The 72,089-nt window shown below is 38.8% G+C and overlaps 1 protein-coding gene across 1 annotated transcript; it reads right to left on the minus strand.

Moving 5' to 3' along the window:
- Window positions 1-22,910: 22,910 nt before the first annotated feature.
- DIO2 (iodothyronine deiodinase 2) lies at window positions 22,911-35,352 on the minus strand. The gene is made up of 2 exons (XM_009566794.2): window positions 34,604-35,352; window positions 22,911-23,477 (listed from the first exon to the last, which is right to left on the minus strand). The coding sequence occupies exons 1-2, from the start codon at window positions 34,823-34,825 to the stop codon at window positions 22,911-22,913; spliced, it is 789 nt and encodes a 262-aa protein (XP_009565089.2). The 5' UTR covers window positions 34,826-35,352.
- Window positions 35,353-72,089: the final 36,737 nt, after the last annotated feature.

Genomic DNA, 72,089 nt, shown 5'->3' on the forward strand with positions numbered 1-72,089 from the left:
AAATAATTGAAAACTATGAACACTCTGGTGTTTCAAGGTGCAATCACTGTACTATTCAATTGTACTGTACTCCTGCTTGCTTTGTAGTGAATCTGCACATTGACCCAGCACCGAAAAACACTGACATTTTTCCTATATGAGACTTTATTTAGGGCATTATTGCAGGCAGAATGTCTATACTCATCTTTAACACTTCCTGAATGAGTCACCTAGCCATGAAACAAAGGTGGTTGCTCCTCCTTCAAACAAACTTTATGAGAAAATAGCAATGTTTGCCCAAAAAAACCACAGCCCAGGCACTTCTGTGCCAGAAGCAGTTTCAGAAGTTGAATCTCCATTTCAGAAACACCACCTCTGAGATCACTCTCTAAATCTAGGCAATAGAGAGAGTGTAAGATTCCCCAGTTTCATCAGCATTGCCAGTTGGCTGGATTAGACTTTCTGTCATCCGCTCCATTCGGTGTGACTGCTATTCTTAGACACCTAAATTCATTACGTAATTATCAGAAGTGAGCCCTGTACATTCCTGTGCTGTAACCAAGCTTTTGAACTGAGGTCGGGGAAGGAATTGCTATACTGAATGTCATGATGTGTAAATCCTGGTCTGGACACGGTCCTGAGAAAGTAAGGCCTCAGATTCCCTTTTCAAAGAGGAGTTTGTCATACTTGATCAGTCTGTTGAACTTGGTATTTTCTGAAATCTGGCTGGTCATTTCCACGCAGACTTTATGACAAACATTTATTCTTTATTTTCCTCAAGTCCAACTGCCCAGTTACACCTCAAGTTTCCCTTTGCTCATTCCCTCTGCTTATTCCACACAGTGGGTTTCCAGGGTAGGAGCCCAGGAGTAAGCAGCCAGTTCTGCTGCTGTCTGTTACACAAACACCAGAGAGTATGGGAAGAGGAATCACAAAATCTAAGCAAAGAGGAATGTCTTATTAACCTTGCAGAGACCATGTCACCAGCTTCTCTTTTTCTTAAAAAAGAAAAAAATAAGCTCTTCAATAATCAACTGCCTCAGTAGAGACTGAAAGCATTTTGTCTGCCAGAAGATGGGTGGTCAAAGGCTGCATGCAGGGCTAGGTTTAAGCTTCTTCTATCACTTCAGCTTGTGGCTGTCACAAGTCAAATTAATTTGTGGTGGGAGTTTCTCTGAGAGAGCAGAGTCAATGCTGTATTTACATATTTACAAACTTCATCTTCTTAGAAAAATGCCCTGTAGTGCATCTTCACCAAAGGCAGTTTTGATTCTAGTCTTGAAAGGATGCTCAGCCACCTGAAGGACCTAATGCATTCAGGCTTTTGACTACACATCGTGCCAGCAACTCATGTAATTGAAACTCCCTGTAATCAAATGCTCCTTCTTGCTCTGAGCTGTGTCAGTGACAGAAGCATCACTGAGATTCAGATCCTTCATTATCTGCTACCTTCTGTACAGGTTCTCTGAGATCAACCCATACCCATCCTCCCATCAACAGTTCTATGACAATCTTTCTCTGCAGGTAAGAGGAGAACTGTTTCAAGGTTTAAAGCTGCCTTTTCGTCCCACTGCATGCTTCAGCCTCCATTTCTAATTTGAAATTGCCAACAAGATCCTCTCTAAAAAGGCTGAAGAGAAAGAGCAGGCTCAAGGATGAGACTGGAAAACCTGGTTATTCAATATCTGCCCCCATCTTTGTTACTGCCTTCCTCTTTACCTCCACCTCTTTCTGCCTTACTTCTCTCCTTTTGTCACACATGATTTGCCCAGCAAGGAAAGAGGGCATTTGACAGATGGAGGCCTAGCTTGTATTCTCATCTTCTATTCTAGGTGCTACCATACAATGACTATTAATATGTAACAGTCAAACAACTCTACAGTTTCACAAGCTCGTTTCATCGACTGAAGAAGTAAGTTAGTTAGTAGCTAAGTTAATAACTCCCTTTCTCTGCTACTAAGCTTTTCCTGGCATCAATGAGAAAGAGTCAAGAAATGTTTGGTCATAAATACAATGCAGGTGCCTAATCTGTCACATGAGAATACGATTCAAAGTCTTTGAACTCACCCCTGGAAAACTGAGACCCAAGCTTGCAAATTAACTACAAAATCTCAGCTACAAAATTAAGTACAGAATCAGTGGGCCATGATAAGAAATAGCAGCTGAAGAATAAATTCAAAGAAAACTCAGTCCCCTTTGAGTTGCTTTTCCTTTTGCTTTAGAGCTTCTACGAGTGAACTGTCTGCCTTGATCAGTTAATGGCCATTCTACAGCTTATCCCTCCAACTGCCAAGATCTGTCAAACCCAGAATCACTTTTTGCCTACAAGCTCACCAGCTGACCCCCAGAAGGGTGGAAATCATTACAGACTTCAGTCATGTGGAATTTTAAACTGCCTGAGCAGGAGACCGGCGGTTGCTCTTTAAGCTGACAGTATTTTCATCCTCTATACGGAATGCTAGGAACTGGAGATGGGCAAGCGACCACAATGCTGTGAAGTGCACAGGCAACATTGAAAAAGATTGCTGCCTTCCATCCAGAAAGCAGACATAGGTCATTGATGGATCTAGCGACACTTACATGCATAAGAACAAATCTTCTCTGCTATGGAAGCAAACGTAAGTAACTGCACTTCCAAAGAAGGCTTTTGTAAAGGTAAAAGTTGTGAAGGAAAGTCCTTCCACGTAAGGTTGTTGTGCACTATTTCTAGTGGCAAAAATGCATAGCAAATGCTAAATTCACAAAGGGTCTGATGCACCAGCCACATCTGCAGGCTGATCCTGGCCCAGTGCCCAGCTTCTGCAGCACGTGGGTGCCAACACTGCACACAGACTGCTCACTCTCCATAACCTCATCACTACAATCTCTAGCAGGAGAGTTCCTCGGAGTTTAGATTACAGGTGTGTTAATGTCCTTCTTATATAAAGAAAGCCACAGGGCTTTGGGGCTAGATGTTTGTATATTTACACTCTGGTTCATCAATCTCAATACTTAATTGCTTTTCATAAATTTAAGCAGAGAAGAGAGACAAGTTCGGTTAATGAATAAACTGTTCCCATTGTTAATTAATCAGCAGCAGAATAATTATCCAGGATCAGAGCTGCTCTGTTCTAGCCCTGTTCAAAAGGAGATCAGCTCACCTCTGCCCAAACACTTGAGAAAGCCTGCATTCAGAGGTTGCCTAGCAAGTTAGCCAACACAGGCTGTGATTACAGAGTGTGCTGCCACAAACATCATCCTGACGCATTCCCACTCCAGTTCCCTCGTCACCAGCTCTGGGTATGTGACACTGCAAACAAGGGGCATCTCCCAGGTAATCAGAGCCTTAAACAGTTAGGGCTAAGTTTTGGCCCTGCGTGCTGGCACACCACTCAGACTGCAGAACACTGGTGTGCAGTGCTCCTGGTGTGACATGCTTAATAAGCAAGTTGCTACCACCACCATCTACGCTTGTGCCACTTTTCAAGTGATCTCAAGGTTCAGCTTCATTTGTTAAAGCCATTGATTTAGCCCTAGTAGTTAATGCTGGGCACATTCAGGCTTTGAAGCTGTTGCACTGTGATTATTTTCTAGCAAAAAATAGCTTAAAGCTTTTTCCAAACAAAATTATCAGACCTGAAACTATCAGGATAATAATAAGTAGCACAGAGCAGCCAGTGAAATTGCCAGGCAGGAGCGGAAAGCACGTCACCAGTGAGAAGGAAGTGCTCACCTTCACCACAAACCAATTAAAAAGGCATCTGCTGTAGGTCTGCCAACTACTCACATTCCCCTCCAGTCAGTTCACCTGGTGCAGAGGCAGGAGGGATAGCTTTGCATGTCGTCAGAACATTCTGCTTTGTTTGAGTACTCGGCAGTCCATTGACCTGGGATTTTATAATGAACTCCAAGCACATTTATCTGGAATACTAGGAGACTAGGGGTTGGAGGGCTATTCCAGGAGCTGAACTGACTGAAGTGGATGTCCTTATTGTTTATGGCTTAATCAGTTTAATCATTGTGTCAACTAGGACATTACAAAAATATCACCAGGCTCCAGACAGATCAATACTTTTATAAGGTTTTTGTACATTGACCTTTTAATAGACAGCTGACTGTGTCATCTGCCCCCTGACTGAAGTCAATTTATCACATTAAAAAAAAAAAAAAAAAAGCTTTTTGGCATGGAATTACCACACTCCAGTTAAACTAAAGAAAGGAAGGTCATAACAAGTGTGCTAATATGAGGATTAACATGAGGATGAAAGGACTGAATATGATGTCAAAGAAAAGCAGGAAATCGAATTTCCAGGGGGATTTTCAAGACTGTGGGTGTTTTCTCTGCACAGTGAGACAGTGCTAAAACATCTGCAGAAGGAAGGAGCTCCTTCCCATAAGGCTGCATTATCAGATGCTGATGGTTCAGGTTTAGGTACTATGAATAAATAATGGCATGGCAGGAAACAGGGAAATTTGAGGGACAGAGGGTTATTAAAGTGAAAGATGGTTATTAACCTGAAATGGTTAAAGTAAAAAGTTATTGAAGTGAGGGCAAAGTTGACAGGTGCTGCAGGCAGTGGATGCTAAAGAAATTAGGGGCAGTGATGGTAAGAGAGGGCAAACTTATTTGAAAGCCCATGTTTTAGGGGCCAGGTGCACTGTGATAGAGTTAAAGGCCTGGGACACTGGTGGATTAGACAGTAGTTTCTTAAGTAGCAACAGCAGGAAATTTATGTGGGAAATAAGTAGCAGACAACCTCTTCGGAGACAAATATCCCGCTTTCCTACAAAATTTCCTAGTTAAGAAAGAACCCAAATAAATCCCATATAACAAAGATTTTTTTAATTTTTTTTTTAAGTAAACAAAATATTCTTTCAAGTTCTGTGAGAGGCATTAGTGGATTTTAAAATAAGAAAAATTAACACCACATTTCCCACAACTGAGCCTGCAAACCACAAGGGTTTTACTGTCCGTTCTGGTTTCCTTTGTTTTTTCAGTTGTTCTCCACATCAGAAACAATGAAATATTTTTTTTTTTTGTTAAGAAACTACTTTCAAATTGAGCTAAAACTACTCCTTATGTATATGAGTGTGGATGTGTGGGCGTGTGCGAGCAAGCTTGTTTGTGAGAGAGAAGAAGAGTGCATACATGTGTGGTAGGGGAAGAATGAGAACTAGGAAGAAAGAAAATCCAGTCTAGGGTGGAATCAAGCAGTGAAAAATGAGTTGTGAAATAGGATTATAACAAGATGAGGTTATTTCTGTGAGTTTAGGCATGTTGGGGAAGTGGGAAACCTAGAAATTTTCTCAGTTAATAGCAAGGCAATTCAGAGTTCATTAAATACTCTTGGTTGTTTGGCTGTTTGTTTTAAACCTCCCAGCAACAAGGGAAAGATTTACAAAAGCTATAGGAGGGAAAAGTTCCATGGGAAAAGAAAGAGAGAAAGAGAGAGAGAGAGAGAAAGAGAGAGAGAGAAAGGAAGAGAGAGGAAGAGAGAGAGAGAGAGAGGAAGAGAGAGAGAGAGAGGAAGAGAGAGAGAGAGAAAGAGAGAGAGAGATAGTGAGAGAGAAAGAGAGAGATAGGGAGAGAGAGAAAGGGAGAGAGACAGAGAGAGAGAAAGAGAGAGAGAGAAAGAGAGAGAGAGAAAGAGAGAGAGAAAGAGAGAGAAAGAGAGAGAGAAAGAGAGAGAGAAAGAGAGAGAGAAAGAGAGAGAGAAAGAGAGAAAGTCTGTCTTTATCCATATGAAGAAAAGATCTCAGTGCTGGGCTTTTTTCACAAGCTTTGCTCATGTTGTAGGTTTCCATATTGTAACAGCTGGGCTGCATTTTTTCACCATTCCTTCTTAAGAAAAAAAACAGGCATATTCATGGGACCTGGTGCAGATTACAACAGCTCAGAGCAAGTAATCAGCAGCTACAGGGTCAGAAAGAAAAAATCTACTGCTTTGAAATGGCAGAAATTGTCCCCTTCTTTCAGCTAAAGTAGTGCTGTGTACTGATTCCTTTTGGCAGTTTCTGTACTACAAGGTTTTCTTTTAAAATCATATTTATTTTTCCAGCAGCGATTCAGGCAGTTACTTAAAATCCTGCAGCTAAATCAAATATTTAATTTTCATCTAGTGTCAGTGAAAGATAACAGAGCTCGGCAGGTACTCTACATGAACAAATTGAGTTTTGGATTACAGCAAGTACTTCTATATTGTCCTGATAGCAATAAATACAGTGCATCCAGACAATGATAAAAGTTAAAGGGACAATCTTCCTAAGACTGATTTTGTCCTTGCTACTTTACCATGGCATCCAATAGAGCTAGTGGTTATTTGCAATGCACATACTCACTCCACTGGGCTGAATCCCACAGCATGGCATGCAGCAGACATTTGAGAGCGATCTACCCTCACTGCTGGGGTAGTATAGAGCTGAAATGCACACCTACAGGCTAAGCAGTCAGTATTCCATTTCTAGTCTTGTGAAGCCATCCAATTACTCACCATGTAATTACTTAGAAGTCAGTAAATAAAACTCACATGATCAGAAAAATACTGCTTTGTTAGAGAAAGGAGGAATGGGATAAATAGAAAATTAGGGGGTTCCTTTCCAATAGAGAAAAATATTATTTTCAAAGCTTGTATCCATATTTCCTCTCAAGTTCAGGGATGTTTGTCTGGATTAATTTCTAGTTTTAAGCTCCAGGATTACTTACCATCTAAAAAAAGCCTCACATTTGGGCAATGCATCTCAAGTCCTTTTCAACTAATTCAGCTTGCAGCTTCCAGGAGTTGGGCCACCTAGGATTTGCTCTATGTGCTGTTAGCAGCTGGCAGTGTGTAGGGGAATAGAAGCATTATACGAAATCCTGGTAATGGCTGAATCCTGCCTGCCAGCATTAGTAACTTACAAAAAACCAAACTCAAAAGTCAAGCCTAGTCTAGCAAATCTGCTGGCAGTCCAAAGCTGGAATGAACCCAAATTTACCTTCTGCCCTGTGTTTAAAATGACTATTTGAAGACAACTGAAATAATAATTAAAAAAAAAAAAAAATTAGGCAGCACACTGGTGTTGGTGAGAACTTTAGTTCTGTTACCCCCACTACATACAATGCAGAAAAGCCAAACCCCACCACTATAAAAGATATATCTGGCTTAGTACATACATATGAAAACCTTGTGGGTTGTTTTGCTTTGTAATATAACTGCCTAGGAGGCAGAGGGAGAAGATGTGATGCCAGTTTCATTCAAGTTCAGCTAGGTTTTAGGATCTGAAAATCTACTTTAGGTCCAGATAGCTGTAAGGTTACAAAGAAAGGTTTTATAAGGATTTGTTCCCAGCAAACCCTACCTATTTACAAGGGAATGTGCTCACAGTGATCTGTTAAAGGAAGACGACTGGCCTTCTGAAGTTGTGCACATAGGCCATGCAGACCAGTTCCCCACTTCAATGAGTTTCCTCCCAACCCACTTTCTGCTATTGCAGTGGGAAGTGCTTTAGAAGGCAACTTAGCAAGAGAGGACAAACAGAGAAAGTGTAGGCAAACTCTTCAGATTCAGGTTCTAAAGGGAGAACCTATAGATATATAATTCTATCCCTGCCATATTTCTGATCTAAGGTTGAGTGTCCTAAAAAGCTAGGATTATCCAACTACACTTGCAACTCAGCTGAACACGTTTTAGTTCCAGGATTTTTCTTACAATGTTCCATTTCAAATTTCCTTTGCTTTTATTTATCTCTCCCTTGCCTCTCTCTCCTTGGTATTTTTATCAAAGTTTTTCAGGCTGCTATAGCTCCCTATTTTAGGACCCTTTAAATAACCCAGATTTAGAATCTTCTCTCATAAATCAAATACAATATGACAAACCAACACTTTTCTTACGAGGTGAGTCCTCTCCTAGAGCCTGACTTGAGGAGCTGTATAACCCACAGACCAGGTCCTCTGAAATTGGAGTGAATAACTCTAACGAACAATCTCAGCTTTGCATTTCCTGCCTTTTTCCTCATGAAAACATGTATTAATAAACAGATGCTGAGAATCTCCAAAAAGCAGATCACTGTATTTAGCCGGCTGAAGAAAAGGCAGAAGCCTCAGTTTGAACACATGAATCTGAAAACATTTTTAACCTCTGATTTCTCCCGGAGAGCAAAGAAAAAATTCCTTTCTCATATGTGATACTATAAAAATTTTCTCCTCTGCAAGTGTGAAAACACTATGTCATAAGGGAAAGGTGGGAAATTTCTTTGTATGTTCTAATCTACTATGGCATATTTACAGTGTAGATTCTTGGGGTTAAGAGACATCCAGTGCTGCAGGCTTCTTTTGTACTACAAATAGTTGCAAATTATGCAGGGAGACCGATTACCTTGCCTTGGAGCTATTCGGCTCTCCAGGCTAAACAACCACTAACAGAGAGCTACTACAGAAATCAAATACATAGCTGGCTCTTTGCTGGTCTTGACTCCAGGTGGGAAAACCTGTATTCATGTCCACCCATGAGTTTTCAAGGAGGCCTATGGGAAAATAGAGTGGCAGTATAAAGAGAAGGCATGGGAATTATTTTGCAGTGCAGTACGATTCTCTATTTGCTCAGGAATTAAGAGGTAAGATGTAATTAATCACAACTCATTTACTGCTTAACCTTGACAAAGTCCCCAGTAATTGATTCTGTGCTCAAGTTTTCCTGTGCATATATTGGGAATATTAGCTAATGCAAACTTAGGAGTCACCAGATATTTGAAGACCTTTCAGGAACTTTCTGAAGTCAACAACTGGATTGCCTCTCAGAGTTCCCCACTTGCAGCTTATTATCTAAGAGGTAAATCAGTCATTTTACTGTAGCCACATTACTGGGCCTTAAGTAAGAGTTGCAAGGAAGTTATACCCCAGAATTGAGAGCCCTTTCCAATGATCTAATTGTCCCTTCACGGCACAAATGTTGGAACAACCCCCAGGACAAAACCAAAAAGCCTGTGATACATCCCAGTCACTGACCATCACAGCTTTAAGCTGAAGAATTTTGAGGGCAGTTAGCCTGGAGAGTAGCGATGATGAGCAGCTATCATTTTTGTTGAGCAGTATTTGAATCTCTTTATGCGTGAATGCCAAACGTTCTTTTGAAGAGAGGTATTTTAGCTCCCTTTACACTGCATCAATAGCATCAACACCAAAGGTACCAACATATTTGAGCGAGAAGCTAAGGAAATGCTTCTACTACAGAACGCAGCAAAAATATGCATGGGCACATGAATATGGAAAAAGATAAAAGCTCCCACCTTCTTTAAATTTCTTAGTCCCAGCCAGCATGCTGACATGTCTGAAATTGATTTGGTATAAGCAATGTGTTCTTTCAAATTTTGGAAGAAACTATAAGCCTAAAAGATATTCACTACTGCCTTCTTTCCCCTAAATGATATATCAAGCCTTCGCTAAGAACACACGCCTTGAACTGCACCCAGAACTTTTATGTACAAAGATATTAAGAAAAAATAAAACCTCTTCTTGCGTACCTGCGTAGAGATATTTCCACAGCCAAACTCTCAGCTACGTTATGCTGGGAGCACTAGCACAGGAATCAATAATTTGTGCCTGCTGTGTCAGGGGCAGTGTAAATTTACACCCGTGTCAGGTTTGAACTAACAATCAACAATTACTTGGTAAATTAAGGACAGCAGAAGAGTTTACTCTCAAATAAGACTGTTATTAAACAAAAGAAAAACTCAGCTCTGGATGAACTGAACCTATTATTTCTATTTGCACACAGTGCCAAACTAAGGCAGTTTTGTAGAGTTTTAGGGCTTTGATTTAAAAAGACATTCTAGTGACTTCTATTTTCAATTTTGCTAGTGCTGTTTTTGATATTTTGAATGTACAAATCCACACCCTTTCAAAACTTTTCTTCTGTCTTGACAATTCATAATTTGCCCAGCCACCAGTAATAATCAATGACCAAGTCTTTTCCTTGCTTGGATACAAAACCGGATAGCAAGAAGAAGCACGTGTCCCACCACAGTGAACGGCATAGCTCTGCCCAGTCTAACAAAAATAACACTATAGCACTCATACCTGGGAATGTCTCATCTGCTCGAAGTAATGCATACACGTATCTCTTTACTTACCAAAACCAGAAGACAATCCGATCAGGACCTGCTTAATACAAGCAAGTATTTTTTGCTAGCTACATATAAGCTTCACCTTATATCTTCATTTAAAAAACAAAAAAAAAAAACCAAACTATTCTGCCCTGAACCAGGTATTCAGTTGACATTGCGAGAGCTCAAAGGGAGGAGCATTGACTAAATTAAAACTCCACAGAGGGCAGGGATTTAACATATCTGATGAGATTGTCACATGTTCTGGGCTATAGATAAGAGAAACTCAAGATACACCTGTCAGTGCATAAACCAGAAAAGGCACAGATCCAGAGCCTGCTGCCATTCAAAGACAAGTTCCATATTAAGGAAGACAAAAATGAGTGCAAGGAGTTTCCTGTAATGCCTGCCACCTGAAACCCAGGTTCTTATATGATTTCCAAATACTTTTGGTTGCGGCTTAGTGTCTGTTTTACAGACCAATAAGAAAAGCTCTGATATTTTCCATACTCAGAAAGACCCCAAAACTCTAATGGCAGAATCTCACTCCTATTTGCTTCCACTTGACACAAGTGTTGGGTCAGGCTTTTCTGGGAATCTGATCATTTATGAGGTTACCTGTATGGGAGCAGAACTCTTCAGAAAATCAACCCTTTAATGTATGAAGGGCATGAGACATCTTATGATGTATGGGTGTGCACATGTGTTTGGTGATAAGGAGTAAAGGAATACAATGTTTCAATATGTTGTGCCCAAAAAAATTTTAAAAAAGCATTGTCATACAGTTTCACAATCGTCAGTTAAAAATAACAAAATCTGTTGTTCTTATAAATAGAGGGCCCACAAGACAAACAGCAGTACTTCAGTCAGTATATGTGATCAAAGGTCCTGGTAATACTGTCTGGTTTTGTGCCATGGACTACATACTTGGTGGGTCTTCTCTAGGTTGGCAACACATTTTGATGCACTATTTACCCAGGTTTGGGTCAAGGTTATGCCAATTCCACTTAATCTGACCTTTCCTCCACATGCAGCTCAGCAGTGATCAGGACACCCAGACAGCACTCAACAAGGCATTATCAAACTGGCACTGAGAACCAGCGTATAAGACATTGTCCTCTAACCACCTGCTACAAAAATGCAGCAAGAGCTGGCCCGTGCCTGAAGTTCACATGAAGGCCCAGAGTGCCAAGATTGAATTTGTAACAAGCAGGACAAAATTCCCTGCCTGGCAAGAGCTAGTCAAATGCAAGAAAGGAAAAGGGTCTTGTGCAAACTAATATTTTGAAAGAGAGAGGGGAGATACCACCACTCTTGTGCAAGCTTAACAGAAATTCAGTAGTGCCCAGGGTCATCAAGGCTTGCTTGGCAGCAGCCTCCAGGCTTACGTTAAAGGATCTCTAGTGCAATACCAACTCCGACAGCCCTGTTCTGATCGTTGGACCACTGATCATATGAGTTCCTGCAGCTGCCCAGTTTTTCAGAAAAAAAAAATCCCTCCTAGAAAAAGGTCCACAGACCTGAATGCTGCTTAAACAACAAGGGCTACGCGTGCTTGTTGCATGAAAGGCAGAGATCCCTTTTGACATAAATGCATACTGAATTGTCTGGGAATAATGGCAGAACTGGAAGAATTAGTACTGAAACAGAAAGTATCTAGTGTTGCAAGAAATAAAGAATTCTTTTTAAATTACAAAGTCATCCAAAGGGGCAAATATATTTTTCTTGCTTTCTTGAGTTATATTAAAGTGATGGTGGAAAGGAAAGATTCTGGGCTTTTATGGAAATCAGGCAGAAAAGCTGAATAGTTATTGTAAATGTTACAAATATCACCTGCTTTGGCAACTTTAGCACACATTGTTTTTTCTTACTTTAAACAGAGGATAGGCTGACACAAAGCACCATCATGTATGTATCTGAAGCAAAATTTAAGTGAGCAAAGCCTGGGTTATATTTGCAAAATGCTTCCTAGACTATTGAGTCTCATACCTGGCATTTTCAAAATCCTACAACTATCCTAAACCTTATTTATACATCAATGATTTTTAAAATAGATTTGGGGTTAGGGAGTGTGGTCTAAGGTTTAAAGCAAAGGGCTGAGAAACAGGAAATTTGGGAGAATTGGGTTGGATGACAGCCTGGATAAATGCACGTGGTTTGTTTGCATGATTTTCAGTTAATAACAAGGGAGTTCGAGTGTCTCAAAAAACTCAGGAAAGGGAAATAAAGCTTTATCCTACCAGTTATAAAAAAATCAAAAACCTTCATAGGAAGGTAGCTCAGCTTCTAAATAGCAATGGAAAGTAGTTAAGTGCCTTATCACTTAAAATGGGAATGGAGAAAGCCCTAGATAATGTAGAGCAAGAGACAAAGCTGTGCCAGTTTGCAGCAGGACATCTAAAAGAGTTGGGATTTTTTTCCCCTGTGACTGCAGAAGTGCTGTGACATGACAGACAAGAACCAACAAGTGATCAGCTGAGTGTTCCTGTCCTCTCGCTGATACCAACTAATGATTCAGAAAAAGGTGAACAAGATCCCTTGAATGTATTACGGAAACAGTCTAAAACATTCTTTAGCTGTTTTTCCCAAACCTGGTCTTCCATGAGAGAGGGCCTAGAGGCAGACAAGATAACAATATGTCTTGTAATTGTTATCCTACCTAGGGCAAGCTCAGATATTGGTTTTTGCGTTTGTGCACGTGGGCAAATGTCTGATTTCTTAAAGAAAGCTTGGCGAGCTCATAAATAAGTCTTCAGGAATAAGACATCCAATTATTTGAGGTGAAGGGAGGGCTAATTTCATAGCTATTAAACTGTTTCACCGCTGATTCCAAGGCTGTGTCTTTTCTTTGATCTTCTTTGATGATCACCCCCATCCTAAACTGCAGATCAACACAAGCTCCAAGGAGCTGTAAGCAAGAACAATGCTGAGTCTCTCGTGGTTCAGACTATACAGGCAGGGCTTGATCTTAAAGGTGAAAGTGCTAACTCTGGAGTCGAACTGATAGCAGGAGTTTGATTTAAATCTGGTTCTCCTAGTGCCTAACTTTCAGGTATTTTCACATGGTGAATTCAAGCCCTTAAATTAAATGTAAAAGTTGTTTAACGGTTCAGCCAAGCTTTTTTGTTGCAAACCTTAACAATAAAAACAAGCAAGTTATTTACATCACACCAAAATCCTACTGTTTAAGGTCAGCTTACTAATCAGACTTGTGAGCATTGTTGATTAATCACTAAAATATTGTTGCTTAAGTATTATTGCTTAAACTTAAGACTTTCTTTTCAGATATCATTATCCTTATGAGATGGGAACATCAGATTAGTTTCTTCTAAAAATTTTATCTTTTACAGCTTACTTATCTTCACTTTCTGGCATAATTACCTGTATTTTTAATTTCTTTAAATGTCACATTCTAATGTCCTTCGTAAATAGTATACTGAGTGTGTAGAATATAAAAAAACACCTCTCAAAGTATGTCCACTTTATTCACATATTTCTGCAAGAAAATACCATATCCATACTGCAACCCAGATCTGTCTGCTTTCTGTATGTACCCCAACAAACACAACTGCAGGCACACTCAGAGCATGTAGATGCTGTGTACACTGTTAGCATGTCCCTAGAAACACATGCACAGGCTTTTGCACTAAAAACAGATTCCTTGTAAGGCAGTCGTGCAGAACAAGGTGGCTGGGAAAGCAAGAACACATATCTCCAAAGGCTCAAGAAAGAAGATGCTTTTTCAGAGCAATGCAATTACATTTGCCTGTTTAGAGATTCAGGCAGACCACAGAATAAAGGCGGAGGGGGGAAGGTTGGCTTAAAATTAGCAAAGCTCTACAGAAACAGCTAGATAGTCATAACGAATTCAGCTGGCCAAGTGATTGATTTTACCCATAGAAAGAAAAATCTTAAAATAGAGACATGCTGGATGGCACATATTTTCCAGTAGTATTCCTTTAACATTCCCTCGCTTCTTTTGGAAAACTTGCTTTAAAGAAGTCATCCTCCAAGTTCATCCAAGCCCTCATCTTTATGATTAGATAAAGTCCTACCCTGTGGCAAGTACTATCACTGTTCATGTTATGTGGTTGTCTTCCTCAGAAAAATGCTCATCTTCAAGTTTTCAACAGCTTACATGAGTACTATTTTTCCTGAAGTTTCCTTCTTAAGAGATTTTATGTTACAAGTATCAGATGAAATGCTTGGCATGGCCATTCCCTTTATTTAAGACTGATTTTGTCTTTTTGGAGGGAAGGCGGTGTCTCTCTATGCATCTGTGTAGATGTAACTCTATTTTTTACCACACAATGAAACAGTAAAATGTCTTGATATTTTCCACCAAAAAGAAGTAATAACAAAAATCCCAATAACTTTGGGATGAGTTCACTCCAGGAATGTTTCTGAAAAAAAAATCACAGATTATATTTCAAAAGAGAGTAATGAATAATGGAAAGTATGAACTGTGAAGTTGTATTATATCAGTTGTTTTTAGGTTAGCCACATTTAATTTTTAAGCTCATAATTCTTAAGAAATGCTAATCACATGTTAGACTTATTTGTAAATTTACATAATGCCCTGAAGGAGACACTGATTGTTGCATTGTGTGGTGACTCATGAGCATCTCTATTTCAGGCTGCCAGGACTGAGAAAGCAAACTAAGTTGTATGATCTTGTATGAACTGTGATTACATTTCCAGTAGAGTTATCTTCAGGACACTCCACAGCACTTTTTAACAATCTAAGATATGAACAGCAAAAAAAGGGTGATATATATGAGTTTTTAAGCATGAGACTTAACATCCTTTCCTTTCATTCTGTTAAAACTGAAAATTATGCACTCTAAGCGTACATATACACTTAAGCAGGACTATCCTATATTTTGGTTGTCCACTCCATTCAAGATAGATAGTTATTCCAAAAAATGCACACAAAAACCTTTCAAACACTATGTGAAAGTCCTTTTCATTAATAAAGATACTACTACTTCCTAATTTCACTTCCAAATTCAAGTATCACTCACTTTACAGAATAGTTCTTGTTCTCTAAATATAAGTAAACCTGCATGCATACCACATTTAGTAACGTCTGTTTCAAAATTGAATTCTTTATTGCATGTCAATGAAAAAATAAGCCTATAGTAAACTCAAAACTCTATCAAGTGATGCTATCTGTTTTTTTCTTCTACTAACAAGAAAAATACATTTAAAATATATTTAATTAAAGTATTATAAATGAATAAATATATCATGAATGACAAGGTATAGCAATGGACACAATTAAAAATAGTTACTTGGGTTCCTATTTATCTGTCAAGTTTACTGATTTATCTGTTGTCCATAAAAGAACATCGGATGTAATCTAATGAATTTTTAATGGAAGAAAGCTTGACAAAATACTGGCAGATGGTATTTTTGGTAATGATCCAGACTGCAATGATCTCAGTAATTACTTACAGTATCTATTTACCTGGTCTCAAACAAAGGGGAGGAAAAACCTAAAATAATTCAAGTAGCTTAGGCTTCTCTGGCACTGCAAATGTTTCAGTCATGGAGGCAGTTCATTAGCTTCTGTAGCAGGAGAAAACATGAAATTAATTAAAACAGCATAAATGCAGCAGGAAAATCTTCCTCCTCTGCAGTCAGTTTGGGAATGGAAACTTACCTAGTTCTCATGGTCCGCTTTTTTTTTTTTGTTTTCCTGTTGTTGCTCTGAAGTGGTCAGTTCAGTGGAAATTTTGTCCTTTAAAGGAAAAAGTTCTCATAGCACCACTGGACTGCTCCAGCTTGCCTCTTCTCAGGGAGTGGTGATCTGTTTCCAGAACAGGATCAATGAGAATAAGGAAGGCTTTAGGAGTCATGAAGGATTGTTGCATGCCCTGAAAATCTTCTTTTTACCTCACAATGACATGGAATGTGATATAGGGCAACTGTTTTTCTGCTTCCCTCTACAACTCACAGAAACAACTCCAAACAGCTACTGAAAACCACAAGGAGTATCTCCTGACTTTTTCACAGTTGCACAGTTTCTGAAACCTGAAAGAAATACTTCCATTCAGATACTGAATGTCCCATTGAAGGCACAGTTCGATGATCTAAGTAAATACAAATGGAAGCCTCGTGGAGATTTTCATATATACCGAAACATATAATGAGGAAACTCTTGCAATTAACATTATATAGGAAGCCCCATTGGAATAAAAAAAGCCTGTTGAACTTTCTCTCCCAGACTCACCTAATGAGATACTTCCAGTGCTGGGAAAACTTATTTATCTATTGTCTCCAAACTATCCATCCCAATATAAACAGGATACTCCAAACTTCAAATCGGATCAGCACCAGTGTCATACAGTATAAATTAAGAGGTCATTGCAATCTGATCAAGAGGAACTAAGTGTGATGCTGAACGGTTTTGAACGACAAAGAAACAACATTATACTGAGGTACACAGATGTTGGTGACAGGCACGGGAAATATCATGAAAGAATAGCTATGATGTTTACATGTACTTTCAGTCAAGGTACCCAGACTCACTATTGTCAAATTAGTCTGTACTAGTGATGTACTTCTGGTTTAAGCACTTTGAGATGCCCTGGGAGCACAAGTTGCAAAGTTGAGCTATTTTCTATCAAGTATGAACTGCTGTGGACAGTTTTAGCACTGTGAAATCCTGAGCCCCTCACAGTGCCATTCAAGTCCTTCCATAAAGACCTACAAAGATCACTTAGAGAGAACTTCTGCAGCTAGTAAAAATCTGCTGCTCCTTCCGTGGTAATATCAGCTACAAGACTTCATTTTCTAATGAAGCAAGTGCTTTTCATTTACAAGTACAGTCTAATAAGTTCTGGTTTGGTCTAACTTGGAAGGTTTTGTCTAACTTCCTGTGAGACTCCGAGCAAACCTCAGAAGGATTTGTCTTATAAGACATCTGGCCAGATCTAGTGTACAGCACTTTCTGTGCTCAGACCTTCACCATGTGTGAGGCTGGGACGTTGGCTTCATTAGAAGCACATAGGTATTTACAGTGAGTAAAGTGATGCATCAACCCATGGAAATGATACTCACTTCAGCTGAAGTTGATTTGTCTATGATTGAAGTCCTTAACCAACTTTTAGGTCCTTTGTTCAAAGTTTATATTTGGGAAAGGTTTATTATGCCTCAAGAATTCTTTTCTTCATCAGAAAGCAAGATCTTAAGCAGAAGTCATCCTCTTCAGATACTACTATATGAATAATCTATTTCCAAATTATTTTTTTCCCTCTACTATGGACATCATCCTTTCCAGAAAAAAACACTCTTACAAATAAATATCTGGGAGTAGTCAGAGTCTGATTTCTGATAACAAGTTACTTATTAATGATCCTATTTTTTCATTAAATTGTTATTTCATTACATCTGCCTTCACTTGACTTACACAGCTGTCAAATAAGAAGCAAGTCCTGAAAGGTGTTATTTGTTTCTTCCAGATTACCAAGTAGCCCCTTATAGCAACAATGGATATAAAGGTCAAAATCACTAATGGGCAGGTTACAGCAATATTCACAGAACTCAGCAGTCTCCTTTCACGGCTTTTGGGGGTTATTTTTTAACAGGAATTGGATAATTTAGAAATAGTTATTTGTTTGGTAGTTCCAACAGCCTGTCCAGCATACTGTAATGAGTAGTATTTCTCTTAGTACACTTAGATGTAACCTTTTCCCTGGCTTTCCTTTTGGTGTTTTGTTTTGTTCTTTCTTATTTATATTCAAAAGCAGTTTTCAGATATAGGATCCTACAAAACTTACTGTAATAAAAGAAGACAAAGAGGAAGAAAACTGTTAAATACAACTAAATCACAAGGTGAGTTTATTTAGGAAGTTGCTAGATGTTCTTCCATTTGAATTTTCTTTTCCTGTAACAGGTCTTCAGTTGTACCTTTGTTTTTCACCTTTTGTCTTTTGCATGCTCATTGAAATCGGAGCTGTGTGTGTAACTGATGCATTCACAACCATTTATCCAAGTTTCATGTGCCACGTACAGCTCAGCATGCTTTATTCAAGCACACACGTTTTTTAACAGTGCAATTCTGTGCAGACTCAACTGCTGTCCTTGTACTTCTCAAGTTTCTCTCCCCGTTATCATTCTTAAAAGTTGAGTAGGTCATATTGTTTAAGATCTAGTCAGGGTGGCATTGGCTATTATATTAACTACAGTTTTAAGTTTACTTTGTCGAATGTCAAGATTCCACTGTGTATTAATAACCAATATTAAAATAAGAAGACACAGAAGAGGTATATTTTCCCTTATTGTTTATTATAATAGAAGAAAAACAAATCTAGAAAGCACATTTCATGGAGCACCATATGGTAACAAAATTTTGCTGGCTCTCCTACAAAGTGTATTTTTGACATTTAAACAATGACACACACATAGTCAGTACACAAAGGCATCTACACCCTGGTGATCTTATTAACATCCCCAAAGAGACCCCTCTTTCAAATACAGAAACATTAAGGTGCACAGAGGAATGCTAATGTGAGAACATCTGAACGCCAACTGAGTTAATTACTCTTTTGTTAGCGATCTTCATAAGCACACAAGCTTTCATTGTCTCACCCTAATCTTTCTTCTCTGAAGCCTCCAAATTGGGCTCAAAGGGCACTGAATACGGATACAGTGCAGGCACGGTGTAGAGTTGAACAAAACTGGCCAATATTCCCTACCTGATACCTCTTATTGCTTTGGTTATAGTACTGAATGAAAGTCTAAACTCTTATACCTACATTCCACATCACAGAAAAGCCACTTTCACACATACAGGAACATAACCTCCCTCATCATACATGCCTGAACACACAGCACGGATACCTTTTGAGAAGCTTTGTAGGTTTCCCCACCAACATAACCTTCATAAAAATGACTACATTTTGTTTTTCGAAGTGTTCAGACAGTTATACAACAACGTATTTCATAACATATTTCTTTCTTTTTAATAGGGCATGTTTTCCCATTCCCTTAAATTCATGTCATTGTCTACAAAAGCACGAGCAAAATGCTATCATTTTCATCTGTACAAAATGTTTTACATTCATTTTATACAGCGCTAAATTATGACACTAAGCATAGAACGATGTAGAATGATAGCCCAGAATAGCTTTTTACCTTGCTCAAAAAAAAAAAAAAAGTACTGGAAGTTTCCCATACTAATGTTGAGACATAGCATTGGGGTGTCTATTATATACAGTAGCCTTCCAGGATACTTTCAGGCACCTATTTTGTGAGCTATTGCTCAATATGTATGTCACGCTGAAGCACCTCAAGTAATACAGTTTAGTGTCCTCAAACAGTGACAGTAAGAGACAAAAGCAAATACAGCATCACAGCAGACTAGACCAATTCTGAAGTACAATGCTAGCAAGGTAGCAAAATTCCTGCCTGGACCAAAAAACCCTACTGTTTCAATAATGTTGGCTATCTAGCATTTGTCCGCTTCTATCATTAACAGAGGACAAAGCATGAAGTTTAAATTAAAAACACTTCTATAAAATGTTTTAGTTTTGTCAACAAAGAAAAAGGAGAGCTTATATTTCTATCAGTCACTTACAAAAGACTTTTTTTGCCCCTAAGCCCCTTTCTCTTTGAAAAACTTCCCCTGCTTTCTGGCCACAAATTTTCTGGGGAAATCTAAGGATTTGCAAAATGTATTTCTGCCTTGATAATCAGTGAGACGGAACTTTTTTTACATTTTGGGCAGGGTAATGCATTCATATTGCCAAGAAATAAATGAAGTTATTGTATATTTTTTCTTGTGGAAAATCCTTGTGGATTTCCCATTTACAGGAGCCAATTTTATAATTTCTTTATACTGTGGAATGCACAGGCATCCATGAATAACAAGAAAAAAACAATGGAAATTCAAAAGGAAGGGGAAAATGGCCCTGAAAAATAACTGTAATTTAGATATGCAAAACAATATTAACTGACTGAATGACTAATTCAGACTGTCTCCTCCGAGCTAAAGATACGTTTCAACAGCTGTGCTAAACATTTAGCTACCATTTCCCAGATAAACAGTTCAGACTTCAACTGTGTGATGGGGAAAAAGAGAAAGAAAAGACTTATTAGTTTAAGTTTTACAAAGCCTATGGAGCTGCTGTGGATTAATAGTTTCACATGACTGAAGAATAGGATATAATAAGGAAAAGAAGTTGTGCTGGGTATACTAATACATATTTTCACGTGGAGTAACATCTACGCTTCTTTACTGTAACATCACTGTCCGATTCTCACCTGAGTAATAGGACAGTGTAGCAAAACCAGAAGAGATTCAGAGACAGGCAAAGAATATGGACCTGTATAACAATGTGAATTATTGTTTGGCTTATGAAACAAAAAGAAAAAAATTTATGTAAATTTCTAGATAGAGTATATAATAGCTGTCATACAGGAAAAAAATGGGATCAGTGATGTTTATATTGTTTTAGCATACAAGAGCAATAGATGAAAATGACGTTGAAAAGCAGCTAATTTAAATCTGGAAAAAAAAATGGTTTTATTTATTTTTATTTGTTCTGAAACATAATGGGGTTTGATTTTAGTATTCCCTATCTCAAGAAATATTTAGATCTCAAAAATCTCAGTATCTTACAGGGGTGATGAGACATCAACAGTCACATTAGACAAGATAAAAATAATACGGGCTGAAGGTAATGAAAGTTCTAGAAAAAAATATTGCACCTTCCCCTGAAGCATCTGATACAGTCAGAGGTAGGACATTGGATTAAATAAAACATATAGTTTGGCTATGTTACTGTTTCTATGATATTAGGTTTGAGAATGTTAGTTATATATCCCAGTTACTCATGAAAATGTATAACAATCATCCACATTGAGCAATGAGTTACAGTAACATTAATGAACCACAGGACAGAATAATAATAATAATTATTATTATTATTGGTCTGAGACACCACTTATGTGTACATGCATATGTATATACATACATTAAAATATGATATACATATATATGTACACATAAACGCATACATACCTATATACACACAGACAGACATATGCCATCTGAGAAGTGGAGCTCACCAGAAGGTCTGAAGACCATTCTTTACACCCTTCTCCTATATACATCACCAAACTCTGTGTGTGTGTGTGTATGTGTGCAAGAACAAATACACAATAATAAAGGGACGTTGTGAAAATGAAAATATTTATGTATGTATTTTCTGTTCTTGCCAGTGTTAGTATTATTATATTATATTCCTGACAACAGTCTGCATGAGAAATTAAAAGAAGTAATTTGATTTTTGCCACTTACCCTGTTTCTGTTTCATGTTTCTGCCAAAGTTGAGAGAAAACTTGAATAGTCCATCTCCTTATGGGTTTTCATTTATCAGCAGTAATGCGTTAGCTCATTGTAAACTTGCCTTTTCATCAGGCTTGATTAAATAATTCTAGTTGTAGAAATACCTACATTTAATATATACTCTAAGTTGACAATACCTCTTTAAACATAATTAATAATTCCTCAAACCTATTTGTATGAAAATTCTCCCATCTTTTACACTTATTCACTTTAATTTACACTATTTGTCATCCCTGCTTCTCTGGGAAGGCTTTTGAGTACATAAGTGAAACAAATAGACCATCACCTCGTCTGATAGCAAATCTGCAGCTAATTAGTTCTGAGGCTGCAAACAGCTTAACTGCCAGACAAACTAAACCAGGTATAAAATAGTTGCAGGTATCTAAGATAGCAAAAATCAGCATGACTACATTTAACAGGGTAAATGACAGCATAAGTATCCATTTCAATGAGGTAAAGTTGTGTATATATTCCCCCCATCCCCAAAATAAACCTGTAAGGACATTATCTCAAATAAAAAATAAAAGTGAGAAATAAGTTATTTTTAAAAAGCTACAAATGAAATTACCTTTAAGCTTATTGCTGGACAAAAAGAGATTAAAGGGGCAAAGAAACAAAGTAGAGAAGGAGAGAATATTGATAAATGTACGTTGTTAGAACTGAGAACCGAGAGTTGTTTGGCATCAGCTGTGTTTTGTTTCCTGATGCATGCTCTAGATGGTTCTCACTGTTTTGTTACAAATAGTCTGGATTTTTTTAGTTTTCAAATTGTAATGGACTTCTTTGATCACCTTTGTCTTTTTGGTCCAACTCCATAGACTTTAACATCTTTCTGAGCAGGCGCAGGCCTGTATGATGTATGCAAACATATAATTACACAGTTAATAAGCTGTGCAGAGGCATCCATAGAGAGTACAAATACCAACACACAATGTTTCATGTTGATGTAAGCAGCCAGTCTGCCTGCACGATGCATTGCATGGTGGTTCCTGTAGTCTCTGAACAAAAAAATCTCTACAAGAGAGGACAACTGCCCCACTCCACTGCATTTCTATGCAAAGTAATTGCAAGCACCCTGGCTCCTCCCGGGTCACCTGCATTGGCCACAGGAGGGTAAAGCAATGTTTCTGATTAAATGCACAGCATTGCTTTTCCATGGATTGTCTTCCAAGTGGCAGCTTTCTGGGTCACCCCAGGGCTGACGAGCCGGGTTCCTGGGTCTTATCTCACCACCCTTCCTGCTCTCCAGCAGCACCTTTTCGCAGAAGCCTCTTCAACTCTTCGGTCCCATAGCGAGCACAGGAGTGGGATTCTTTTTCATACAGTAATGTTTCTGTAGATTTAGGTTTTTTGTTTTATTTTCTTTTCCTAGGTAACATTCATTTGACCTTGTTACCAAATGTGTTCTGCAATCATCTGAAAGGCCTTATTCAAATGAGCATATGTTTTCTTTTTTCTTGCTTTTACATCACCTTAAAGGGACACATCTGTTGACATAGCTTCTGTAGAGATGATTTCATCTTTTGCTGAAGTTTTGTTCGAGCCAAAGCCGAACCTCCTGCAGATTGTAGAAAAAGGGGCCTTTACCTCCCAGGTAGGCAATTTTTTGTCTCTGCACAATGCATACTCGCTCAAATGAAACGCCATAGGCCACATTGGCATTGTTGTCCATACAGTCAGCCACCACTTGGCACTGAGGCGGCAAAGAAAAGCGCTCTAAGAGCTGATGAGCAGCTGCGCATCGGTCTTCCTGGTTCCTATGTTTCTTAACTTCAAATGAAGAGGGAGAGATTCCAGGAGCAGCCCAGCCATCTGACGGGTGAGCCTCATCAATGTAGACCAACAGAAAGTCAGCCACACCAGAGAACTCCTCCACCAGCTTGCTGAAGGCCGACAGCTGGCTTGTGAACGGTGGTCAGGTAGCTGAACCAAAGTTGACCACCAATGGCCGCTCAGAGTTGGCAAAATCCAGAAGGTGGCATTTGGTTCCACACTTGCTACCGACACTCTTCTTATTGCTGCCATTGCTGCCATTGGCTATGTGGATTACACTGGAGTTTGGGGCTTCTCCTCCTAGTTTGACCTGATGGCAAAACAAATTAAAACATTGCAAGTTAGTGTGACTTGCTTGCCCAGTGTCCTTGTGATTACTCTCTTCAAATAATCACCTGCTCAAAGAGTTCATCTAACTACCTGCATGGACACTAGAATGGAGATATAGCAAATTATCAAAAGCAGCAACTTCAAAAAGTTCATCTAGTCCATCTCCACTAACAGTGCCACAGCGTGTGGCATTTCTAACAGGTATAGTACTTTATTACTGCTAGAAAATTTGATCCAAGATCTGCCTTGTCCTGTCCACTACACACACAGTCCTGTTCATCCTTATGTATTTGCAGACTCATTTATTTTCAGACAGATTTCTTCTTCCAATTTCTTCTAACTTTTTTCTGTGAGACAAAATTTTTAGACATTATTTGTTCTCATTGCTGTCCTCTAAGTTTTCTCTATTTGATTAACATCTCCATTGAAGGGCAGCATTTGAAACTTCAAACGAGTTTTTACTAATTCTGAGAATGATCAGGCAATTACTTCATGTATCTTACAGGCCACCTGTTCATGCATTCCAGGTGTTTGCTTTTTACAAAACATGTTAACTGTTTTGGAAAAAAAAAAAAGTAGACTGTTGACTAGGGGTTAACTAGTGGTAAGTTATAAATCCTAGGTCACTGTTTTTGCCTTTCTAGTTACTTCCCCTCATGGATTTGGGTACTTCATCAGCCCAGCTTAAATTTAGTGTTTTGCACTTGATCCCATTGAACTGTATCCTACATTTCAATCCATTTTCCCAATTCTCCAAAATTACTCTATATTGTATTCCTGATCTTCGCAACACATGCAGTGCCTCTCAGTTTTGACAGGTTTGCAGATTTCATATGTGTGAATTCTCTTCCATCCTGCAGTCCAAGAATGAAAACATTCAGAGTACCAACACAAGAGAGATCTCTGCAGATGCCCACTCAGTATCATTCTGTTTTGACAGTGGACCATCCAAGACTGCATTCTCCAAAAGGTTTTTTAACCACTTTGCAGTAATTTCATCAGTGATTAGGTCACACATTTCATTCTCCTGCAATGTTTCTCAAGATGACTGGGGGAAAGCAGCAGGAAAAGCTTATATGATGGGTTTATATGATGGCTGAAGCAGGATGAAGTGAAAATGGACTGTTCTCAGCTCTAATCCCAGATATAACACACAACCAACAAGCAGTTGTGGAAAAGTCATTTTGCCTGACCATTTCTATTTCCTTGCCTATAAAAAAGAGAACATAAGTATCTCTGAGATAGGACTGTCAGAATAAGGTAGAGCCTGCAGAGGGCTCCAAGGTCCTCAGCTGATAACTGCTACAAAACTACAAAATACTATTACATAAGATAATCAGTTTTTAATTACTGTTGCCTTGGCAATTCCCACATATCTGCCTTTAACATCAAACTCTAGTACAGCAGTGAAATTATGTTTTTTTATGTCCCTGATTCTTTGTATCTCGCTTTGTCAACTTGATTATGGTCAGAAGTGTTGCTTTGAATGAAACGTACAGGGCCAGATTCTGAAGTCTTTCATAGTTTATTTCTTTCTTTCTGAAGCTAAACTCCAATTGAAGTCAATAGAAGTTAATACTGAACTAGAACTGAGTGAAAACTGTATAAGTAATTAATTTTTGGTGCATTTCTATTCTACATTACATTACAGGGTACACTGGTGTGTCAGATACTCAACTGATGTGAATGCTGATAAACATAGGTCCAGAGGCAAGTATATTATAGATACTGGATCCTCCATTTCTCCCTAAGAAACCTGTAGTTATTCATGATACAGCATCATTTCATCAGAGTATCAATAGAAACAAGTTTGTTAACACACTGCTCTTAAAGCTAACAGAATTCATAACTACACGAGATGGTCTCACAGCATGTTCGCACACAATATAAACATTATTTTTGCTGATTTCAGTAGGGCAAATTGAGACACAACTGTGCCAACATTCACTTGGAAATCAGCAAGGAAGAGAACCACAGAAAGACTGACTGAGACCCACAAATCTCTCCAGGTCCAGCGTATTGTGACTGCCCGACCAGGAGCAGAGGATGTTCCACTGCAGCTGCACCACAGGCAAGGGAAGTAAGTGATGCCTCAGAAAAGCACAGGCTCTTGTGGCCCCCCTCTCCATAAACCTGCATCTCCAGCATTGCTCTCTGCTAGAGCCCTAGTAACAGTTTAAGAAAAAAAAAACGCCACATGCCCATTTGCTTTTGAAAGCAAGCAAGGTTGGTTTGAAATAGGTGAGTTTAGGACCTGCTGTGTGAGTGGGCTGTCCTTTGAATTCATGGAGGGAAAAGAGCTGTATCCCAGTTTTCGAGAAGAAAGGATCTATCTGCAGAGAGGAAGGCATTAAAGAAGAAGAATTAAGCACCTTGCAGCATTTAAGAAATGCTGCTATAGGCCACCTACAATTTAATACGTACTCTTCTGAGCAGCTCTTGAACATCTAATTTCTCTCAGCTGTTCTATGCAGTAAGACAAGTAGAGCAGGAGAGAGTAAGGTAAAAGGCTAGACTTGAGCAAAGATATACACAGGTCAAGATCTTGTGGCAGCCATATAATCATCTTGAGGGCTGCATTCAATTCATAAGATTGCTAGACATCTCAGCATTTTGCATTAAGTTGGTAAATACCGAAATAGCACAGATCTCAAGAAATACAGCATCTGTACTTCTGTACAAACACCAGCTCCCTTTTACCTAGAAAGCTTAACTGTTCTTGCGCTACTACCAAGCAAATGCTTTTTACAGAGCCAGCTTGCCCAATATGTTCCTTTCGGGCAAAGCCTGACATGTAAGTATCTGTGCTGCACCCACTCCCTGGATGAATAATGGACCTCAGTATTTAGGAGTGTGCACTCATCCAGTCAAATAAAAGAAGTAGTAACATGTGATTTATCTCATAAATTGTAATTAAGCAGCACGCTGAATTTCTGATATTTGCTGGCACTCTTCAGAGAAGAAGAAATAAAGGTAGAAAGGATAGAAGAAACTAAAACTCAGCAATGATGAGAGATGCACAGGAGATGCTCAGAAGAGAGACATCCGAGCAGCTGTTTCCCCTCACTAGTATGGTTTTATTTTAACAAAACTATTATGACTGAAAATACTCTAACCAACACTCTTGAACTGGGAAACCAGTCTGCTTCTTGATTATATTTAGGCAGAAAGAGACACTACATATTATAAGTTTCTCATTACCAACTCTTCATTCAGGCCTACTAAACACTTCTTTAGGTGAGTTTGCAGACCCTGAAGGAACAGACTAACGAAACAACTCCCACTGAACAACAGCTTGGTAATGCCCTTCACGTACTATTTAACATTGAATCCAAAGGTGGTAATGTATTTCACTGTTGTCCAACAATGCAAGTTTGCATTGTCTCTCATACTCTTTATTGACTGAAAAATGAATTTAGGAAAAAAAGTACAAATATGACCTACGTCACTTTATAGCAGTTTCTCTTCATTTCCCACAGCCATGAAGTAAGCCTCTTGGCCACAGGTTACCTATCATTTTAATTTTTGTTTCTGGGAGCACTCGTGTTGCGTTTTTTCCCCTTAATGAGACATCATTGCCAAGCAGGCATTCATGAGGCATTTTCTGCTCTTGTAGAGGAGAAATTAGGTCGGTGCCTTGTTCTATGCCAGTGTCAAGCACTCCAAAAAGCAGCCCTGCCCAGTCGTTAATGCTTAAACATAAGCAGCATCTCCACTAATTGGTCCTGATGAAGTGCTGACGTTCCCAAAGGGACTCTTTATTTCACCAGGCTCTGAACCGATTGACACAGGATGACAATATCATCCTTGCTGATCATCTGCATAGTAGGCCTTGGCTGTCTTCTTTGTTGTTATTTATTGAAAGAAAAAATAGCTTTTGGAAAAGAAAATCAACACAATGAGAAAACAAAAACTCCACGTATTCAGCCAAACTGCTTTTGAAATCTTACACAAAGGCAGGCAAAGTATAAATTCTGAGAAACAAACTAGCAGGATTCCCCTCACACGCAATCCAGCACTTCTATAATCACGTACTTATGTGCGTGAATATTTGGGCATTCGGCATCAGCCTTCTGGATGAGGTGGAAACTGGAGAGCACATTGGCACCCCCTCCTACACAGCCAGTATGGGACGTGCAAGGCAGGCCAACCAAATCTGAGAGCCAGCCCAACACCAAAGCAGTGACTTGCATCTTTTGTGTGAATTTTGCATTTGCTTGATAGCCTTGGTAGCGCATCTCTTTCTTCATATCTGCACACAGAGTGAAAAGAGAACAAGGTTGTTACTGCTCTGGCATGCAGACTGCAAAATGAAGGAGACTTAAGAGTGGGAAAGAAAGCCCCATTCATAAACTACAGGCTGGAAATAGCACATACAGCTAACTGTTGTACATTCTCCATGAGGACTAGGAAAAGGCCCATGGACAAAACATGGCATCCTCATTTACCTTTTCTTTTTACTCATTTTGCTTTTAGCAACTTTAGCATAATTCTCCTGGGATCCTGTGTGCTGGAATATGGTTTTCATTATCTGTATGAGAGGTTTTCAAAAAGTCTGGCAGATGCATCAGGCTGCGTCCGCCCCCTAAAGAAAATAGGTTCTACCAGACAATTAGCAGTCTGTGATGTTAGCCATTTAAATATGGACATGCTGTGCTTAGGACCGGAGTCCAGCAACTGGTAATGAACTAAAGCCGTGAAGCTTTTGCTCTTTTTAAATTCTCCGCTTTGACTTGATTTTATCCCATTCAGCTAAATATAGCCTCTGAACTGCCCGATACTTCTCAGTGCTTCACCCAAATCATAATCAGACTCTGATTATTAGGCTGGAGAGTTATACAAATTATTAGTTTTGTTTTCTTTATTTATATGATGGGACTTGTACAGTGAATAAAAATTACAGGAGGCCCTTTTCTGGAGAAATGTACAGGCGTGGGAGTTCTAGATTTGTCATGGGGAGGTAGAAGCTTGCTTTAAGAGACCCAATTACTTGAATCAGAGAGCAGAGATTGGGATTGACTAGAGTTGTCCCAGGGTCCAGAGTCTTCACTTAGGACAAGGTATGTGAAGCTGAGGGAGGGACGTGGGAGACAAATTAAAAGGGCACAGTCCAGACAAAAGTATCCAGTTAAATGCTAAATTTCTTTGTTCAAAAATTGCCAGTCCCACAAATGAACATGCATGGCAGACGGGAAGCATAAAGGAGACTTTTGCCTTGCACTCTTAGAAAATGGATGATTTTAGTTCCTCTGATAAGGAAGCCTACAGCAAGCTTCTTAAGGGCTTATATTTCCCTCAAGATGGGAGCATGACCTGTGACATCATGCCCTCTTGACCACTGGCTGTCCTCGTAGACTCTACCTGCAGGTGACAGAAGCCTTCATCAGTCTTTTAGTCAGCACCTGTGGGACATTAAGTTAATTTGGATAATTTCATTTCTTTATTCATTAATTAAACTTAAGCTTTAGCGCAGTATAAATACACAATGATGGTTTTCTTGGAGAGGCAGAGCTGGAGCACAAGCACTGGGTGCAATCCTTTTCCTGAGTTGTGCCCATTAGCTAGTTTTCTGTGTCTACCGTGGCTGAAGGAGTCTAAGTTTGACAAAGAGGTAAGCAGTCCTTTGAGTCAGTTTTTTGCACATATAGGTGAAAACAGAAGATTGCTAAGAAGTGGTGTGAAAGAAGTGACATTAGATCTGCAAAATGAAGTGGGTAGGATGAGACCCTATGCCGACAGGAGTCGTCATATTCCTTTTACTACGCTTTGAATGTCTTGAGTGTTTGAACTGTAAGTTCCATGGGACAAGCTGTCTGCTCCTCTTGTTTAGGACACTGCCTAGTACAATGAATCCCCAGTCTAAGTTGGTCTTCAAACACTACTATAACAAACATGATTATATATTAATAATAATGACAAAGTTTTAATAATAATGATGTTTTAAAAACAATGACAAACCCAAATCCTGTTGAATTTATGTTCCAAAAACTGCAGGAAAGGCATTAACTGTGGTTTTGTTTAATCTTTCTCATTTATTTTATGATTGTTTTCATTTGAAAATGTCAATGAAAACAATTCTGCTATGGCTGAACTTTAAAAAAATCAATAAAATATTTTTAATACCATAGAACGTGTAGTTCTAAACCCTGAATACAACATGCTGTCTTTCACAAATTCCCTTTATCACTGTCAAATGTAGAGACAGACACTTCCTTACCTTGCCAGACAAAACAAATACAAATAATAATATGGAGGTTATGTCTTTGTTCCAAATTTTAGACTATTTCTCTATAAAGCGAAGAATTACTGGAGAGCCAAACAGCAGGTAAAAGATCACACCGTTATATTACTTTCACATCTGTCTTTGTGATAATGCTGTGCAGCACACACATAACATGACAGGTTTTGGGCTGTCCTGCTTTGCATACTGGTTGGGTTTTTTAGGAATAAACGATGTATCTATCAGATGGGCAGAAGCCAAAGACAATTTAACTGTGCTTCCCTGAAGCCTCAGGAAAATCCTACTGGGTGTTTACTAAACTGGTTCACTTGTGCTATGAAGTTGGTATTCCTGTGCCAACTGTTCTATCAGTGCTGGGTATGTCATGCCAGAGCTTGCTGCTCTCCTGTTCTAAAGACAGTAAAAAGCTGTACAAGTACATACACACACCCATCACCATCCATCGCTTGAGATACTGGCATCCTTCTGAGGGCTGTAACATACGTTTACACACGTACGCATACATGCATATTTGCACATTACCCCCATAGGTGCACCATGGCATTCCTAAGCATTTGGCTGCTTTGGAAAGATGCCATTAAGATCTTCCAACTAAACTACCCTGCACTGAAGTGGAGAAGAGAGATTTCCTCTAGGACAACCTTATAGCTCTCTGCTGGAGACCAAGAATGGTAGCTCTGCCTTGCAGAAACACAAAGTTTGTGTCCAGTACTGCACCATAATGCCTCACCTTTGGGCACTGCTGACAAGTGCAACCTTTTTTGTATCCGTTTGAAAAGCATTTTAAGTTAACAATTTCTCACTTTTTGAATCTCTGAAAGCAGATTCATCCCAGTACTAAATATGGAACTTAACAGGTAAAAAAATCTTTTAAAAGTAAATATGCTGTGGTTTTCAAAACTTCTCTAACTTTTTCTCTGGGTTATTGTAAGATATGCGACGTCTACAGCAGACACGCTGTGGGCTAAGACAAATGCCTCACTGGCATTTCTACAGATGGCCTATATAAATCATGTAGAAGGCATGCAACACCCTCCCAAAAATCTTTTGGTTTTTCTCTCTTATGAGAAGGTGTAGTTGTATTTGTATGTATGCATATGTACACATGCACACATCTATATACCTGTACACATATACAGAGAAATGGGAGTGGACCAGCTCCTGAAAGAGCAGATTATGTATGCCTGTATGTGTGTATTTGGTGTGTTTATACACATATACATGTATGTATGAACATACACATAGAACGATACAAACATATATATCTGTGTACGTAAAAACACATATGAAAGTGTAAATACCTACACAAAGATACATATGTGATTGCTCTTCAGGAGTCAATCCACTCATTTCTGTGGATAAACATAGCACAACAGTAATTTAGAAAAATAACATTTAAATAAAATAGTTGCACTCTTTCAATTATATAAAGTTAACGTAACTTGTCTATTTTCTCTATTTATCTCTGTTATGACAACCGATCTGGTCCCAAAGACTCTCTTGTTGTAATACAAGACATGCTTGCTTCTTGGGAAAGAATAGGAGGAGAATGTTCTATAAATCACAAAGCTGGTGCAGTGTAGTCAGTACAAACACTGGTATGACGGATTCTGAACTCAGAGCTACAGAAATAAAAATAAATACATTAATAAGTGATAAAAGTTACATAAGAACATAAAAATAAAAAAATATTTTTATTCCAGTGGGAATGTAAAATGTGGAGAAAACAAGTCATATAGAATGCTCTAATGAAAAAACAATACTGAATATACTCTATATACAATAAAACAAAGAATGCATTGCTTCCCCTTGAGGATGCTAAAATCTTAAATCATTGCTAGGTAATCTTGCCTAGCAAATAACTGCCCTAACCAAAAATGTGTGTGCAATAATACTTAATAGGAAGAAAAAGCAGAACAAAAGCTAGTTGAAATTTAGTTAAGATATTAAAAAGATTTTCCTAAAAGGGAAAATGTGTCAGAATAGCTATTTTCAAACATATTCTACTTTAACTTTTCCAAGATCATCTTTTGTACCTACTAGTCTTGAAAGAAAATCACTTAATTCTGGGACAGGCTGTGTGCTTTCAAGGCAGAGCTCCTTTGTTGTAGTAAATCCTGAATCTAGCATCTACCCACTCAGTTCTTCTGGAATGGCTTCCAGTAAATTTTTCTGTGAAGAGAAATTTTACATCAAGTACTTCTGTGAAAAATGTTAAGAAAGACACTCAGGAAGAGTTGTGTGTGACACAAAACATAGTAAAACCAAGCACAGTTATTGTTTTAATCCAGTTTTCTGCTAACTAGCTGTCTAGCTTTGGTTTATCTCAAACATCTGCAGTTCTGCTATTCTAGCTGAAAAATGGTGATTGTCTTATAAATACTTCTCAATGAAATGAGCTTAGGCACCTGCTTAAGTACTTTGACAATAACTGGTTTCAGCTAGCAAATTGGAGCAATAAGCAATTACGGTTATTATATTTTGCCACACTGTTTAGTACCCCGATTCCATAATATTTTCATTTCCTATCAAAACTGTGCAGTCCTATTCAGGATTTAGAAAAAGATAATTTAAGAAAAAACATACTTTGTGGGAGAGTCTTTAATATATTTCACTATTTCTCATGCTTTTTAAATATGCCACAGAGAATATTTAACTTTTTTTTTCAACTCTACTAGTACAGTTTTCCAGCTGAAATTTTATTTTCTTTCTCTTCGTTACAGAAGCAGCAGAAGATTCCTCTCTGTTTGTGGCGGTGATGACTCTTCCTTTGATACTGCTCCTCAGTTTATGTCTCCTCTATAAACTTGATTTCTATGCTTTTCTACCTTTCAATGTCAACCAAGAGGTTCCACCAATGATCTTTTGTCCTTATGGTCTATAATTCTATTACAGAAAACAGAGTCCTTCCATGAACTGCTTGTCACTAGTTTTTGTCTTAAGGACACCTAGTATGAATGGATTTTTATTCCCTTTTGGTACACAGTGCCATAATTTGTTTGTTTACATGTATTTTTCTGATGACTTCATCAAGGCCCAGAATTAATTTTAAGGACCTTAAAGCCTGATTGGCCTGAACAACCTAGGTCATTTAATAGTGATAAGAGAAAATTTTTAGTTACCAAAGGTCAAGGTATAAGTTTCTTTACCAATACCAAAAATAGCAGAGTCATCCTCGCTCTATCTTCTATTGTTGACATCAATATTCATAATGAAAAGGCAAAGTGTGACTTTGGAAAGTACAGACAGATATGTGAAATCTTTAATTTAAATAATTTTGTGTTATTTAAGCATAACGAGATTGGAAGTCTCATGGATATAAGGTTCCTTGTAGCTCCACACCTTCTCTAGACCGTGGGCCACAGAAAAGTTGTAAATGTGGGAACTAGGAACTTGGCTGTTGCAGAGATGTGCTTCCAGCTTCCACTGGAGCCTTGACCAAGTCATGTGTTAAGTGTCTTGCCTTGTCTTGTCTGCAAAATGGGAACAATTGTGTTCACCAGCCTATTTAACAAGGGCGCTGTAAAATTTACTTACTAAATGACTGTGAAGAGACTAAAACCAGAAACTAGAATGGCTAGAACAGTGAGCTTCATTCAGCATTATTTTATTTAGGCAGCCAGTTGGCTGAGTCCTAGGGTGGCAGTAAGAGGTTGACCCATTTGGCAAAAGCTAACATTATTTATATTTGTCTTACACTGAAAATTAATGTCCCCATGGCTTGGGTTTCAGTCTAAGCAGCTTGTATTCCGTATCACAAAGTCAGCAAACACCAACACCACCAGCTCTTCACATGTTTAGGTAGAGCAAATACCAAAGCCGTCGTGGAAGAGTCAAAGTAGGCTGGGGAGAGGGTGATACAAAATGAAATATTTCAGAAGATACAAACCTATCATTTGGATAGGACCCCTCATGACATTACATAGGGTATGTTAAATTAGACGGTCTAAATAAGACAACATATTAACAGGGAAAGCACTGTTTTGGAAGCCACAGAGCTCTGAATCCAGTTCTTCTACTTACTAACTGGGTGGCCTGTGCAAGAAATTTCATCTTTTTGGGTCCACCTTTTCAATCTATAAAAGGGAACTACAACTACCTCAGGAGACCTGGACAGAACCACTGGGTAATATTTGTACAAAACTTATAAATAGAAGTACATGTTGCATAACTGCTATTGGCTTTATTAACTTAAATCAGCAGACAGCTGTCCCTCAGATAGTCAAGCTCATTTTTAATCTCTGACATATCCCCCTGTCACTACTTTCGCAAAGAAAAAAGGCTCACTGTTTCGCTCCATGCTGTTCTACGTTACCTCTATGCTTCCTCCAGTACAAAAGTTAACATATGAGTAACAGAAAAAATGCCAGTGTAATAAGAAAAGTTAATTTCTATCTTTTACTCTAGTTAGAACTCTATGTTGCTTAAGTGACACCTATCTATGTAGAGCTCTAACAGAAGATGCAGTCTTTGAACATGAGAACCTCACATAGCAAACGAACAACAGCTGAGAAGACATCCAGAGCTTTTTACAATTATTCGTATATGAAGATCTTGAAATAGTTTATAAATATGAAGTTTATTATTCGCACTGGCGGGGAAGTTAAGGCACAGCTAAACTAAGTGACATGGCCATGGCTGCACAGCGAGTGAGTGGCAGAGCAGAGAGGCAGCAGCTCTCGAGTCGCATGAACCCTCAATTGAAAAAAACCTGCTCCTTTCAGTTTACATCTCTTTTCCTAAGCTTAACATCAAATAGGAGACAGTATGCACTGCACCGAGTCATTCCCTTCTCCACTGACAGCAGGGAAGCTCATCCCAGCTTACCCTCCCCAACCTGCCAGTCCCCGTCCCCGTGTACCCACCTGCTTGTAGGCGTCCAGGAGGAAGCTGTTCCACACGCAGCGCAGCCCCTCCGAGGTCAGCATCCTCCGCCACTCACCGCGCCCGGACTTAGACCGGCTCAGAAATAGCACCATATGCTTCAGGAGGATCACAGAGTCATACAGCGCGAGGAAGAGGCAATTGGAGAAAAAGACCGGCAGGATCTGAAGTGTGATTAGCAAATCCACACTTAGCAGACCCATCTTCTTTGCTACTTCTCTTCAGCTGGCTGCCTTCAGCTTTCTTTTCTGTCCCGCACTCTTAATTTAAAAAAAGTAAAGTAAAACGCATTTCAAAAGCCTCGTTACCCCTTTCTCAGCCTCTCTCTTTAAAATGAGCAGAGATACTTAAATACGAGCAGGCGAGTTAAAACCATAACTGCATGATTCTCATTCAGCTCGAAGCTGCTTATTTTCCAGAAGCTAAGGTATTAACAAGAAGTCTTCCCTTAACCAGGAGACCTGATTTTGTTGAAGAGAGAGGCAGCTGTGCTTTCAGTTCCCTGCAGTTACAAAATTTAAGCCGAGATTGTTAATTGTTAACTTTCCTGCACTATCCCATTGTTTCTCAGCTATTTAAGCACTGAACAGACCTCTCCTATCTGTGTCAGTAAAGCCAGCTACCAGGTGCAGCAATACGTTTTTTTAAAAAAAAGATTTATGTACATAAACTTTCTGTTCCTTCCTCCTTCCCTCCCTCTCTCTTTCTCTCCTTCCCTCTCTCACCCCACTTCCCCCACCACCACAACCCCCCCTCCCGCCTCTCTCTGTTCCTGCCTTCCTCCTCTCGCCCTCTCTCTTGCTATCTGCCTATGGTGCAAAGTGCTTTCCCCTCTGGAGTCCTAGCTTGCTTCCCTGAAGCCTTTTATACATTCCCTAGCTAATTGCTGCAATAGAGAAATGAAACCCTAATCTTAGTAAAGATCTTGACGTCAATGTAAAAGAGGGCTTTACTTTGGCCAGGACTGCAGTGAATAGAAAAATGAAATTCTCAAAAGTTTTTTGTTTTGGTTTGGTTTGTTTTTTTTTTTTTAAGAGAGAGGAGAAAAAAAGAGACACAGACTGCAAGGGTGGAACTTTGCTTTGCTTTGAAAAGGAAAAAGAAAAAAAAAACAATATGCTTCTGACTGCCTTTAAGAAATGCTTTCAAATTTTGGAAAAAGTATTTTCATATGACATGGAAGGTGATACAGCCCTGCAGGCTTCTGTTCTTGATGTTTTTATCTCATGGCTGGTTTTTTTCTTTGCCTTTCTGTCTTTTCCAGGAAGGTGTGTGAGTTGATGTATCCCAAGAAAGGGCACATTTCTGTACATTTTCCTCCCACTTCCACGAAGAACAACATGTATAGCAATTAAATATCTTTTGTTGTGTTCTTGGTATTAAGGAAACATAAGTAAACACACAGCACTGACTTCATGTACTGATGTGTAAGAGAAGAAGATAAGAAAGAGAAAAAAAAAGTTTTTGAAGGATTTAAGGATTTTAAGCTAAAGTTCCCTGCTTAAAAATAATATGCTGAGACTTAAATGCTGTTAATCAGCTGAGCTTCAAGGACTCTAATAACTGTTTACATCCACTTGTCTAATAAGTATAACTAACTTCTGGTTAAAAGCTTATTAAAAAAAAAAAAAGAAAAACAGAAAGAAAAAGTTTCCTCTGGCAGAGCCATGTGTGCTTTAACAACCACAAGCATCCCCTGCAGCCTTATGCTGAACGTTTGCTTGTTCATTTGCACTTCTCTTTGTTTCACCTTTTAAGTCCAATTTTTAGTCCTCTTTCCACATAGTATTTTTTTGTTGGTACAGTAGAGACATCTGAGGGGCTTGGGGAGTTGTTTGGTTTGGGTTTTTTAGCGTGGTTCTGACTTCCTCAGGTAAGTATTTAATGTATTTCATGTTGCAGACATCCATAATTTTGTTTTTGAGTGGATGGCTTCCCTATGTTCTTACGTAGGTTCTCTTTCCTAGATACATCTCATTCCCAGAGGTGCCAGCATGATAGCTACATTCTTGATGAGTAGTACAACCTTAATTAATATATATTAGTCTTCATCAGCCATTACTATCCTTTCACGCTAGCAACTGCAGAATGTAGAAAGCATCAATCTTCCCTACTCTGGGGTCTTTCCTTTTCAGATATTGTAATATCCCTTGGGCTGTTATTACACTAAGATGTGTACCTCTAGAAAGGCCACCCATGTCATGTCTTGGCCTTAACCATAGAAAAGTTTGTTTAGGTAGCATAGTATCAGGCATTTGCAAAAGATATCACTCAGACAGGATATCTTTCAGCAAATGTTTACTCAAAGAAATAACTTTATAAGGTTATACACATTAAACCAGTGACATTCTGCATTACTAGCATAAACAGAAAAAAAAAGGCACTGAGTTTTTTTATCAAACTATAACAATTTTTGAGTCAAAACATTAGCAATGACAGTGTTCTGTTGCCACAGAAAGGACTGCAGCCTCACAGAGCTGGCTTTATTACTAAAACTTGCAAAAACACGTTATAAGCAGGCATTTATATATCCCTACACATGGGTGAGTCAGTGTGCTTATGTCATGTTAGCACAACACAGGAACAAGGGTCCCCAGAGCAGCTAAACTAGCTTACTTGTCTGACCTCAGGCAAGGATACATAATCAATTGATTACAAGCACTTTTAAGCCTAGATTACTCTTCTGTAGATGCACCACTGAAATATACCTGATTCTGTCTGGGATAGTCCCTTTTCTTTATTTTGGGAAGGTTTGTCAAAAGGCAGGCCTGGGGATTGTTGATGACGATGCCAGATGAATCATCAGCCATTGTTTCTGAGAACAGTTTGCAAACATCTCTGAGGACAGTCCAGCTCAGGCTCTTCCTGTTCCCCAGAGGTAAAGTCAGGCAAGAATCTAGGCTGGGAACACCGTGTATTCTGGGTTCCTGTGAAACAACTGCCTCTACCCAGAACTAGCTTCATGGGTGAAGAGGTTGTTTGTAAGACAGCTGCAGACCAGACGGCTACAGAGCTTTGAAGTGCATCGGAAGCTGAGCAGGAAGCCTATGAAGCAGTGGTGTGAGATGGTATTTCATATTCACTATGTCACTTCCTTGCCTATAAGGCAGACTGCAAGTGTCAAGCTAAACAGAACTACCTCAGATTGCGTTCTTTGAGAGCTTCAGTCAAGAGATGCTAATAACTACCTAATACAGCCACAAAGACAAAAGTCTTTCGGTCAAGTAAAGAAGTAAAAAGATTGATCTTGCCATTGCTGTCTGACCCTGCAGGGCACAAGCACTGCTTCTCAGCTTGACAGTCACAGTACAGCAGCCCTCAAGAGAAAAGGAAAGCGTAATCCCTGCTTCTTGTTAATACCAATTCTCTCTTTCTTGATTGAAACAATTCATCCCTGTGTTAATTTTTCTCAGACATCCAAAATACAAGGGAGGCCACCACTTGCCTCTTTTGTGAAAGATGGCTAGCTGCAGCATAATCTCAGTGTGGTAGCCAAGAGCCTCTGGTTATTCCCTGTAGACCTTCATGAAGCAAGCAAGAAACCCTAGTTCTTTCAGATCTTGAGGCACTAAGAGAGGCTTTACTCTCTTGAAGGAAAACTGGATAAATTTTCCAGTGAGGAAGAACTAGGCAGGGTTGAAGATATGCATGAAAGAACTGAGATAAAGTTCAGCTAAAGCTCATTTCAGTTACCTGCTCTGCCGTACCTTCCTATATAATTTGGACACAGTCCTACAATGTACCTCAGTTCTCCATCAGCAAAAGAAAATAAAAGTCCTCCCATAATCTAAGAAGCAGTCAGGTTCAGTAATGGGAAATTAAACATATCATCCATAATTTGTCAAGGTGGAATGAGCAAAGCCAACAACATTAAAGCATTCACTGTTACTAACCTTGTATGTGGCTAAAGTCAACAGTATCGGTATAGATGTTTGTGTTCTGCAATGTTTATAGAAATCGGTGCCACCAAAACCATATCCATGCATAGCTTCATGTTTCTTCCCAGTTTCGACCACAGTAGCATGAAGATTAGGACACAGGCAGCTAAGTAAGTTTGTTTACTGCAACTCTCTTGATAACTATGTATGGACACAGGAAATTTGATGTTGAATTGTTTCTTCTCAGGCCACTTTCTCTGGTCTTATTTTATACTGGATTCGCACTGGCTTTCTGCATATCAGACAGTGTATTTCACAGCCTTCACTTTGTTGTGTAAGTCTTTACTCATTTGTGGCTGAACTACTTGTGTAAGCAGCCAGAGCACTGTATCTAAGTGGGACAGACCCTAAATGGAAGACCTTAGAGCCCAAAACAAGCAGACTGACTGATACTTTCATTACTTACCTTTATTTTCTCATACTAAGCAAGACTATTTTGAACGCAATTACTCTTTGTAACTCAGCTGGGAAAGGGTACCTCACAGTGACAGGCAGCCCCAGGAGTTTTATGGGAGAAATTATCCCAAAGGATTCAGCACAACCTGTGTGCCTGCCTTCCTGCTTCTCACTGCTTTCATTGCCAAAAATAAAGAATGAAGCTTTTTGTTTGAGAGCTAGTTAGTGTGTCCATGAGCTTATCCCTGGAGAATTGCGCAGCTGCAGAATGATATGGCTAGAGATGGGGAGGAGAAAATTTAACTTAGCTTTGCCTCCCTGGTCCTGGGCAAAATTTGTTTAATACAGCCAAACAAGAATTTGTACCTCTCATAAAACTGCATTTTTTCTCTTTGCCAAAAGCAAAAAATCTCCCCCTTCTCTCAGCAACAATTCTCTCACTTAAAATGCTATGGGGCATTGACCGAATGTCTTTTTCCTCTTTTTTATTAGGATCAGCAGAATATTTTCTTAAAGAAATAATGTCTTTAATTAAAAATAATTTTTTTTCAGGAAGGTCTCAGTGATACCTGAGTGGGTTACCTACAACACAGATTCACCAGGCCTTGCCTTCCTCCATCACTCCTGGCCGCAACACCACATCTGAATGGTGCAACATTCATCCTGCTGGCACCCAGCCCCATTCTGCCTGCTTAAAGCCGTCTCTGTTCTCTACAGGAATCTGCTTACCAGCTTTTCAAAGGTGAGCACACTAAATATATCCTTACTGCCTAATTTTTTTTACCTTTTGTATCAGCCTTGGGTTTGTTTCATTTAGGTTATTCTACCACTGCAATTATGCTGCTTAATTGAGAGTTGAATATTCTGTGAAATGCAGCTGAGAGAGGTGCTGATTCAACAGCTGGAAAACCCAGTTCCTCCAGTTTATCTGCAGTGGGACTGAGTACAGGTAGTAAGAATGCAAACTGCCCACAGGAGCAGCTCTCGATGGCAATTTGGAGAGGAGCCCCTGGAGCTGGGGAAAAGAAATTGGCCTCACTGCCTGCTCAGTCCACAAGGCAGCACTACAATAAGATGTTGTTTCATCCAATAGATGCCACACTGAAACAGTGTTCAAATGAACTAAGGAAGAAAAAGGCCGTATAGCTGGGACAATTCTGGATAGAGAAAGAACAGAATATCCTAAGACATGGCAAGTTATACCTAGATTCTGAGTAGAACTGAGAGCGTCTTGTAGTCAGCCACAATGGTAAAGGAAGATTGAAGTTCATAAGGAGAACTGGGAATGCTGATGTCTCTGCAAAACCTTCTCTGTAGACCTCAAAGCTGTCAGTCTGGCATCTTCTAAGAACCTGCATTCATTGTATGGCAACAAAGTGAAATAATTGACACGTGGATGTGGGTGTGTAGTTGTGACAAGTTTGAGGCTGTGAGAATTTCCCACATCCCTTGGCTAACGATCCCCACATTTCTACGCAAAACAAAAATAATCTCCCTGTTTCAGAAAGCTACAGTGAAGAAACCTGATGCTAAAACACACCCGGCTGAGATAGACTTAATTTTGGAGCAAATCAAAACACCTTACCTACCCTAAAAGATAAGGTAGTTTCTCTTAAGAAATACAGGAAAGCTGATCTATGAATAATGACATTTGGAAGACTTAGTCAGTAGAAAAATCACTCAGCCCAAATATTAAGAATATTGCACAAGAAGAGGAAAAAAGACCTTAAACATATTGAACATGAGAAGAGAACAACTTCATCTGTGTTTAGATTCTTTTAAAATTCTTTTAGACCCATCTAAACCACCAGAGAGATGTGAGTGGGGATAAAATTTAATAAAATCCCTGTAGAGCTAAGTAAGTTGGCTTGAAGTTCTAGAAAAGCCCTCCAGCCCCAACTTTCCCAGCTAAGAAGGGACCATTTCCGTTTTCCTGGCAAACCACTGATCTTTTTCTTCACTATATCCCTCTAGAAATCTCCTAATACAGCATGTTTCAGTAGAATGAAATGAAGTACTTGTCTTTGTCATTCCTGTTACCTGTTTGTACATTAATTTCAGTTGCTAATGATAGCTATACATAACCCAAGCATTCAATTTCCTTTCTTCATATCCCAATGCATGTTAAAGTTCCACCATCTGTGGATAATTTTCTGTGCAGGAATGAAGGCAGAAATGCTGAAATACCATAATAAAGGTTCTTATAATTGTATTTCTAGTTCAGTCAGAAACCAAAATTGCCAAGAATCCTGTTTCCTTGGACTTGAATCCTATTCTGCAACTCTTTCTTCCCAAACCAAGACAATGAGATAGTTCAAATCTTATGTCATTTGAAAACTGAGGTTTCCTGTTTATCAAAAGATACATAGGTAGGAAAAAAAGGCAGTCACAGTACGTCCTTAGAGAAGGTCTAACATAAAAATTGATGTGCTTTGAAGGACATGGAATATTTAGGGCAACCTGGAGCACTGGGACACGAAATATTAAACATCTTATAATGACTGTTAAACAGCAGTTTGCTGAGTGGAGGGTTTTTTCTCAAGAGGAAAGAGTGTGCCCTAAGTATTAATCAAAGTCTAGAAAGTGGCAGGTGAACAAGCGAAAGCCATTAGAAATATTTTATCATCTTATGTTTGATATTAAAGTGATACTGTACTTAATGTACCAGTTGCATTTTGTTGATGGAACAGAAAAAAGGCATGTTAAAAACATAGAAACAAGCTGTCTTATTCTCAGATTGACCTGGGCTATATCGTTAGTGTAAGCAATAAACTTTCTTATACTTCTTAATGTGATTGTCAATCTGAAGTCAATATCAACAGCCTGTCTTCTAGGTTCTTTAATCTATAAACCAGATTCTTTAATTCTGCTACACGTTTAATATCTTACAAATGCCATCCTTATGTCCTTACACAGCACTCTGTTCAGTTTAGCTCCTCTCCACTTTGCCCAGCAATAAAGTGGTGGAACAACCATCCCAGATGACAGCTATGAGCAGTTTCACCAAGGTTTCATTCTCAGTGGTAGCTCATCCAAATACCAAATACCATTCACACTCAATGTCAGAGCAGACAGTTTGGGTTTTTTTTTTTTCAGTAGGATTCAAATTTCCAACATAGCATTGCTTCTTCTGGTTTTTTCAGATACTCTATTATCATCATTTTTATGCCATTTATAAATCATGACTAAGGACAGGGAACTTCTTATATTAAAGACTGAAAGTCAAGGCTTCTTCTTCATTTTAATTTTTTTAATATTCATGACAGAAACTACATATCTTTGGATGAAACCTTATTGTAATGGGCTAAAAATCCATGTAATCAACTTAGTTTTATACATCTACTTTCAGGCCATTTAATCCCTGGCATTTGTTTAATTAACTCCTTCAGTTTCCCCAATTCTTTGTTAAAACCTGTTAAGTGTATATGGGACAGTTCCACAATATTGCTCAAAGTCTGCCTTAGCCTCAAGTCTGTAGCTTGTTCTAAACTGACCTGGAAATCTGCTTATGTTTTTTTTTTTGCTTATGTTTTTTTTTTTTAACTATAATCCCTTCAGTTTGAAAAATTATCCATACAGAGTATTTTCTTAGCTACATTAGAAAAAGTTAATTCTACCATCCTAAAACAGTCTTAATGATAATGCAAGAAATGTTCACTGTGCTTCCTATAGTGGGATGTCAAATATGCACAAATTTCTGCTTTTTTCCCCTGAACAAGGGTATTTTCAGGACCTCCAACAATACATGAAAAGGAGAAGTATCTCTGAAGTCAGTAACCTCTCAAAAAAAAAAATCCCACTCTTTTCAGTATTATTTCATTTTTACACAGAAATCAGCACTCCTCACATTTCTGAGGTGTATTTCCACAGATAATAGGGATGCTAGACAGGATACTAACTCAATAATATGAGCAGTAGAAAGTACTCAAGAACTATGTACTGTAGGAAATAAGAATACTTTCTGTCTTGTATTCTGCAGACTTCAGGCTTATTTGTAGCGCATCTTTATCGGAACTGCTGTTTTGATTCCAGTGAAACTTAGCTTTTCCATTCCTACTGTGGAATGTTTTTTTTAATTCATCTTAATCCCATCACCCCTTTTTTATTTATAAATTATTTAGGCCTAGAAAACCTAAAAAAAACAGTATGTTTTTTCAGTCGTCCGTTTCTAGGTGGTCAGAATTGTGTGACATTTGTACAGTCCCATGGCTTCTCCCATCCACCTCCTACCACAGTTCCCCATGTTAGTGTTGTGATTCAAATAAATTTCTTTATGATCTGTATTTTACAATAGGAAGGCTAGTAGTTAGGTTAACTAGTCAACTATACTAAACCCTGCCTTGAAGGGCTTCCATTTAAATAGAAAATACTGTAGGAAAGAAGCAAAGAAAGGAGTGGAGTCCCAGAGAAATTCAGGAATTTGCACACAGTCACAAGCCAGGGTCCTGCAATTCTTTTATTTCAATAAATGCCTCTATGCCATTTATCATGGCAAAGAATCACTTCAGCCAGAAATAAACACAAGAGAGCAGGTTTGAGTCTCAGTTCTTTATTTACTTGATGCTGCCACAACCAATGATAGTCAATGACAGAGGGTAAAGATCTTGATGATTTAATGTTAGAGTATCCCAGAAAAGCAAGTTTATAAAACAGGGCAATTGAAGAAATATAACTGGGGGGGGGGGGGGGGGGGGAGGAACTGCAAAACTTTGTCTTAAAGACAAATTCAGCACAGGTACACAGTTTTGTGTTTTATCGCCTCATCACATTGTTTTGTTGTGAGAACATTTTACTGTTAATAGTTGTCTAAAATTCTAGCGTGGGATCTGTTATACCACCTTGCTAACCTAAAGAGGAAAAAAAATTCCAAGGAGCTATAGCCTTCTCTTGGGAAAGGTTAAGTCATTATGGATGATAAAAGCTGCTTGTTCCAAGGTTCAGCATGAGCAACCATTTCAATACCTGCAGTGAGAATGTATCTTCCTTTCCTCCTAACAATATTTGAACAGGCATTTGAAAGGAAATGTAGTGGTTCAGAAAGATAAATATAATTCCTTTTATATCAGAAGAATCCTGTTGGTGGTGGGAACAAGTGTTTTAGACAGAATGGTAGAGTCAAAAAACCCTGCCACCTCCCCAGTTAGCAAGAAACTCACTGTGTGCATTTAAATAAGCCACTGAAAACTTCTGCTGTTGTATCTATTTTTAACTAAGGAGTTAGATCCCACACAGGTTTCACTTAAGTGAGCTTTCTAAAGTCCTTTTTGCATCTTCAGAGGAAAGATGTTGTTATAAATATCATATTACTAGTAACAGTGATAAGAATAATACAGCAGAGACACAAATTAATGTTATACACCTGTGAGGTTTATAGGAATATCTTGGGCTGTTTCCTGTGAGTTAGCTAGACAGTGACTTATTATTCTTTTATACTCAAAGTACCAAGAACCTTATCAAGATTTTATGTGATTATCTTTATGAGGTCTCATTACAAGTGAATAAAGGGCCCTTATCTTCCCTATGTACAGGTAAGATTAACACTATTAATTTAAGAAATTAAAAACATAGACTATATCTGATCTGTTGCCATGTAGTACTTTTAAAACTCCTATAGCTAAAGTATTCTTCTGGTCCTTCCGTTACAACAAACCCAACACAATTAAGAGCTATAAAAGTTTTTTTTGTAGCCTACATAATGCTATGCAGCTACATAATGCTATGCAGCATTTAGCTTAAAGGTATACACAATATGATCTGATCCCACTTCTATTAATTCAAAATATTTGTTTATAGTATAATTGGTTTTTTACATCAAAACATCGAGTATATGGACAGACTATACATACACTCACAAAAAGAAAAAGCTATATTGAATTATTTAGGAGTATATTTTTATATTTTTACTATAAATATTCAAGAGGAAACTTGGCAGAGCATCTATTTTATGACCCCAGCAAGGTTCTAATTTCACAAGAGAGATGTTAAAGTTTTATGTCTTCCCAACAAAATCAGATCATTTTCCTCAAAACTCCTCAAAATGTCTTCCAAAATACTGAAGCATGAACACACCTTACTTTAAGCAAGGATTATTCAGTCCTGCATAGAAACTCCAAAAGTAAGGATTTTCAAATGCAACTGGCATCTTGCACTTGTACAAAAACCAGTTTCTTATGACAGCATCAGATGGAGTGTGCCATCCTTGAAACATGCATGCACAGGCATAATGCAAGTGCCTTGTAGGAAGGACCTTACCCTTTGGACTTCCCACTGCTTCGTACCTTTTGTGATCACTGACACGAGTACAAGGTAGATGTGTAGTTATCATTTTCCAAGGATATATCTGTTTACATGCACAGCGTACATCAGTGCTGGTGACTATAAGAGCAACAGAGCAATGACGAATCATTTCTATGTGTCCATGCACAGTTTCTTAAAGAAGTGTAGCTACCATTGGTCTCCGCAGTGGTTCAGTTAGTGCTCAGATAATATGATCACTGCTGTGATCAGCAGCGGTAGTAATTTGCCATGGTTTAAAAAAAAAAAAAGTCAAAGCATTTTCAAACGTTTATTTTCTTTGAGAACTAAGGAGCTTAACAGCAGCTAAGTCATAACTAGTTTTATGGGAAATGTAAAAGATAATGAGTCGAATAACAATAACAACACTTAGCACTTACGTAGCTCTGTGTACTTTCAAGGTGCTGTACAAATACTAAATAATTCATTTTAATTAAAAAGGCCTTGAAAAGATTAAGGGACCCTTGAAATAAGTGAGAAGCATTGCTCATTACCTCAACAAGAGAAAGATCTGTCCCCAAAAAACTTTATGTTTGAAAATGATTAAGAGAATAAGACTGCAACCTCGGCTTAGGGAAAAATAATGCGTAACCACTTGGAATAAGCGTTTGGACATCAGTGAAGCCACTTGCACAAGTAAAAGCTATAACTTCAAACCCTACATTACATGTCACAGCCTTTTCCTTTTTCTCATTTTCTTTAGTCCAGCAATTTCGGCCTTCATACCAGGTAAGAAGTCCCACTGACTTCATCAGGAGCTGTCTCTTAGCAATTTTTATGTGCTTTCCAAGAAAGTGTTTGCCTTCCTGAATTATTCTGTTTCAGGTTAGCTGTGGTGCTCATAGCTGTAAAAGGAAGAAACTTTTTTTTTTACTGAAAACCCACACCTTTGTATTTCTAAGAACACGGCTTGTTCTCAGCACATCTACTGCCTGCCATCAAAAGAAATGCTGTACTTCCTGTTGGAGACCTCCCTTTTGTTCCCTGTAAAAAGGAGATTGCCAGTAAAGGGACAGTATGCACAAAACACTACACCAATTGACTTTCAGAGCCTCATTTTACTAGGGTTTTTTTTACAGTTTGCTAGGAGCTGCTCCTCTAAAGTGACAGCTGCATACCCGCTGCCATCCTCCTCATCATACTGGCCAAAATGTCAGGGCTGCACGCAGCAAGCAAGCAAGAGTATCCTTTGCTACTTCTCACAACTAAAGGCCATATCACCTGATATACAAATTTTCAGTCTCTTTTGCCATATGTCTTTCCATCCTTCCCTCTTCTGATTCACTTTTCCCTTTCATAGAAGATATATGTGGAAAAGCGTAAGCCAGCCAGTCATTGCTATCTCTATTGAGAAGCAGGAAAGGATCCCTCTGGCAACAGAACTCCATCTTGGTCTTCCTAACCATCTCCAGCTATCTCTTCTGAGGATATTTTAACAAAATTTATATAAAACATTCTGTTTTTCAAAGATACATTAGTTTCTTCATATTGTGTTCTCAGAGGTCGGTGGTACATGGATCTCTGGGAGCATACTGCATCTACAGCAGGCATTCTGTAAGTATGCAAGAGAATTGAAGTCCTGATTTCTGATTACTCTCAGCACGTATTATGAGAATAAACAACAAATTGCTGGTTGCATATAAAACTTTATAAAGTTGTCTATGGAAAATCTAGGGAAGTGTACCACTTAGACATACTATGTTCTCCTTTGGAGAAGGAGGTACAGAAGAAAGCAACAGAGTATAAATTACATATGAAACTAGAGGAATAGTATACTGAAAATAATTAGCAGTTCAGGATTACTTTTGGAAATCAATATATGCGGTTTGTAAGGATGGGCAAAACTGGGTGAAAGACTGGTGGAATAGCTTGCCTACGTATGTTTAGGAGTAGCTTTCATGTGACCACAGCCTGAATAAGAAACTGGTATTCAGGATTTCAGTTCTGCCTATGGCAGCACATGCGGAATGCCAGGGCTCAAGCATTAATCTAGTAATTTTAGAGGACCAAAGCTTAAGGTCTGGAATACAAATTATAAATAAGCCTAAGATTTTACAACAGAATGGAAGTAAGAAAGGGGCAAAAAGGGAGACATTCCTGTACTTTATTTTCCCACTAGGAAACATTAATCCCTTTGTTCCAGTCCATGATCTGCAGGGGACTCACTGTCCCCACCTTTTAGTGTGGGCAATGACTTACTTGCAGGAGAACTAAGTGAAAAGAGGTGGGTACGTGAAAAATATAAGTATTGGAATTATTTTGGTTTTTTATCATGAAAGGTCACAAAGATGATTAGGGGAGTGGACCATCTCTCTTATGAGGAAAGGCTGAGAGACCTGGGTCTGTTTGACCTAGAGAAGACTGAGGGGATCTTATCAGTGCTTTTAAATATATAAAGGGCCGTTGTCAAGAGCATGGGGACAGACGCTTTTCAGTGGTACCTAGCCACAGAACAAGGGGCAATGGGCACAAACTGAAACACAGGAAGTTCAGCCTCCAAATGAGGAAAAACTTCTTTACTGTGAAGGTGACAGAGGACTGGAACAGGCTGCCCAGAGAGGTTGTGGAGTATCCTTCTCTGGAGATATCCAAAACCCGCTTGGACACATTCCTGTGTAAATGGCTGTAGGTGAACCTGCTTTAGCAGAGTGGATGGATGAAAGGGTTGATGATCTCCAGAGTTCCAATCCCAACAATTTTGTGGGGAGAGAAGCAGGGAAAAGGAATCAAATCTGCATAACAGTTTTGAGAATAAATGTCTTACATTAGGCAGCATGTTTAACATTTTCTAATAGATAAAGTTTACATTATCTACATATTCTTCCTCTTTCACAACCTTCATCATGGTGAAAGTCAGATATGTTGCAAGTTTAGCACCTCTCCTGCAGCTATCTTGTGGTTAAAAACAGCTGGCATCTGGTTGTGGATACCATATCAAGGTCTGTATGACCTTGGTTGAGCCAGAACAGATCTCAGGGGAATTATTGATGCTTGATATAATTGTATAGAGGATCAGCCCACAGCCATCAGACTCAAGTCCACTTCTGCTTTGTCTCTTGTGGTTTTGCCCTTTGGAACTTAGTAATATTTAGTACATTGATATTTCTGAGACTCTCTTGTACTATAGTATTTCAGACCATAAATTCAAACAGATGTGGTGGGGTTACAAGCAAATTAGTGATGTCTCTTCAAGATGTATGAAGTTCAGCTACAGTTGACAGTCACAGTGACTGTATTTTCCAAAGCATCCTGTGCAATGTGATAACATGAGCTTCTATCAGCTAGCAACAAGGAATAACAAGATGTCACTCTGGATTTTATTTCTGAGAAGCAATGATAATTCTCTAGTATTTGCCCAGATTACTGAGAGCTCCTGTGCGGAAAGTTAATGCCACTCATTTATATTAATAGGTGTATAAGCAAGGACTATTAGGTCATTGTATCTCATCACCTTAATTAATTAGAGTGAATTGAATTAAGGAGACTACTAGCAACTAATTAAAAATTAATGAAGGGCCATGTAGTAAAAAGTAATTATTTATGCTACAGTAGGTAATCAGAAATACTCCTTTACTGCTAAAATCAGAGGACTTTTGCCTCTTCTCCTGCAGCAGCTGAGTGAACCTGCACAGTATGCTGGGAAGGCATTGCTGCTCCAGCTTTCTTTAGAAGTCTTGCATATATTTGAAGGTTTGAACAGCAACAAAATCAACAAAACATCCAATTTCTGGTCCTGCAGATAGGCTAAAGATATAAAGAATAGATAATGATTCTGGGCACCTGAAGAGCATAGCTAGACAAGCAAATCTGGCTTCCACATTTTGCTTTCCTGTGACCCACTTGCATTACCTAGATAAAGCCCTCAAATGATCCAGAATATGAGGGCCAGCTCAAACTGTTCTGCGTAAAAACAGTACATTTTTTTGCTATAAATTTAAACTGCAGTTTTGAGTCACTGTCGTGTACAAGTATATCCACATAATACAAATAATATACTGTTCTATAACGTGTCTGTTTATGTTGCAATACCTGAAAAACAGAAATTTGCCTACACAGGCAGGGACCTGTGTGGCTCACCTCTATGCCAAAATAGGCTTGTTCTCTACAACTGTTCTGAAAGGTTTGTCTCCACTGGAAGAAGTTACAAGGCATGTGACATTCTGCCAGTTCTCTCAAGCAGAAGATTTAACAAACCAACAACTTCTAGAGTTCAAAAGGCTTGAACGGCCTTCATGATAAAAAGGTTTTCTTCTCTGCCAAAGTGGATGTTCCCATGTTTCAGTTTCTGGTCTTGTCTCTGGGCAACACAGAAAAGACTGTCTTTATCATCTTCAAACCTCCAACACCAGGCTTTTAACACAGAATAATAGAATGGTTTGGATTGGAATGGACCTTAAAAATCACCTTGTTCCAAATCCCCTGCCATGGGCAGGGACAGCTCCCACTAGACCAGGCTGCTCAAGGCCACATCCAACCCGGCCTTGAACATGTCCAGAAGGCTTCCACAACTTCCCTGGGCAACCTGTTCTAATGTCTCACCACCCTCATTGTAAAGAATTTCTTCCTAATGTCTAATCTAAATCTTCCCCCTTCCAATTTAAAGCCATTTCCCTTTGTCCTATCCCTACATGCCCTTGTAAAAAGTCCCTCCCCGGCTTTTCTGTGTGCCTCCTTCATGTACTGGATAGACTCTGTAAGATCTACCTAGAGTTTTCTCTTCTCCAGGCCGAACAACCCCAACTGTCTCAGCCTGTCCTCATAGCAGAGGTTCTCTAGCCCCTTGATCATCTTCATGGCCCTCCTCTGGACCCGTTCCAAAGGTTCCATATCCATCTTATGATGGGGATTCCAGAACTGAACACAGGACTCATGGTGGGGTCAAACAGATCTGGTGGGGTTACAAGCAAACTAGTGATGTCTCTTCAGGATGTATGAAGTTCAGCCAGAGTTGATAGTCGCAGCGACTGTATTTTCCAAAGCATCTTGTGTGATGTGATAACATGAGCGTCTATCAGCTAGCAACGAGGAATAAAAAGATCTCCTCATGAGAGAGAAGTAGAGGGGAAAAATCATCTCCTTCAACCTGCTGGCCATGCTTCTTTTGATGCAGCCCAGGATACAGATGGCCTTCTGGGCTGTGAGCACACATTATCTGCTCACATCAAGCTTCCCATCAATGGGCACGCCCAAGTCCTTCTCCGCAGGGCTGGTCTCAATCACATCATCCCCCATCCTGTGTTGAATTTCGGATTGCCCCAACACAAGTGGGCCCCTGGTCCCTATCTTGTTGTCGTTGACCCAGGAGGAGTGATGACAGCAATGAAGAATGAGGCAAAAAAAGTTGCTGAGTACCTAGGCCTTCTCCTCATCTGATGATTTGTGGTCACTATTTTCATTCATCAGCGGGGATATGCTTTCTTTAACCTTGCTTTTCTGTTTGACTTACCTGTAGAAGCCATTCTTTTTCGTCTTTGGTTCTTTTGCCAAGTTTAACTCCAGCTGCACTTTGGCCTTGACCCCATCCCTGCACAACCGTGCTTGCACTGCCTGTGCAGTTCCATCTTGCTCTTTAGTTTGACCAGCAGATCTCAACTCAGCCATGCTGGTCTCTTCTCTTCCCTGTAATTTATAGATGGGCAACAAAAAGAAACTAGTAAGACACACAAATGAAAGCCTGTTGAGGCTAGGATTAGGCTCTATCACTTAACTCCCAGTCCTTGCATTAATTAGATCACACTGCATCCGTCACCAACAGTCATTGTGTGTTTTAGTCATTGGTTCTCCAATTGCTTCATTTCCAAAAAATGAATCATCAACATAGATTATCTTATCATAGTCAGTAGAAACAGTAGACTGCATCTGCAGGGCTCCTTCTCCCCTGAAAGTCTGCTATTGCTAATTCCCAGGTAAACTGGAAGACCTCCTATAAACTTGTTCCTTCTATGTTAATTCATATTGAAGCTGTAGAATGAAATCCTGTAGGCTTTCAACGTCTGGTTTACCAGATGATTGAGCATTCAAAGAAAACCCAGTGCGTCTGTACAATACAAGAAAATAAGCGTTGTCCATGAATAGCAGTTACCCCAAATATTTTTTGTAAAGTTCAGTGACCTTGCCGTTTTAGAGCAGATGGTGTCAGCTGCAGGTTGTTTCTCTATGGTTTTCCTTTTTTTCTCTCTAGAAACCAATCATTTTATCCTTAGTGCCTCAGTCACTTTTGCCAAAAAAGCTTTCTAGTTTTACAATCCTAGCAATGGGACATAGGATACTGTTGAAAGGTATTGTAGCTGGCATAGCCTGGAGGTACTGAGAAGCTGGGTACAATACTTCAGCTCTTTCTCACTGTTCAGCCTTGGCTTGCCATCATACAGACTTACTAAAAACAAAACAAACTGGGGAAAAAACCAACCCACCCAAATATTCTAGCTTGATTTTTTATCCCAAAAGGGCTCTGTGCCAAGAGGACACCTGGTTGGTTTTGAAGCACTCTTTTCCAATGTGGCCAATTTTTTTTCTTTTTTTTTTTTTTTAAGGGCCGTGGCAGAATTTGGAACTCTGAATATCTTGCACTTCTCCACAAATAAAGCATATCTGTAGAAAAGCTTTTGCTAGTTGCCCTATCCTGAGATTGCAAGATACTGATAAGAGGGCACAGTTGTATTAGCCAGCTGAATACTGGAGTCTTCCTGAGTTGTTATGACTTCATATTTATGTCAATATACTTCAGGATCTTCACTTTCTTCATAATTCCAGTGTGGTTTCAGACTTCTGCCTAGTGTTTATCAGATCTGTCTTAGTTTATGACCTTGAATATTTGGAGATGAACTCTTGAACTTGCCAGTTTCAAACCCTACAATTACGACAATAATGCAAGAGGTCAGGAGTCAACTGGAAATTCTGTTGCAAAAATGAAATTCAGAACTAAAGCATATCATGAGTGTTTCCAGCAAAAAAAGCTTGGAAGCTGCTATCCTGGTCTGTTAAGAAATGGAGCTGTGGCTGTTTGTTGCTGTTATCATTTGCTAAATAATGACAATAGGCTGAACAGTGGAAAGAATGTGGCACACACAAGCTCCTTCTGTGCTCATGCAACAGGATGTTTTAACTGCAACTCGCTACAGTAAAAGGGCTACCAAAACTGTACTGAGAGGTCTCTTTGGCCCTTCAGTGTCGTATTCCTGCAAGAGTGCTACTGGGGCTGGCTATAAGTTCTTTACCTGGTATTCCCAGAGAACTGTGGATGTACCTCGTATTAGAGCAGTCCTAGGGGCATACCTACTCACCCAGGCAGTCTCCAACTTTCCAGTCTTATCTCTTAGGATACCTTTGGAAAAGCAATCAAATATAGCAAAAGAAAGCCCTAGAATGTCTCCTACCATGTTTCTGATCTTGCTTGCCATAGATGCATTTGGGATTTCTAGTCCGATGTCAAACAGACTGAGAACAGGCTTTTGGATACTGAATATCTGGCTGGATTATAGGATTATCTTGGAATACAGAAGGCTTCTCAAGTGCTCTGTCACATACTATGATTATAATCTCTGAAAGAAAGGACTATGTATAATATGTGTTGAAAATTAAGACCTCCAAGTATAAGCCTCTTAGTAGCCTTTTGTTACATGTTCTTTCCATACCACAGAAACTGTTTCCTTAGATATCCATGAAATTCATCCTGACTAGAAACTAGTATCTATTGGGTTTAGGCCATTTAATCATGTCTCTATAATGTATTTTTTCATTATGCCATCCTAGATTATACATTGTTTGATCTCTAAAATTAAACAAAGTTGAATCTGTGAGGTATCTGCATGAAAGCCTCCCAAGAAAACATCCATCTCACACAGGAAACAACACTACTGATTCAAAACAAAATTATGACTCTTAGATTTGAAGTAATCTTTAATATTTTGAAGAGGTGAAAAAGCCAAGTCATTCTCTTCGGTATATATTAGTTTTTATACTTGGTTTTATTTGTGTGCGTGCATGTGTGTAGCCTCTTTTTCTTGTATGATGCATATTGTACTGCTTTACTGTTCCACTTTTGTAGCCCCAAGACTAGTCCATAGTAGCCTTAATCTACCTGAGTGTCTCTGTTGTCATGTAGTATATGTATGGTCATAAATTCCTTGGCCTACCACTACCCCTGCTGCCAATATGGCAACATACTGTGCTTCCTCTAGGACACAGTGGGTGCAGAGGACTTCTACATGTGTAACTCACTGCTTAAATGAGCTGAGTAGTAAAGGCAGATGACTTCTTTACCTGCATTAAAGAAAATATTGCTTCTGAAAATAAAGACACTCATGATTGAGAACATTACTTGATCAATCATAGGAGAAGTGGCCGGTATGGATCAGGAATGGTGGGGTGCTCAGGGAAAGAGATTTTCAATCTAAATTAGAATCAACTGCGCACTGTCTGTTTTCTATTAACATCACTGTTTCTCATCAGCTTTTGTATTTGCGTCAAATGGGAGACGTGAAGATGCAAGGCTTACCCACAGCCACAAAGTGAGCCAGCGATTAGTGCACATTATTTTCCTAGTTTCCTGATTTTTCTGTACTTTTGAAACAGTTTAGGGTTTCCCCCCCCCCCCTTCTCTGCAATTTTAAGAGCGGTCTGACATTCCGAATTAAAAAAGTGAATAAAAGGATATCTAGTCCATTATAAGCGTAAGATGCATCTGCACCAGCAGGACCTCTTTATTCATCATAGGCTTTGCAAGTTTGTCAAAAACCTTACCATGACCTTTTTGTGCCAGTGGAACAACACAAATTGGGCCAAGCCAAGACTGATATCGGATGTGATTCATCTGAATTTGGATTACACACTTGCGTAGTTCGATGCAGACTTTTTGCCCAAAGGATGATTCAGAGGGGATGATACAACAGATGGTGCTACCATTCAGAGGGACATGAACAGGCTGGAGAAATGGGCTGGCAGGTGTCTCATGAACTTCAACAAGAATAAGTGCCAAGTACTGCATCTGAGGAAGTGCCAAGTACTGCATCTGAGGAAGAATAGCCCCATACACCACTACAGGCTGGGAGCTGACTGTCTGGGAAGATAACAGAAAGAGACCTGAGGGTCCAACTGGACCCTCAAGTTGAACATGAGCCAATAACGTACTCATGCATCACAGAAGTCTAACATCTTCCTGAGGTGCACAAGGGAGAGCATGGTCAGCAGGCAAGGATGGGATCTTCCCCTCTACTCAGCACTGGTGAGGCCCTTTCTGGAATGCTGTGTCCAGCACAGGGCTGCCCACTACAAAAGAGGCATGGACACGGTGGAGGAAGTCCAGCAAACACCATTAAGATCATTAAGGAATTGGAGCCTCTATCATCCAAAAAAAGTCTGAAACAGCTGGAACTGTTTGACCTGAAGAAAAGAAGGCTCAAGGGAATAGGGGAGTGTGTCATGTTGTCTCTCATATCCGTATGTATATCCCTATATAGGAAACAAAGACTAACAAGAAGGGCTTCTACAGGTGTGTGAAACAGAGAAGGAAGGGTAAAGAAAGCATATCCCTACTGATGAATGAAAATAGTGACCTCATATCACCAGATGAGGAGAAGACTGAGGTACTCAGCAACTTTTTTTGCCTCAGTCTTCACTGACAACTGCTCTCCTCACTCCTCCTGGGTCAACGACAAGATGGGGACCAGGGGAGGAAAGTCTTTCCCACTGTAAGGGAAGATCACGTACGTGACCACCTGGAGAACTTGGATGTATATAAGTCTATGGGACCCGGTGAAATGCATCACAGAATCCGAAGGGAATTGGCTGATGACGTTGCCAAGCCACTCTCCATGATATTTTAAAAATCATGGCAATCAGGAGAAGGCCCTGGTGACTGGAAGACGGACAACATTGTGCCCATTTTTAAAACGGGTAGAAAGAATGACCCTGGAACTACTGACCTGTCAGACTCTCCTCTGTGCCATGGAACAGATCCTCCTAGAAGCTATGCTAAAACACATGGAGGACACGGAGGTAATTCAAGACAGCCAGCATGGCTTCACCAAGGGCAAGTCCTGCCTGACCAACCCTGTGTCTTTGTATGATGGAGTAACTACATCAATGGACACAGGAAAAGCAATGGATGTGATCTATCTGGACTTCTGTAAAGCCTTTGACGTGGTCTCCCACAACATTCTTCTCAGCCCTAAAACTATAAGCCACTGAAACTAGGGAAACCTAAAGTATTGATGAAGAAGGTCTGTAGCAAGATCAAGAACTAATCCCAGGTTTCTGGAGGCCCACTCAAAGGTGACAATATTCAAGAAGAAGAAGAAAGTTAGAGAGGAGGGAAGGGTTAGGGTATGGTACTGTGTGAACTCAAAGAGCTGAAGTTGAGGACATGGGGCTCAATATTTGAAGGACTTTACAATAAGTTTTTTTCTCATGATTCATAACACTAAGGAGAATGATTTCTTGCAATGAATATAAGCAGATGCAATGTGGCAGATCCACAGCTGCTGTCAATTGCCATAGTTTCATATGACTTTGGTGGAGTCAAGGTAACACGCATCACCTGAGGATCTGTTCTGCACTGTGTTTCTGTCAAAAGGCATCCAGTACTTCTAGGCTAGAGAAGAAATTTAATTCTGGATTAGGAAAAACACAATTTCTCCCCTTCCAATGCAGTTGAATATCACGCCAGAGCTGAACTTGAATCAAACACCTTTAAACTTAGTTTTGATCCTGACACAGAGAGACTATGTAATGTTGGAAAGTTGCATGAGTTCAGCCCTTAAAATGGGAATAATAATACTTCTCTGTGTCACTGAAGTACTAGAAATCTATGCATTTTTGAGACACAGAGTTGCTGAGAAGAAAATAGTCGACACTAGCACTTGGAGAAGCTCTTCAGTGGCAGTATTCTTACAAATTTCAAGTTGTACACACAGAAAATAAAACAATAATTTAGACACCAGAGCACCAAAAAAACAAAGAAACTTAGGAATGTAATGAAAAACAGCAAATGCACACATGCATTTTCGTGATCCTCCTCACACTCCCCAGGATCTTTTTAACACACTGTGAAGAGTCTTCAGTTGTCAGCCTTTCATACATTGGAAAACTTTTGAAGTTGGAACAATACTATATTGTTGGGTAAAATTTCAAAGCTTATAAGAACTCATTCAAAGCTCATTTCTGTACCATTATGTCAAACAACAGACCTCTGAGAAAAAAATTGTAAGATCTGATCCCTTATAACTAGCTTAATTTAAAAATATTATTACACTTACCTGAACTGCTCAGAGTATTCAGCATACCTGGTATTGTGTATTACTGCCTTTTGAGGGATTCTGCTGCTGAAGTTTCTGAAATAAAGGTGAGATACACCCTCTGTTTCCTGAGCATCCATGCTTTTCTGTATTCATAACTTTACTCTGGTACACTATCTCAGGGGAGAGAAAACAAAAAAAACAAACGATCAAAAGGTTTGCAAGCAAGTTCTGCTTTTCATTTAGTTAAGATACATATTGAAATAAAATTGTTTCTTCTTTTTGAGAAAGGGCTTAAATAGTGAACTTGATGGAAGAAAAAAAATTAAGACTAGCCTCTCTACCTTCTCATCTTCCTTCTAAACAGCATAGGTGAAAGAAAGTTTATCTGTTGCCTGAGGGCAGGTCACCTCTATTAAACATGATCCTGGTCTCTACTTTCACTGACCAGACTAATTTTTATCCTAGAATTTGAAACACCTGGATAGTTTTCATGCAAGTCTCTTCCATAAATTAGCTCTACCAAGAATTTTCAATAAATCCCTTTGTGCGCCTACTTCTCTTTCACTAAGCAGAAAGACTGAAATAGAAAATTATTGCGTTCGCTGAAATAAAATCAAAGTGTGGTATATGAACTCATCTGAGCCAAATTTAAGAATTTTTTTTCTTCATTAGCAGAAACTAGTTCCACAAACAAATTCATGTCTATATTAGTACTATGAAGCTTACTCTTGTGTTGCAGAAGGTGAGGATTAGAACAGAGAAACTGAACCTCAAAGCTTTAATGGCAGGTCAGGAATCTGTTAAGGCACTCCTAGTTCCCCTTCACTTCCATCTCCTGCCCTTAAATTAGTTACCTCTCACTTACACCTCCTGCCCTTAAATTAGTGACCAGAACAGAAGATGTTCTGTTCTCTTCACCAATACAAATTATTTGTGTTTGTCTTTGGTGTTCAGAAGACTTTACCCATAAATTTCAGAGGCAAGAGACCAAAGTTACATGAATTCATAGTCCTACCACTCTCTTTTATTTTGTCTTTAATTTGCATTGTATTAACTAGTGAATCCATATACAAAGGAAAGCACAAGTCTACCCAGAGAGTTAACCATACGGCAGTGAGAAGCTAAGCAAAGCTGGTGCCAGCATATACTGTGTTCACAAATACTTATTATTGTTTAATAATATTAATTATTAATTACCTATTAGTGTATATGTTGAGTAAAGCCTTGTACACAGCAAAAGTAAAATACAAAAGCGTCAGTAGTCTTCTGGCTCATTTAGAAAGCACATCCTTCATTTTAGTCTAGAAACAGGTGAAAAAATGGTGAGAGAAATGGACGGACAGGTCAAGCAGAGGTGACACCATAAGAATAAGGGAAAGTACAAAGAGTAGATAGTTTGCAGTTACAGTCTTTGAGCTCCATGTCCATCCTCCTAAACCGTAGCTACAGCTGTCCTCATCTGTAGGAGAGTTAAACCAATAAATGCTCTGAGGGCAAAGACAAGAATCTTGATATTTAAGAAGCTGTAAGAAAAGAAGAAAAACAAGTGGTGAAATGATCCCAGAAAAACAGGAGAGAAAGACATAAATAGCAATATTCTGATCTTTATGCAAGGATGGTTTTGCGAGTACAATGGCAGAGAGAAGAAAGATAGCTGGTTAACATGATTAACCTGATTGACAAGTTTTAATGGTGTAGCCAAATCTTTGAAAACATCTGAGACCAAAACAAATAAAGACATGCTGGACTCCAGGTACTCAGGAATTACTTTTGCCATAAAGCCTTCAGTGTTTTGCCAAAGAAGTCATTAGTTGTAATGATTGCCATCTTTGCTCAAGCAAAATGACCTCAGCAGTGTTACAGCAGCTATATACCCAGCAGAGAAGCATGATTTGCAGTGAAATACAGGCAGGATAAGCTGGCAGCCCTCAAGGGGGTGATTATAATCCACAGTGTGTAGTTTTGCAGTGTAAGCAGTACAAGGTAGATCCCTTCAGTCTGTTTTGCTGTCGTGTGCTTCCAAAAATCCTGCGGTTCCCTAGCAACACTGTCTGCATTTGTTCTCGATATAGGTATTGCTTATATGTATGTAGTTCTATGGAATATTCCCAGCAGGAATGACTACTTTCCCAAGAAGGTTTGTGAAATTGCATGTGAGCTTGACTTCAGTTGAATTATTCATGCACTGGAAGTTAAGGAAGCACAGAATTGTGTTTGCAAGAACTAAGACCAAGTGAATATCTTTCTGCAAATAAAAAGGCTCTATTTGCTGCTCTCTTATTTCTGTATTATGGGGTACACACTTCATGGCAAGTAATAGTCGACCTTTTTTATCTGATAAAAATCAGAACTCTTCTATACACTTTATCACAACAGGAGGCACAGCTATTTTGTGGAAGGAATGATTTCACATTATACCTGTAGGAAACTGGAAAATATTTGGGATATATTTTTCCAAAGACATTTTTTTCACAGAAGGCACTGGTATCTTTTCTTTTCTCTAAAAGATTCTAAATTTTCTTGTTGCCACTCTTCTCCAGCCCATCCCAAAACTGATTTTTAAGCACATGGGATTTTAGGCTTTTGTTTAACAGATAATAAACAAATGTTGAAATATTTGTCCTAAAATTAAAATTTCTAAATGATAATGGTTCCTTGTTTGTAAGAAAAGAAGGATGCTAAGATTGTTAATGCAAGAAACAAAGTATAGTAACCTGCAAAAACTACACATAGATTGCGGGGAGAAGGAGGAAACATTTACAGAGCCACAGCTGATCTCACCTGACTGCCCATCCTCTCATTAGTTTAGGAGAGAATTCTATTAGCTGGCAATCCAGAGGCTATTTACATGCTTCTCTACTGATCACCTTCCTTTAGGGTAAAAAGGAGGAGGAACCTTAAAGCAAGAAACCAAAAAAGAATATAAGAAATATTTCTGCCTGATTGCATCAGCCCTATCAGCCTGTAACCACAGGTGATGTGGAAAAGGTGGCAGAAGCAATGAAAAGATGTCCCTTACTTGGCAAGATGTAATATTGCCAAATCCAAGGACAATGTGAAACAAACTCAGGAGATCTATTACTAGCTTTAAAAGTAAACAAGTCCCAGTCCCAAAGCATGTGCCCTTGTGCCTTGCATATTCATCTATCGCAGGAGAGAGAGTGATGTATTCTATAGATCAATAATGCTGTTCCCCCATCTTACTGTTACCGCTCCCACTCCTACCATATCCCGATTTTCCACATCAAGATCAACTTCCAAAATACAGTCTGGTCCTGCCTGAAGCATGGCCTGCTTCAGCTGTAGCCTTCACTCCCCTCTCCTAATGAAAAGAAATATCAAGGAGTTTTCCCTCTTTAGCTGATTTATTCACAGGCTTCTTAAGAACATGAAAATATAGATGCAAAGTTCAAGTATTTCCTATTCTTGAACTTGCTCAGTCATTTCCCTTTTTGCCAAAATCAATATTTTGGAGAGACACAAATTTTGCTTATAGTTCTGCTGGCTTCTTCCAAGTCTGTCTGTAGTCATTTCAGACTTTCTGCAGAGTTAATCACTTCCTTCAGAAAGCCTTTGGACAATGCTGAATTTGATTCTCACCACAGCAAAATCCTATTAAAATTCTGATTATTCTGTTTACAGTGTCACTATTAGCACAAATAGGAGCATTTGCATTTAAGACGAACGACCAGGAAGGAAAATAACAAACTGCTTTCCATTGATTTTGTCATGGTTTGACATACTGCACAGCTGTGGCTCTCCAAATTTGTTGTTTAATTTCTAGTATCTTAAAAAAACACCTGAAAAATCATGTCTCATTTTTGTGCACCCTTATTTTTGGCCATAATATATTTATATATTGCCAGATTCTATAGAAAAACTTATCCTCAAAGGAACATCTGATGCTTGGTCATAAAAGAGGTGGTGGGGGGAAGAGAGCACTAACAGTTTCTAGGGTGTTGGAGATTTAAGTTTAGGTTTCTTGTTGGAATTAGATAGATGGCTCTGTGCTCTAGACTATCATCTGCTCTGCAACTGCATTCCATCTTCACTAGAAATTCTATTCTGGATCTACAACAACTTCCTAACAAAATCGTAATTGAAAGTAGCAAGAATCTGCAAAAAGCTTTGATTACAGCAAATTCATTTCTCAAGTTATTTCTTCATCAAAGAGCAAAACTTTATTTATTAACTTTTTTAAAAATGTACTTGATTTCTAGATAATGCATCAGAATGAAATATAGTGAAGCCACTGTTAATATTTCTACTTGAGTATTCCAGTTTCCAAAAATTACAACATGCAAGAGATCCATCATAAATCACATCTTCATCTTTTTGGTATACCAATGGGCTATGCTGACAAACTTGACTTTAATCCAACTCATTTTAGCCTGCTGTGCCTGTTAATTCTTATCTCAGTTACTATTGACCATGAGACAAAGTTCACCATTCAGCCTTTTCAGAAACAACCTTCTAAAAGTACAAGATATTTTGATAAGCAAAGAGAGGAAGTGAATGAAGTGATACAAATGGAAGATGCCAGTGTGCAAGTGTTTCAAATGGTGCTCCATAGGAGGGGAAGAGATTAGATTTCTGGTTTACAAGGACCATGGTGACCACAAACCCTATAAACCAACTAGTTACTGGAGTGCTCCAGGCTCTTCTAAAACTCCAGATACCTGCTAAGTAGATCTAATCTCTAATCTTGAATATCTAATCTCTAATCTGCTCTAGGTTAATTTTATGCAAGCTTTTCTTTTTAGATAGGAAAAGCTCGATCAGCATGGCAAAGCTTTCCGTATCTACCTAAATAGCAACAACTGTGGCTTGATGCAGGCACTGATCCAGGTAAATATCAGAAAGAACTATGATATCTTCTGCACAATCACTGAATGCAAGACATTGCTCAATAACAGGTTCATGCCAAAAAAGAATTGCTGAACTGACCCCCAGAGTTCTCTTCCCACTCTGATTTTGTAAGTACCCAGGTGAGCAAGGATTAAATGCTCAGGAGACCCATGATGTCTCATCAGGAATTGTTATCAACTGTTCTCATTGAATAACAATGCATCATTTGTCAAAGGTAATTTCCATAAAGAAAAAGGCTTTTGTTCTTCTGCCATTATTTCTTAACCTCTCTTACCTCACACTTTCTGCAAAGTCAGCAATGGCAACTTCTTCCTCAGATCCTTCTCTAAACCCATTCTCTGATCTTCTTAAAGGCTTTTCCCACCTACAGGCTGTCAAGGTTTTCTGGCAACCCAAAACTACTCCATACTGCTTTTTCCTAGGTGGTCTTGGAAATTTTGCATTTTCTACCAAACTCACAAATACTGAATCCCGTCGGTACTATCATAACATGACTCTTTTTCTAGCATGTACTGCTATCCCTGATCAACAATTTATGAGGTTTGCCTACTTTTTAAACTTTAGTTTTTAGGTTAGGGAAAGTGTATTGGTTTGGACCTTGGACAATTTCAAACTGAGAGTTGATATTTGGCAAGACAGAAATAACAGCCTGCATTTCTATTATATTATTATTAAAGAATGCACACAAAAGGTCAGAGTCTATTGCTTGGCATCTTAGTTAATTCTTCATCTGCCATAGGTTTGTAGAAGACAGAATCCGCTTCACCCAAGGACAATCGCCCTTCCACGGTTCACACTGAGTTCCATCCTGAATTCCATCTAGGGGCAGAAAAGATCCTTTCTCTGAGTATTTCAGCACTTACTCTTCTGTCTAGAACTTCTAAAACACCATAAAGAAGGAATGTAGTGGAGGTTGTGAAAGCTGACTAAAGTTTTTTACCTAAAAATACCTTGATGTGTCAATGCTACCTATATTTGCTACTTTCCTTATGGCCTGGGTTATTTGAAGATGTCTATGTAATACGTCAAAAACTGGAAACTCATTTTTATTTTAAATTGTTGGAGAAAAAAGGTCAAAAATCATTCCCCAAATGAACATGTAGGGCTCAGAAGACAATGAAAATCTCCCTTCCATTTTTTTTTTTTAATAATGAAGTTGTATTTTTCAACTTACCACAGGTTTTGAGGGCTGGTGTGTGAAGGCCGGATGTTTTGAGCTGGCAAGGGTATACTCAACAAAGAGTAAGTAATAGTTTTACATATGCACTCATGTGTAGTACTGCCATGGCCCAAGTAGACCAAAAATGCACTTCAGCATTAGAATGGGAAGTAGCAACTCTGAAAATAACCATGTGTGTACATGCTTATCTGGATATATCTCTTTTTTGCAAGATGAAGCAATAGGTGCTTCATTTATATTTCTAACGGAGAAATACTATCATTGTGTTAGGAAGTCTTTGAAATACAGAGTTCTGGGAAAGTATCATGTAGAAATATCTGTATGTTGGCTCCATTCTGAAATTCTTATTGCAGTCATCATTGGCCATTGTCAGAGGTATGACGCTAAGCTAGTATGATCTTTGATTTTATCAGATATTTTAATTTTTATATCCTTGAATAAGATTTTTTTTTTTGGTAGAAGAAAAGTTGTCAAGAATGAAGAATTTTGCAAAAAGTATGTCATATGGTAGGCATTGAAACTGAGGCAGCCCTTAGAAGAGGTGCTCTTAGGATGCTCAGTGTGAAATATAACTGGTTGTACATGAATACACCACTAGAGGAAAATACCAGAAGGACTTGTATCTGCAGTATTGAAACTATTTTTTAGCTAAAGAATGCTGTTGTTGCATAGCTATACCCCAGAGTACATAGGGGGGTGAATGGCTTCCTTTGCACTTCTCCACTTGAGCAGTATATTGCAAAGTATTTAGCTCGTATTTTGAGAGCGGTTACTACTGTGTCAGATTTTGATCTTCTGAAAATGTTAGAAGGAAAATAAATAATTTTATATATGCAGAAGACTATCAGTGATTTTCAGTTCCTTGTGGCATTCACAACTTATTTCAGAAGTCAGAGAAATAGCTTTCTGGTTTGTACCTTAGAAAACTATTAATTCACCTAAGGATTCTTAAGTTGTCTGGCTGGACCTGATTTGAGTCACTAATTATCATGGTTTTTTCTTTTTGTGTAAGTGGGGATTATTGGACCATCTTACATGTTGGATTTTGGTCTGCTGGCACTTCAAAGTTTATTTCAGTAACAGTATTAGGCTTGGCTCTATACCTCCCTGGCCTTTCTTTGAAGAATATTTGCAGGGATTAATAAATAAACCAAAAAAGCTTCTGATAATGGTACTTGTAGCAAATACTACAGGGTAAAGCAGCAGGAAATACTCTTGTTCCACCCTCCTGTCACATATCTGTCTAGCAGCCAGCTCAAGTGAGGTCATGCAATCTGCTGACCAGCTGGCATTCCCACATCAAGTCTCTTCTTAAAAGTATCATTTTGACTCTGCCAGCTGCTGCTGTCATTACTTCTTCACAGTCATTGCAATTCCGCTTTGACTGAAGTCCAAAAGCAAGACTGTTAATTCAAAAATACTTGATTAAAGTATAGAATTGTTTGACAAATACATTCATAAATTCAGAGGTAGAATTCTGGCACCTCAGTCACCAAGAACTTGCTAAATACTTTTAAATACCATTACCAACACCACTGTTTCATACTTGGTAAAATACTGGAAGACATTATTAAGGAGCGTAATGTCTGCTACTGGGATTATGTGAAGATTTATTTCATGCTTGAATGTAGGCAAGTGTTTTCATCTATACTGTCTCTTCAGTTTTAAAAATTCTGTTAAAGTATAGTCTGCCTCTTGCAAACGGAACTCCTCTATGTTATATATAACATTTATATTCTTCATTCACAGAATGATGCTAGTATAAAACTGAAAATACTTTCCAATAAACAAGAAGGGAACTCTTTACACCCTGTTCATCTCCTCAGTGCTACTTCGTGATGTTCAGGTAACTATAAAAATACATTTTTCTTTCTGTAGGCATCAAGATTTAGGGGCAATTCCCAGTATAATTTCATGTTATTATCAAAGTCAAGCATACATATTTTGCATGTAAAAAAAGGCCATTTTAATAAGTATCAAATCTCAAAGAGAAGAGGTGTAGCTAATGGCTCTCATGAGGATAATAAGTGTACTCCATAAAACACTGAATGTGACTAGTCTGATATTTGTAAGGAGACTACCACTTTGATTAGGTACAACTTTCTTTGGAAAGCACAAAGCTCTGGCCGTAACAAGTGATATTTATGGTAGCACAATGCAGACTTAAAAATTACCTTCGTGACTATTTTCATTAGCCAGCTGCCAAAGATTTCACTTTGGTGTAACTGTATCGTATTCTGGTTTTGTATTTAATTCTGTATACATTTCTATAAAGGCAGTGATTCTTCAGTAACACATTAATGAGACAATATTTACATATTTTATCCATACAGTAAAGGCAAGATGAAAGTGCCAGAAATGCACTAAAGAGGTAGAGTTCTTACCTGGATTAACATTAAGCTTCAGACTAGAACTGAAGTTCAAATTTATGCTGGAGGATAAGTCTGTAATGTCATACCCAAGAGTACCAAAAATCTCACAGGCTGTCTTAGTAGAGTTTCAGCTCGACTACAAAAACTTCAAAAACTCCTAATATGATCGCTTTCTTGTCCTATCACACCTCTAATTCATACAAACCAGCATTGCACTGTAAAATTAATGAGTTTCATCAATGTACAATAGTCTGGAAAACTGTATCCCTTTAGGTTTTTGGATTCATCAGAAACAAAATACAAAATGTTCTTAGATCTGAACTGATTAAGTAAAACTGAAATGCTATTCTGGCCCATTTTGTTGCCTTGGAAATGCACTTTTCCAAATTCTGCTTCAACATTTTGCCCTTAACAAAGTCCCTAAAATACAGAAACTGAAGTTCCAAGAACATCCTCTTTGCATCCTAGAACAGCCCTCAGAAGCTGCTATCACTTTTGCACTTTCAACTGAAAATAATGGCTTTTTCCTTGCCTCTTTTCCCCTGTGGAATATTTTAATTTTGTAGCTATGTTATTTACCTTGGTAAAGTGTTTGTTTGGGGCAGTACGTGGAATGAAAGACATCATTGAACTTAACATTCTATACTATTGCTTCATACTTCTCTGAATAGATAATATCGTTTACACAAATGGCTGAACAAAAAAAAGTCATGAGAACTGAAAATGTGTGGGCACTGAAATATTTCAAGAATTGAATAATGCTTTCCTTTCTCTGTTTAGTCTGACAGATGACAATCTGTCTTGAACACTTCAGGACTGAATGATGGAGAAGATGAAAAAGTCATTTGAGAAATGCCTTTCTTACTCCAAAGACTTCACTTTGCATTTCAAGACAGTGTCCAGTTTGGGCATAATGTTTCTTTCACTTATGGCAATGTATAATCCACTGAAGTGGTACTGGCCACAATTCAGTCCCATCCTCCCTCTCCTGCAAATCATGGCTGCAAGTTTAAACTGGTCTTTGGGAATGGTGGTCCTCGGGAATGGTGATCCTCAGGAAATGTTACTTTAGTGTAACTTCTAATTGTGAATTTCAATATTTGTAATTGGAGAAGCCTGCGGTTTTTCTTAGGATGGGGAAATCTCTAGTGTTTCTAGTAGCCAAAAATCTTCAGACTTCTAGGAAATGTCCTTACTTCTTTGACTGTGCAAACTACAGCCAGAAAATTAAACTCCAGCTTGAGTGAAGCTGGCAAGACTCTGCTCACAACAGAGAACAGTTTACCAGTGTAAGTTGCTCATAGCTTGTCTCTTAATTTTGCAGAAGTCCAGGAAATAAGAAGATAAACCTTTTGTATACATTTGTTTATTACAACCTTTCTTCCTCTCTGGTGCAGACTACAGTCTCCTTATGGTGAGCAGTGGGATGTGTATGTTTACCTCTGCCCACACAGCCCGGTAGTGGCAGCCTGCAGCACCCTGTGCACCCGCTGTCCTGTGTGGACAGCCTGCAAGGTGAGCCAAGGGCAGAAGGTAAGGGTCTTGTCCTCAGTCATTGACAAGACACAGCAGCAGCTGAAATGAAACACAAAATGACAGTTTACCTGCTGAAAGTGCCAAAACAATGCCCGGAGAACAATCTTTGCTGGATGTACTAGATGAAGATCTCTATTCTCTCTATCGAAATAGCAACTTGTTTTATAGCATTTTTAGCATTACCATTCTAATCTAAAGATAAAACATTACATTGTAACAGTGACACGCAACATCCTCTGCAAACTCATAAAAACCTACCCAGAATGAAGGAACTTGGATTAGTGAAAATTTGATTTTTTTCAAATATAATATTTGCCTGAGCCACATGGAACCCAATGTTTTTTTACATTTCTTACAAGCTCAAGAGCCCCAAAAAATATTTTTGGAAAACACATCTTCTGTGTTGCCTCCAGAAACATCTTCTCTGACCTTGCAGCTGATGAATGAAATTTATATTCCAAGCAGTACCATCAGCTGGCATAGGTTGATCCAGATGAATGTGTTGCTCTGAAGTCTGATAGCCCAAAAAACCTCTTTCAGGGATGTCCTGTGAGAGACAATCTGGAAGCCATGGGAATCCAACCAGAGACAGTAGTCCTGTGGTCCTATGGATGTCTAAAATCAGGGACTTCCACATGAAAAATGTTAAAGAAGGCGTATATACAAGTTATCTTAGGAACCCACCTTCAGATTGGCTAATTAAGACTTTAATTTCCTAACACTCTAAAATATATCTCTAATTCAATATATATTTATTTTATAAAGGTGGCAGAACTGCATTCACAAGAGTTATATGGAAAGGCAGATCACCTTGCTTGAGATATGTCTTGTAAAAACACCTGCTTTCCTTTGCAGCGCAACATGCAGCAGGAACTGGGCAGGTCAAGTTGCAGAAATTTTCCTTTCTAATAAACTTGAGCTTGACTTGGAGAATTATGACACAAAAAAAGTGAGAACTTGAAGCTAAATAAAAAATTTGAAGCCAGGGAAATTGCCTATCGTATTCCTGAAGATAAATGACTAAACCCAAAATAACATAATAATATAAATGTATTTACTTATGACTCAATTTTTAGCACTTTTAAGTTGCTTATAATGCATGAGTAAAACCTATATTTAAACAAAAATATCTCTCAACATTTTAGACACTTAAAATATTTTAGGCACTTAAAATATTTTAGACACTGTTAGCCACTTACTACATATGATCAGTTTTAAGTAGGCTTTACTTTGTTTTAATATGACCATGCACATTTCTGACACCTTAAAAGCACTGATTACAATCATTGTCTCTGACATTTCAGCCGCATTTATAGAATTTGTAAGAAATACAATGTTTTTATTTAGAGGACAAATTGAGTCCAAGAAGGACATCTTTTGCATTAAGGTAGGGGTCTTATAAAATAGGAACTCTAACACCATTTCTTCCGTCCCCATCCCTGGCTCCAAAACCTGAAGCCATCCAAGCCTATAGCTTGTGATTGAGTGGCGGCAGAGGCCTGTGGTGCAGATTCTAAAAGCTGTTTCCAAAACTGCCAGTGCTGTAAGTCTTGGCTTCACAGTAGGAGCCCGAGATCCCTTCCAGCAAGGCTGTGAAGTCCAGTCCAGCTGCAGACCTGGAATGTGCAGCCCTACCCTGGAAAGGCTCCTGCAGCTGCCTAACTCACAGCTGCAGACACTGCCTGGCAACGCCACATCTGGCTAGGTTCAGAATCCAGGTCAGGTTCAAATCCTCTGAAAGTTTGTTAAATCTGAGACATTTTGGACAGGACATTTAAGACTCAACAAAAAGGCTTTATTAAATTAAATTCTTGCACTGTGCAATTCACAACAAATGCTAACTATGTCTTAGCTCATTAATTAAACAGTAAAGAGTTGAATTTTGGATGCCTTCAGTACCTCTACTACATTGCTCTTTCTAACCAGAATGTCAGTCTCTAATGCGGTGCTAATTAAGCTCTTTTCTCTCTTGATACTTATACGAGTGTTATCATATTATCTAGGGCTTTTTTTACAGTCAGTAGTTGATATTATTCCCCACAAAAGCCTCTGACATAGGAAAAATAATTAGCCACGTTTTGAAGCTAAAGGTTAGAACAGTAGCCATAGCTTGTACTGTTGGCACAGGATGTTTGTGGATGTACCAAAACATTAACCTGATTTCTGGAGTCCCCATTCCTGTCAACTATGTTGACCTTAGAACCTCAGTTTCCATCTTTTTTTCCCCTTACCACAGCAGTACAATCTCAATGGCACATTTTTGTCTTTCAGCTGTATGTATTTAATTATGAGTCACTATCCCAGAAGAACAAAGTGATTATATTTTCATGTGAATTTGCAGAATGTTTATCTTGCTACAGACACACAAATGAAAATAATGTATGAACATATAAATAGAAAAGAAAAGCTTTATTGTGGCTTCTTTGAAAGTCTGGAATGCATCTCAAAAGACAAAAAGGAAACCCAAAAAAGTCTTTATTCCATCTGATAGATGTTTGTTCTTAATCCAATAATGTTTTTAATCCATGGCAGAGAAAGATAAGGAAACAAGCCCACCACCAGTGGCTAAATCTATTAGTTCAGTTTTTATTTAACATAAATATACTGAAAAAAATTCAAAAAAAGCATAAAGATGTTCATTCAGCACATAAAGGAAAATAGCCAAGATTTATGAGCTACAAATGCAGAATTATTTTGAGAATTAACATGATTCTAAATATTATTTTGCCAGGAACAGAACATTTTTTTCATTTCTGTTAGCCGAATGTGGATTTTGAAATAGAATCACTTCCTACAGAGCTGCTTTTGAGAGTCAGAAAAAAACTAAACTACATTCTCAGGCCATCCTCTCTTTCTTTGCATTACACAATGTTTCCTAGTGGATGAAAAGTCCCCTTGAGGGAGTTTCCAGACCTATTTTCTGTTATTGTGGCTTCAATTATCCAATACACCAGATAAGCGGTATCTCCAAAACCTGGAAAAACTCATCCTTATTCTTAGTTTGAGGTAAAGAGGACTTCAGAAAAAAAAATAAGCCAAAGTGCTGAACCAATGCTAGAGTATTCCCTAGCAAGATGCAGAGATGGGTAGAGGGGCAGGGGTTAACATGACTTTGTAGGTACTTGTACTTAGTAGTTTCAATACGAGTTTAATTCTCCATTCTATTCACCCAAGGCCCTTTGAGATAAGCACATTGTTTCCACATGTATAGGGTGGGGAATTTCATAGAGCTTCAGTACCATTTCTCCTCTGTGACCCTTACTGCTCCACTTGCCTATACTGCAGATAGGACATTCGGAAGCAGAATCATTTGTTCTAGGAGATGAAGGGCTACAGCAAGCCCTAATCCTCTGTTTGTGGCATCACAACAGTGTCCACAGCAACTTAAATGTGATGTGATACAGAAAGGAATGTGACTTCAGGTGCCAACAACCAATGAATGACTGAGGAGCAAAAATCCTGTTGTCATGCAGATACCCCCGCAATGCATGAGTCAAATGAAATACACGGGTAAGAAATACACATAGAAGAAGACTGTATTCTAAAAAGTGTAATTTCTGCTTCAGGATACACTTTAGTCACCACAACGCTCCGAGAGATGGAGCCAGTCAAAGATGGCAACAGAGACCCTAAGCACCTCTGTCAATTGCTGGTTGGCTGTTTATTTTAAAAAGACAGTGAGAAATAGTATGAACTACCTCAATTTACTGCATTTTTTGTTGTGTTTTCAGAGATCGTTTATTGTCTGTGTTGAATAAACAATACAGATGAGATAACCAAGGATAAACCCAAAGTCTGGAGTGTAGTAAACTGCTTAGAATTTGTCCTTGGGACTTCAGATTCCGGAAAGTTCTTTTCCCAGACCCACCTCAGATTTGCCTTAAGAGTATGACAAAGACCTTTTTGTTATGTCTGTACAATACCTAGCACAATGGAGCCCTGATCCATGACTGGAGCCTCTAGGCATTGCCACAGTACAAACAAATAACAATAGCTAGCAGCCAGAGACATTGATGGGAATTCCTTAGTAGGCAAGCAAGCTTCTTATAGAAGTGCATGCTCTGAGGACTTATTCAGTTCACACAGCCTGGGCTTTCAGAATATTCTTTGTTGAAAACGGTTGGAAACATCTCCTTGACCCTGGATCAGGGCCAAGAAGGTGAAAGATGTTAGAGCCACTTCTCCTTGTGTATTACAGCACTGAAAGAGTCTTCAAGAAAGAGAGTTTGGTGTGTGTTTGACCAAGGAATGTTCGAATAATATCAGCAATTACGTAAAACACTCATCTCTGAGCAAACACATAGTATGAAATCTTTACATATTATGTTTACCTTTTTATGGGGTGCATAAATAGATATGAATGAAAAAAACATTCTGCTTGTTCAGGCTTTGGGCTGGTACGCTGAAAACTTGCACCTGATTCCTGGCTCTGGCACAGATACCTGCATGCCCTTTGGCAATTCACGTCACACATCTTTCTTTTCCTCCTTAAAACAAAAGGAAAACAAGACTACTTTTCCTGCCTCACAGGCATTATGAAGATTTCCAACCATTGTTAAACATGCAGATGCTGCTGAGGCCAAAAAGATATGTAGAAATCTAGAAAAGTCCGTCCCTGATGTTGATATGAGAACTCGAGGTTTTACAGAAAAACATTCTCAGATTGTATCACTTCTACTGCATTTTTTTTCTCTTAAATATGGATGGTTCTGGCTTTAAGAGTATTACATTATCTCAGTAATTCCCAGCTCCATTGATTTTTGCCACTCTTCAATTTTTAGAAAACAGTGTCAGTTTTAATGAATACAGATTGCATGAAAGCTGAGCAACAATCTTGACTTTTGAAAAATATATCTCTCTTTCAGTGTCCAGATATATGCCCACAGGAAGAATATCCAACTCACTCTTTTCAGATCATTAGATATATTATACACCAAGACTAACACAAGGTTTTAGTTGATTCACATCAGTAGACACCCTTTCTGGAGTGCCTGCAGTGCTAGGCGTAAGCCAGCACAGAGAGTAGGGCTACACCCTGGTCTTGCACTTCAGTTTTCCTGGTGTTTTTCGTGTAACGAAAATTCTGCCTTAGCATTAGGTTTTACACCACTACTCTTGTTTATTTTTATCTAGAACAAAGTCTATAGACAAAGTCAATACTTTTATCAGATTAACTAGCAGGCAAGCTTTCAGGCACACAAGTCATTCTTCAAGCCTCTCTTTTTACTCTCTCACATTGCAAACTACATCTGAATTCATCACTTCTTACAAGCAAAGACATTTCAGAAAGTCATTCCCTGATGCTGCAGCTGCCATCCACTGGGCCAGAAAGATGAAAACGTGGTGAACATCACTTCTCTATATAAGAACTGGAGAAACAGAGACACAACTGGGCTATTATGCATAGTGCCACACAAAATCAACCATAGAATGGAGTAGCAGCATCCTTCCTCTAAGCACTATTTTCAGTGTCTTGGACAAAAATGCCTTACATGAAAAACAATGATCCTTCCTGTTCTCATAAACCAAGAATTTCATTAAGGCATATAGATATACACAAAAGATTTTTTCCCTCCGTCTTACCCAACAAGACATCAATGCTACAATTCTTTTCCCAGCAGTTAGTTGTTTTCCCACCCACTCAG

This window comes from Cuculus canorus, chromosome 5 (genome assembly GCF_017976375.1).
Source record: "Cuculus canorus isolate bCucCan1 chromosome 5, bCucCan1.pri, whole genome shotgun sequence".
Taxonomy (NCBI): domain Eukaryota; kingdom Metazoa; phylum Chordata; class Aves; order Cuculiformes; family Cuculidae; genus Cuculus; species Cuculus canorus.